We start from the raw sequence: 72,089 nt of genomic DNA, 5'->3' as shown, positions 1-72,089 counted from the left end.
TTTCGCCTCTTATACCTCTCTTAGTACCTCTGATCCTGGCAAAGAGGGGAATTGCTTTGTCCCCCCCATGGCACCTCTTTGACATTCATAGTGAAGATGAAATGTCACAGGGGGCGTAAATATCATGGCTTTAATTGGCACTGTGAACTAGGCCAAGGATCTCTGCTAACGAGGAAAGCAGAATTACATTGAAATTAGATGTACAGTGTCTACAACAAGTATTCACCTTTGTGGATGTTTCACCCTTTTTAGGTTTTGAAAATCAACCATGGTCAAAATAATTTGGCTTTTTTGATTTAAAAAGATCTTGAATGTCAAGGTGAAAACAGATTCCTACAGAGTTATGTCAATTAAACAAAAATATGTACTGTAAAATAAGTCACTGCATAAATATTCACCCTCTTTGAAGTGACTAACCTAATTCACCAGAGGAAACTGTTGCTAATAGTGTCACAATAAGTGAAATGGGGATTCCTGAGTGTCTCAAGTGATTGTATTATAAAGACACCTGTGTCATGAAGGTCCAGTTAATGGTAAATCTGTATTCTACCATTACACCATGAAGACAAAAGAACACTCCAAGCAACTCAGAGAAGTCAGGCGATGTATACAATGGAATGTCCAAGGCACTGAACATCCCCTGGAGTTCAATTAAACCCATCATCAAGAAATGGAAGGAAAATGACACACGTAAATCAGCCTATCAGGCAATCCTCACAAACTGAGTGACCGTAAAAGCAGACTAGTAAGAGAGGCCACCAAGACACCTATGACTACTCTGAAGGAGTTACAAGCTTCAGCACCTGAAATGGGAGAGACTCTGCATCCATCTGTTGCCTGAGTTCTTAACCAGTCAGGGAGAGTGGACAAGAGAAAGCCACTGTTAAATCTCAACTAGAGGCATGTGGCACTAAAAGGCACTAAAAGGCATGTGAGATACTCCATGGTCAAGTGGAAGAAAGGTCTTTGGTCTGATTAGACCAAAATGGTGCTTTCTGGCCATCAGACAAGATGCTAAGCTTGGCAGATACCAAACACTGCACATCACCACAAACACACCATCCCCACTGTGAAGCATACTTGTGGCAGCATCATGCTGTGGGGATGCTTCTTGGCAGCTGGCCCTGGAGGGTTTGTAAAGGTAAAGGGTAAAATGAAACAAAATCCTGGAGGACAGTTTCATTCATTCAGCAAGAGAACTACGGCTTGGGTTAGACAATGACCCAACGCTTCACAGAAATGGTTTAAAGACAGCATGGTGAACGTTGAGCGCATGGATTGCTCAGGGGTTTACATTACAAGCTTTTGGGGGTTCAAATCCTGACCTGGGCACAATTAGTACGCAGTGTGGACCCTTGGGAAAGATCCTTAACGCCATGAACACCTGTCCAAGTCTCTGATGTACATCACTTTGGATTAAGGCATCTGCTAAATGACATTGTGGCATTGCTCTGGAGTTGCTGAGTCAAAGCCCAGACCTTAATCCAATAGAGAATTTGTGGCTGAGCTTGAACTGGCTGTTCATGCCAAATCCCTATGCAACCTGTCAGAGCTTGAGCAGTTTTGCAAAAGCAAATGGAGTAAAATTGCAGTGTCAAGATGTGCAAGCCTGACTGGGACCTTTCCACACAGACTCAGTGATGTGACTGCAGCCAAAGTTGCATCTACAAAATGCTGACTTGAAGGAGCTGAATATTTATGCACTTATTTAACATTACATATTTTTATTTAATTGACATTACTTTGTAGAAATTTGTTTTCACTTTCACATTAAAGAGTTTTTTTGTAAAATATTTTTAATTACATTAACCATGATTGATTTATAAAATAAAGGGGTAAAACATCCAAGGGGGTGAATACTTTTTAAAGGCACTGTACTTTCTAGATGAGTTAGTAAATCGTATTCCGTGCTTTTTTAACCATGTCTTTCAGTCCAACCACAATTCTTTTCATCCTATTAGCTTGACTAGCTGACTGACTGAGACTGAGACTGGACTTTCTTTGTCTTTTAAATGGACAGAAGTTAAGCTTTATGGTTTTTGGAAATAAACCAATATCCATTAGAAACATTACACGAGCCAGAAAGGGTGAATTAAAAAGCTCCTTGCACCACTTTCTTCAAAAGAAAAAGAAAAAAATGCTTTTAATATTGTATAAACTGGAGATTCTTTGTGTCTACACAAAGGTCATATCTTTTGGATGGCCATCTTCAGACCATTACAGTTAGTACTTTAAATCCTGTGCAAATCAGTCTGTCTAAACTCGTGCCATTACACAAAGGGTGATGACAGAACACTGAGGACTCTTGTTCCAACTGTTTGCCAAAGATTTAGTGTGCCAGAGCACTGGGTTGAATTTGCAAATGTCATACTTTCATAATTGAAGACAAGTTTCACTGAAGTGAGTTATCAAAACAAGACTTTAATGACAGCGTGTACTGCAAAAGTGAGATGCAGATACAAATCTTATATCACCTTATAAAAGGCAAACAAAAAGGCCTGACTTGTTGTAAGTACATCTGCTAATGGGGCATTCAAAATTTGCTGAGTGTCTTGAAATGATGTGTATCTTAATTATTAACTTTAATACTTTTTGTGCCTTTTTTTGTGTCCAAATTTCTTTTTCAACCCTGTTAGCCTGACTAGCTGATATTTATCTTGATAGACTGCGACTGGGCTTTCTTTGTCTTTTAAATGGACAGAGGTTAAGCTTTATGCTCTTTTGGAAGTAAACCAATATCCATTAGAAACATTACATGAGCCAAACAGGGTATATTAAAATGTTCTTCACACCACTCTCTTCAAAAGGAACTATCTTAATTTTGTAAAACACAAGATATTTTGTGGCTATACAAAGGTCATATTTTTTTGGCAGACTTCTTCAAACCATAATGGTTAATACTTTCAATCCTGTGCAAATCAGTCTGACTAAAATCGTGCCATTATACAGAGGGCCATGATGGAACATTGAGGTCTAATGTCCCAACTGCTTGCCAAAGCTTTGGTGTGCCAAATTGCTGAGTAGAGTTCACAAATGTGACAAGGGAAAATAATCTCATTGCGATTTTTTTACCCAATATTGAAGTTGCAATTTGATATGCGATTATTTCTTAAGTTCCTCATCGCATGTATTTTCCAACAAAAACAAGCAATAGTTCATTCTATACTATAACCAACACAATATGAGGTTAAACCAGGGCTGGACAATTTTGAAAAAATAATTGTGATGATTTCGACTCATTTTGCAAATTGGATATGAACTGTTGTATTAAAGTTAGTGATCATTTTAAAATAACTCTCATATTTAACAAGAAAAACGTACAAAAGTAGGGAAATATAATTTTTTGTACACTATTCTAAAAATATGCCACTAAAATGATTGCATGATATGTAATGCATAATGTCTCTGCTGCAAAAAACTTTTAAACTGGTATTTTGTCACAAGTTTCAGGTTAAAGAAATATTGCACTTCATATTGCGATTTTATCTCGCCCTAAATGTGACATTTAAATACATAATTGAAGACAAGTTTAACTTAATCTGAGCTACATTTTAACCAGTGCATGTCCCTTTTGCAGGTGGTGCTGGATGTGGAAATGGACATAAGGAGCTGTCATAGCTGAGGCATGGTTATCTTTCATCCCCTCAGCTGTCCTGTCATCTACAGTTTAGGCTTGGTCAACTAAGAGAGGACTGAATGCATGGACAAGCAAAGGAGCAAACCTTTATGCAAATCTGGATGGCGCTGCAGTCCAAAGATTTAATAAATTCTTGGTTTGAGTAGTCTGATGTGTTCAAGCTTTAATCAAAACTACTAGAAGAAAGTGAACTTTACTTCTCTATTTAGGTTTTGAGAATAAACAAAAGCCAACACTGATTATCCTACCCACAGAGAGACTGTATCTGGCTTTAATGTATAAGAAATAAACCAGGAAACCCGAATAAAGCCGCTTTAATTGAATACATCAGAGCTCTGAATACAAACCAGCCTGTGGAATGACCTTTGCAGACTGAAATGTTATTCCTCTCATGCACCTAGCAGCAGGAAGCTGTATATGTACACAGTTCCCTTTCACGTCACGACAGAGTTATGATCTACAAGATAAAGGGCAGATCCTTTTCTCTGAAAGAAAAATAATCTGCAGGCTGGAGATTGGGATGGAGACAAAAAGCATGTTTTGGTGACCGAAATAGCAGAGGAGGAAGAGCAGCGTCTGGGGGAAAAAAAAGAGAGATGCAAAAAGGAGAGACTGGAGTGTTTCTCGGCTCACTCTGCCAGATTTTTAACAGAGCACAACAAACTTGTGCAATTTTCATGGCAGTCGTCCATGGGAACTTGTCCAAGGCACATTGGAGCTGACCCTCCTGGGAGGTCCCATTAGATAGAGCGTAATATTCCATCAAGAGCAAAGTTAGAGCACACTCCTTCTTCTGACAACAGGACAACATTTGGATGATTATTACTGAAAGGGGAGCCATGGCCGGAAGCAGAACCCTGGAAAGCTGAGCAACTCCTTTCCTTGTCCTTTTATTGTGCATTTTCTTGCACATCTGAACTTATTCACTGCCTGCCAATAAGGACGGAAAACTACTATTTTCCTGTTGGACCGAAGTTTCATCTTATCCAGAAAAGAGGTTGAGCCGACTGGAACGAAACCCTTGCATAGCTGAGGGCTTTTGTTTCTGCCGTAAGTGAGGCATTTAACCAGGAGTGGCAATGGAGATGGAGAAGGGACATATGCCGATCAGGAGAGGGGTTAGCTGGAGTCCAGGAGGATTGAGAAAACCTCTCCAGGCGACCCAAAACATGCACACCCCTGAGAAGGAGTGCAATGCATCATGGGAGAAGACAGGATTCAACTCGGAACAGATGAGCCGGAAAACAAGTGAGTGTTTATTTTGCATTTTCTGATGTCTTCTTAAAAGCCTGTGCAGCAGCAAGGACTTGTATTCTTACGCCATTGCACAGAAATGCCGTTGTAAACACATTTCCTGTGGTTTGATCTGGGTGCAACCTTTATGTGACAGCATGGTTTGAACTGCAGTATGTCATCATTAAAAAAATAATGACTTAGCAGACTAGATAGAGAAAACAGGCATTCCTGCCTCATCAGTGCAACTCAAACCGGTGACGTTCTCCATGCAACATCTGTTTCCACACAGTAAAAATACAGGCAGCCCCAACAGTAATGGAAATGTAATCATGTGTCTTTGCTAAAGGGCAGTCTGTATATACAACACAGCCTCTAACAATAAAGGATAAACTTATGGCAAGAGCTGTTTGGAAACTTTGCAGACTTTTCTTTCAGTTTCAAAGACATTAAAGCATCAAAAGAGGAGTTCACACCTCATAACAAGACATCACACAGTGAAATGGCAAAATGGAAAACAGTGAAACAACACAACTCGACTGGACAGATAGTTGCCTCTGTGCTGTGACAAGAAAGTCAAATGCTGCATTTAAAAGAATTAAAAGTGCTGCAAGGAAGCATGACAGAAAGGTCATGGCCATCAGATAACAGTCTCTGATACAGATCTATCGCCTCTGAACCTCCTACTCTGTTCCCATCTCTCATTACTCACTAATTGGTTTCCACAAATGCAGGCAGCACAGATCACCAAAAACAACACAAAAGCACTAAAAGTGGGCTACACCTCTTCAGAGGCCCTTCTGAATGCAAAAAAGTAACAATATAAGCAGCGGGACTTAGCTTTCCACCTTTGAGCTTGTTTTTTATGTCACCCATGGGATCCATGGAGGGTTTAGGTCACATTCAGTTGGGTTAGATCCCAGGACCTCTGTTAATCCTTGTCTTTCCATACCACTTCACACATCACCCATGGGGGCCGGTGCTGTCATCCTGCTCACCCCACAGTCATCGCTCGGAGAAAGATAACATCCGACAGGGTAATCTGACCTTTGATACACAAATGCAGAGTCGGCCCCACTGACTTAAATTCTCCTGCTGCAGGGGAGTTTGCTTTCGCCCACGCAGGGATGGAGAAAGTGCTTTAAGACCATTTCTTACGGGCTGAGTTTTGTCTCCGCTGGAGGACAGGAAATTCTTCTCCTGCCCTTTCAGGTTGGAGCTCAGGGCCTCAAGGGCTTAGAGAGGACAGGCACCAGATTGGGGAGGAGACCAATAAAGACCCGCTTACATGGTGATATCCAAAGCCAGACATGTGGGGCAGGTGGGGTCAGAAGCCAGATCACTGGTGTCTCACTGGTCTAATCCATACACACATAAACTGGAGTATCTCTGCTCTTTCTTTCCACTTCAAAGACTGCAACAGGAGTCAGACACTTCCTGCCATCAGAGGACATTAGACAGAGATAAGCAGCTCGATACTCGCCATTGATCGGACACCTCTCCAGAACTGTCAGAACAAAGTGAATCCATGTGTTCAAGTGCTAAAACATCAATACTTTTAGCAACAGAGGCCCTGAGCCCTTCTCACTGGAGGCATGTCTGTTTTTTTATAATTAGTGGAAAGTCTGAAAAGGAGGTGGTGGTGGATTTGGGAAAAGTGAAACAGAGCTGGAGGCTGGATGACAGACAGCACAGCCTTCAGCTTCAAACCTCCCTCCCTGTCTGTGTCTGTCTGTCTGTGTGTGTGTATGTGCTGTGGTGGGCTGCAGAGGGAGAGTAACCCGATACTGTGTCTCGCTGCAGAAAGGGGGTGTGAAGCTAACAGGCGCAGTTAGATTGAAAACTCTTGTGGAAGTACAACAAAACAGCGGAGCTCTGACTGTGACATTTATAAAGGTAAGGGATAAGTTGATGGAGAAGTTTTAGCAAGCTTAACTGAAGTTTCGGATCATTCTTGAATAAATAGAAAAGAAAAGTCTTGAACTAAAATAAAAAAGCGCCTATTAAGCGAACAAATAGGCTAGTTATAACGGTAGTCGTGCATTATTTTAAATTTATCGGCTTCCGTACGCTATAAAATGTTAGCTAATTATCCTTGCTAACAACCCGATTAACCGTATTTTTTTTTTCAACCTTATAGCCTTGCCTTGTTACTGTAAGGCATAACAGGTTATTGAATATTTATGGTTATACTTGTACTTTAAAAACACAATTTAAATGTTTGGACTCGTATTTATCTGCCAGTTGTTGAATAGTATCTTTTTTTAAACGCTTTCGTATAGCCTAGCAAACCAAAGTTTTTCACATTCATGTAAAACTTGACAAAAGGTTAGGGTTAAGAAGTCTTTCACTTGTATTATATATATATCCTCACTATTTTAGTAATGTATCAATCACAAATAGGACTTACACCTGCGTGTCACTCGATATCCGGTTTTGCTTCGACTGGAGGTGACATGTTTACGGTGAGGAAACTTAATTTCAAGCCTCTCTGCTCTGCCTCTGGTACACCAAGGTAGCCTGAATTATTAAATATTAAATAGCAAATAAAAACGTCAGTGGGACCCATATTGAGTATTTGAATAACAAGCACTGAATATACAGTAAGTACCTGTGTGATAGGTGGGCTCATTTCTCCGGTGCAGCCTGTTAAGAAGGCTGATTTATGCTAATGCCAATAGTGCTGAGAAGACTGCTTGTTTAAAGGGTTGTGTGATAATGCTTTCATTCTAGTTTTGTTGTCACAAATACACAAGGTGGTTGTTATCTTTCAATCTTGCAGTGTCACATTCTGTCACTCTGCTTGGTGGTTTTGTTTATCTAGTGCTGACACTGACTTTTTTCTGCAATTATAGTAATCTTTAAAGGATATTATTTAGTTTCCATGATGTTTTTTTTAATCCAATAGGCACTGTCTTGAATCAATAGGTTAAACAGGGTATAAAAAACATATGCTAGTGTATTTCAAATGGTTTAATGTAAAACTCTGGGGTTCGCTACAAAGAGTTAACTCAATTACTGTGAGGGCAGACTCAAGAGTCTGTAAAATCAATGGCAGATGCATATTATTCCCTCCTACTAAAGCTGTTATCTTTATACTATGGGCCAGGAAAAAGCTGCAAGTAGAATGATCTGTATGGAAAAAGTGATTGATTTATATGTGACTATTGTGATTGGCACATGATTAGCCTACATCAACTAATGTAGCTGTCTGCATCCATCATATTAAATGAAAGATTGTGGCTGTGCCAGCTGTCTAAAAAGCTCCTGATGGAATATTTCATATCTTCCTGTAATCACTGTTGGATGAATGAGATGAATAATGTAACAGATGTGTCAACACACAAGAGTTTCTCTTTTAAAAGTGTCCATCTGACGATGTATGACTTAATATCTGGTTTTAAAGCAAAGATAAATCTTTTATTTTCCTCTCAGGAACTTTAAAGAATGATGTTGCATCTATATTTGAGATGGGAACACTTGATTGTATAGTATGTTTATAGACAGAGTGGAAAGATGTCGTTTTTGGAAGCCGTGAGTTGTAAAAATGGTCTATTAAAGGTCTGAAATGGAGTTTTGCACAAATTAACTGGAGAGAGAAACCAAAGGCATGTTGGAAGCTGAGGCAGGGAGTTTTTCTCAGGAATGCTCAGGGAGGGACGACTACAGATGGCAGAGGAAATAGCTCCACTGCCTGGAATTGAGCTCTTAAGCTCAGTAAACAAACTGTCAATTTTTAACACAGACATGTCTTAGCTCATAATTTCAAGATAATCAGTGAGACTGCAACTCCACTGAAACACCTGATTGAGACTAATTTCCTATGAGACAATAACATAGACATACTATTGACATTAGATTTTTATGTTTTTCTTATAAAAATGTACCCCTGTGAACGTCTGATAGATCTCAGTCTAAAGCTCTAGTCTGCTGAGTCAAGTGTGCACAAAGCTGTATTTTCTTGCTGGATTGGTTGAACTAAAAAGTACTAGGAGAAACAATCAAAACCATATGGTGCAGAAACAATTATGTGGGTTTTTCAAAGAATATTAAACCCAGTTAAACTTGTAAAAAATTTGTCCTCTACCCCTATTTGTTCATAAAAGCAGTGTGGAGAGATTTAATTAGATGTTGAAGGAGTTTTCTCTGCTTTTATCACCATTCAAACATGTCTGGAAGGGCAGAAAAAAACAAAATCTCTTAGTCATCGCATTCATTAACCCATCCTCTTTCTTCTTCTTTCTTTCCCACACCAGATCTGACCAGGAGTGCTAGTCTATCAGAGAAGGAGCTGAAGGAGGCCCGTGTCAGGAGTCAGATTATTGCTGCCCAGCTTACAGTCCCTTCCAACTGCAGCTCCAGAGGCGTGCAGCTCTTCAACCGGCGGAGGCAGAGGGTGAACGCCTTCACCCTGGAAAGCTGTGGCGAGGGTTCAGAGGAGGACAGAGCTGAGAATGTGAAAACCGACTCCTCATCCAGCAAACCAACATGGGCAGAGAGAAGCAGTGAGGAGAAGGATAGAGACCTGAACTTTAAAAATAGCAATACTGCTTTTGCACCACCTGGGAGGGTACATTCAGGAGGTGATTTGATGGAGGACCCAGGTAAAGATTTTTACAAAGAAGAGGACACAGAGGAGCGTGTTATCCAGGAGAGACATTTCCTCCCTGTTAAGGAAGAGCAGGAGGATGAGGATGAAGCAAGAGATAAAATCAATGAGGAGGCTGAGAACAAAGTCAAGGATGAGATTCCCCCTGGAAGTAATAATACTGATCCAGTTCTTATGAAACCAGCAGAGATAAATGGGGGCCACACAGGGCCAGTATCTCCAGGAAAACTCCTTAATGGTTGCCATAGTAATTCTGGACCTGACAGGGCGTCTGTGCCCACATCCAAGCAGACAAGCACCATCATCAATCGAACTGCCAGGCCTTTTTTCTCGCCACCGACAGTTCAGTCTCCAGAGACAGTCAGCCCCGCCATGGGCATTCCCCCTCCTCCATCCTACGCCACTCCTCCTCTCCCCTCCCAAACTGTTGCTTTCTCCCCTCCTCCTCCACCCCCATCATATCCTACACCACCCCTACCAGCATTTACAAACCAGCCTCCACAGAACTACTACTCCAGTCCACCTCCGATGTCACCCGTTTTGTCTCCTTCCTCCCCTCTAGCTCAGTTACCTTCTGTACCTCAGTATCCGCCCATGCCCCATTACGGTCCTCCAACTGCCCCAAAGCCCTCCACCTTTGTGCCTCAGCCTGCTGGAGAAAGGAAGCAGATAATCCAGATCAAAACAGGAATACTTGAGGAGGGTGCCTCTAGAAGGGCAAACAGAAAGTCAATGTTCACGTTCAAAGAGAAGCCAGTTGTGGCTCCCAACCCTGAGCTGCTCTCGTTGGTGCAAGGGGTGGATGAAAGGAAGAAACATGGACTTCGACCTGTGCCTGAGCCAGCAACTGAGGAAGAGCTGCTAGCGCTGGGTGCAGAGGCCTCAAACTTTCTTGCAAAGGAGGAGGACAGGTTTGAGGAGGCAAGCACTCCAGAGTGGTCTTCATGTCTCAAGAGCTCTAGGACCCGGCCAAGGGTGGAGCACAGGCCGGAGCAGACCCTGACAAACGTCTCTGGAAAGGGGGCAGAGCTGTTTGCCAAGCGACAGTCCAGGATGGAGAAATATGTTGTGGAAAATAAGTCTGGACAGATCAGGTCTCCTTCTCCAACAATGTCTCTGCCACCATCTTGGGTGTACCCATCGAACATGCCTGGCAGAGTGAAAGCCATGGCGAAAAACTCTGACATGAGCGCTCAGGTTTCACAAAACTTGAAGGCTCAACAGGCAGTCAAGCAAAAACCAAAGCAAAAAGCTCCAGCACCAGAGCCAGTCCCAGAGCCCCCTCTTTTAGAGAACGGCTGCTCCAAGATAGAAATGGACTTGTCAAGGCATCGGCCATACCAGCTGAACTCATCACTCTTTGTCTTTAACCCAACAAAAGACCCTCTTAGCACACTACCCAGAGGAGCCCCACAGTCCAAAAACCTGCCGTCGTGCCAGTCTTTCTTCAGACAGAATTCCCTCCCTCGTAACCCTCCTTCTCATTTCAGAACCCAGTGTTTGTCTCCACAGCTGCCTCTCAGCCCAACAGGAGGAGCGGAGTATCCTTCAGAGTCAGCGTCTGTCCAACCAAGGATCAGTTCTCCGATGGCTGCCTTCTCTCCAGAGCGGGTGTCCTCGCCTCGGTCGGGGGTCCAGGCACCCAGACCGATGTTTTCTGCCAAGAAGGCAGGGATCGCAGCCCAGGTGTGGAAACCCTCTCTGTACTATTTTTAGAAGATTTGTTGACATGAAAGGGATCTTCTGTAGAAATTACATAAATAATATAGGAAGTGACACTGATTGTAATAGGTTTTATTGCACTTTTTTTGTTGAACCTGTATCTTCTAACTTTATGCATTGTAGGTATATTACAGAGCAAAATATTTTTTATGTGTGTAATATTTTAGTCCTATTTGGGTGTAAAAAAAACAATCTATGATAACATCTAGGGCCAGATTTTTTTGTATCTTACAAAATTATCCAAGAAATAATATCCCAATAGCCAAGGGAATGTGTAATTGGATTATTTCCATAGCTACAAACACCAACACAGCCATAATAACCCTCAATTAAAATAAGAAGTGCCTTAGTGTAATCAGATACCTTGAAGCTTCAAGGAACATCAGCGCCAAAACACTTCAATTATCAGGACTTTTAAAATATGATGAGTAACAGCCTCCCACTTTTTCCACTTTGTGTCCTATTTCTGTGGGCACCAGGGTGATACTGCTTCACAAAGCACTTTAACAGATGGTCTGGCATCTGCTTTATGATCTACGATTTGCAATTTAATGCTGCTCACTGACTGGAGAGAGAGCTGCTTTTATGTCTTTATGTCTTCAGGGTAATTTACTCTGCTTTCCAGCATTTTCTACCAAAATATATAGTGTGTACTTGGATACTTTGATGTTTCAAATCTGCCGACTGCATGCTAATTTGCCTCATGGACCGACATATATATTGGTTTCGTGACTTAAAGCAGTATTTTCAGAAGTGCATTTTCAAAGGACATCATCAGTCAGTGTTTTTTCAGACTGCACTCCTGTTTTCGGCTGTCTGTTTCATTTCATAAACCTTGATTTACTGTTCTTTTCTGCTATTATTCTGTCTGTTGTGATTGACTTTTTTCTGTCTAAGTAAACCTTTCTTTCTCTTATTAAAGCTTCATGATAACACTCTGCTGTGACCTTATTCTTGTTTTTCCTCTTTTACAGACTTCTTTAGACAATTTCGCCATTAATTTCACTTTTAAGTCTTTGTTCTTTCTCTTTTCTACCTTACCATGCAATCACAGAAAACAACTGAACACTAACTAATGTTGTGATGTACTGAACATATTTAATTTGCAGCAGGACACAGATCAATTTCGAACACAGTATATGTTATTTAAATTCTAGAATTAATTACTTCAGCTTCCAAATTCAAGACTCTTTCATCATTTGAGTTATGTGAGTTTGTGTTAAGACCTGAAACCTTGGTCCTCTTGGTCTCAAAAGGGCATCCAGACAAACTGAGTAACCCCTTGACCTGGGCCTTGTTTCTTTCACAGAGGCCATGCACTTTTGAAATGTTACCAGTAACATTAATCTTCAAGGCCTGAACTTCTCCCAGGAGTTTCATCATCTATATATAAGACAGTAATCATATTATTATGTGTGGATAGTTTACTCTATGTTAGTATGTGCATTAGATGGAAAGCTATCCATGCTGCAGTTGAGTAACTTCATATCTTCGTAAAGGTTAACCAGCTCAGGAGGCCAGATGACAGTAACCTGAGAGAGACACTGAAGATCAGGGATATGTGTATTGGTGAAACAGAGATGACCTGAATGCCACCTGGGACTCATATTGAAAATATGAATGTTGTTTTATGAAAAAGGGCTTGCTTATAGGATTGTCAGTTTACCAGTATTTTGAACCTCAATATGATACTGGCAAAAATCAAATGGGAGTGAAATTGATACCTGTTCTGATGCCACAGCAACAAAAATAACCGTGGTAGGCACACAATATTCTGCAGTGTCTTGTTTTTACACTTTCTCAATTGCAAACTCCTGCAAACTGTCTAAGTAGTACAAAAACACTGGCATAATTTGGTACCAAAATGCTGCCAATGCATTAGTTCAGTTAGACAGTGTCATCTCCTTGGCTCCATCTGTTTATGAGAGACATTAAAGAAACATTTTCATTTTTATGAAAAGCAAAAGGAAGAATGAGGACAGTATGTCAGTATTTGGTAACCTGTCAATACAAATGCTTTCTCACTTGCAGCAACTTTGGGTTAAGATCAGGGGTGGAAAGTAACTAATCACATTTACTCAAATTACTATAATTGAGTAGTGTTTTTAGGTTCTTGTACTTTTTTGAGTACATTTAAAAAAATAACTTTTACTTCTACTTAAGTTTTAACCAGAGTAAACTACTTTTGCTTGAGTACAGTACTGTTGTACTTTCCCCCCATCTGTTGACTACACAGTAACACATAGAGAGAGGATGATTCCCCATCAAATCCCAAAACAGCTGTCGTTTTCTGTCATGGCTTCTGGGGGGAGTGTTGTTGATGAGAGACACATGTTTGCACCATGAGTGAAGTTATCATATTCTTTGCCACTATGAATTGCCTGCGATTGACTGGCGCCCAGTCACCCAATGACACCTGGGATAGGCTCCAGTCCCCTGCGACCCCCAACGGGATAAGCGGTGTAGAAAGTGGATGGATGGATGGATGGATGGAGTATGAACTGTCTTGCTATACGGTTGACTCTGCTTTGTTCTTGCCAGAGGAGACCCACCTTGCCACAGATTTTCATGAGTTACAGCAGCTCTGTCATATTGTCAATATATTTAAGTTTCAAAAGTTTTGTTTAACAATATGTAGAGTGGACAAATATAGACACTTTTAAAGTTTTAATCTGAACTTTATAAGTTTAATTAACACAGACAAAATTTGCAGTGTATTTTACTTTATTATAGAGGTATGACTTTACCTGAGCAACCTTGTTATTAATCTATTCTATTGTTGTTCTTGAAAATAAGGAAAGATCATATTCACTGTGCAACTTCTCAATTGCTACTCAGCACTTAAAGCAAAATTTAAATTAGATACTCCTTACTTTTACTTGAGTAAATGTTTAAACCAGTACATTTAATTTTACTGAAGTGAATTTCAGCCAAAGAAACTGTACTTTTACATGAGTACAATAGTCATGTTCTTTGTCCACCTGTAGCTAAAACATAACTAAACATCTACACTTTGAACACTTTGAAAGCTTTAATACTTCGTGATGCTACCAGTCATTCAGAAAAGCAGAGATTACTTTATGTTGTTTTAAAACAATCAGTATTAGAAAGTATCAAAAACTGCAACAATCTTAATCTTTTAGTTTAATTACATTCTGTCTGTTGAATAAGAACAGGGTCTGTCGATGCATTTTTATCTTTTGTGGGTTAATGCATCGTAAATATCTTGCATTGGTCAAATCACAATCCAAGAAATAGATGATAAAAAGTTGTATCCATACAGGTGTTTTACAGCATTTCATTACAATGTCTCCTTCTGCAAATTGTACATTTATTTCTGTATTTATGGAAAAAGAATCTAAAAACATTTCTAATTGTCCAACAGACACCAAAGGACTCCTCCCCGTCTGAAACTCCAATTGAGACTTCAACTCCAACCTGCACACCAAGCCTCACGAGACGGTTCAGCAGCCCTGAAGGCCCCAGCAGTAGAACCTGGACCCCTGGCCTCCAAATCAGTCGACCCTCCACATCCATCTCCAGCCGCTCTGTTACATCCCCTGTTTTATCTCCAAGGAGTTCAAGCTGCCAATCACCTGCAACCATTCAGAACATCCACCTCTCCACTGTTAACTCCTCCCAAACACCTACCACATCTCCTCCTTGGGGTTCAAGATGTCAGTCTCCAATGGCAAAGCCAAACAATCAGTTCACAAGCAACTCATCCCCTTCTGGTTTCAGACCAACTCAAACTTCTGTGTCTACTCCTGTTTCTCCTCCTTGGGGCTCAAGAAGTCAGTCCCCAATGATTAGTCACAACAACCAGTCCTCAAACAACTCATCCACACCTGGTTTAAGACAAACCCAGACTTCTTCAATTTCTTACCCTGTGTCTCCCCCGTGGGGTTCAAGGTGTCAGTCCCCAGTGGTAAATGCCCAGTCTTCCACTGTCACCTCAGTGTCTGCATTCAGACCAGCCCAATCTTCCACAGCCATATCTCCACGCTCTCCTCCTTGGGGATCAAGATGCCAATCCCCAATGGTGGGCCAAAATACCCAGTCTTCCCAAATAGCAAGTTCCAGACCTTCCATTACTAGTAACACTAGTTCTCCATGGGGATCAAGATGCCAGTCCCCAATGGTAGGCCAGAATACTTTCACATCCAGGCCTCCTCAAACATCTTCAGCCACATCTCCTGTGTCTCCCCCATGGGGTTCTCGTTCCCAGTCTCCTGCACTCTCACAGACCAGTTTATCCTTCTCTGCCACTAAGCCTCTGTACACATCCTCTGTGTCGATACCCAAAGACAGTCGCTGCATGTCCCCTGTTGTCAATAACCTAGACTCTAAAGCCAATCATCGTCTCCTGGCCAAGAACATCATCAATGCTGCAAAACGTAAAAACAGCCCTTCCCCTGGAGCACTAAGTGGTCACAGTCTTCCAATCTCACCTGTAGGAAATTTCCACCCAAGCTACGATTGTCAAAAACCACCTATCAGTCCATTCCAGTCCCAATCATTAGGGGCCCAGTCCCCAGCCTTCACCAGCCCTCCTGCTACCCCAATGCAGAGAATCTGCTCCCCTGTGAGGCTCTACAACACTCGCTCACTCACTGACTCTGATGCCTCAGTTGAGTCTGAAGACTCAGGGCTCCGATCGCCTGGCTTCCACTCATACAACACCTGTCCACGAGGCTGGGGTGGGAGCCTAAGGGTGAAGAGGAACACTGTCTCCACAGACCTGTAAGGGTATCACAAGCTGCTAATCAAGCCATGATTTCAGCCTATTAGACTTTTGTGGCATTGGATCAACCAGTAAACGACATCTTTGGTGGCATTTTATCAGACTAATATTGGACAAGTTACATTTTTGTAACTTCAAATCGATCACCAATGGTAAATGTTGTATTAAGGTAGTATTAGTGCATTATATAGCACTTACATTTGTAATAGAGACTGACAAGAACAAGCTTTTTACATGGTGCAGTTTCTATGGCTTGTACGCTTCTCAAATACCAAAAAGACACAAAATAACCAAAGATATTTTAACTGTAGTAAAATGAATGTTATACTTTCACAACAAAAAATCATCTGCAGTCACTGTTTAAGAAGCCATTAATTAATTTTCTTTTCATCTGTGGGTGGGACATGCAGTTATCATTATTACACACTGTCCAAGTTGTCACCACAGTTTATTTCCTATTTCACTCAATGCAAAATAAATTGTATGCATAATTATCACAGTGCAATAATCCATTAAGCACGGTGTATATATGTTGCTTCATGTATTGCATTTTCTAAAATGAATGTTAGCTTTACAGACAGATTGACAGAGAATGATAGAAAAAAGGGAGTTTGTGTATGAAAATATATTTAAGGGTTCAAGGAGCACTGATGTTCAATCAAATACTGTTACAGGACAACAATGTTTAAAAGAGTTTTTTTGCTGATATTTAAACATTTATGTTTAAAAGGTAATAAAAACAAGATGATTTTGGTATGCAAATTTAATGGCATATTGATTGTAATAGTCATATTGGATATTGATTTGTGTATGCCTACGTTTTGCTTCTGTTTTTTATTGGTACTACCTTATATAAGGATCAAGTAAACAGATTGCATTACTTTACGAATTGTACAAAGTGCCTGTTTGGAAGAGGTTTAGAAGCAGATGTGTATGCCATGTCAAACAAGTGGAGAGGACTAACCAAATGTTTGCTTTCATGAGGAGAAAAAGGTTGAAAGAATGTTGTATTTTGTGAAATACTAATCATAATGTTTGTGAGAAGAGAAGCAGAGGTTTGGATTGTATTTTCAATACATGCAAAACTGTAACTGTAACACTCTGTTTAACTTTTTATTTTATTTCACTTGATTTGCACTTCTGCTTTTTTCCATTTCATTAGCTTTCTATGCATTGCATGCATTAAACTTGATTTGCAAACATGAAAAGTAGAACATTCCTGCACAATATTGTATGTGAACAAATGCTGACTTAATGGTATTAGCAGTTTACCTGACTGCTGCCTTCAAACCACAAAAATCTTTCTGTAACAAGTGTGTAAACCTTTTTTTTTTCCAATTGTTTCCATCTTTCCCTGTCCTATACCAGCACACACAAGGCGTCATTCCTTCCCCCCCTAATATGTAGGCCAAAAGCATCAGCACATTTCTAAATATTTACTCCAGTGTGTCTGCTGAGTGACAGGGACACCTGCTACACGTTGACCTGGCTCCTTCAGCAGCATCTAAACCTATCACTGTCATGGATTGGTTTCAACCTGGGTCATGTCTTGACAAACTAAACACTGCTGACATCCTCAAACACAGAAATGAATCATCATCTTTTTGTTTTGCAAGCAGATTTCTTCTCCTGTGATTGTATGATTCAATTCACCAAATGTTTGATTTCATAACTGTTTGTTGCCTGAAATTGACTCAAAAATAAAATTGATGACACTGAAGTACTTTTTGTCACTGATTTTATTTTATATGTATAAATGCTATGAACCTCGGTTGGTTTTAAAACTGAACTTCAGTCAGGAACTCTATTGTCATACATTTAACCATTTTTTTAAAAAACGGATATGCAGTTTTACTTGGCAGAGAAGGCTCTGCTCAAAAGATGCTCCCTGGGATAGTTAACAGCATGCTTTTACTTTCCTAGAAACCCCCATATGGATAGAAACATTTATGACAATGCGTATTGAATACAACAAAATTAATTCAAAAAGAAAGAATCCCTAGTACCATGAATCTGAAAATGAGGGTGCAACAAGTTTTATGCTACAAAGGAAGAGGCTGGGGTGGAGGAGGATAAGGTTTGCCAGCCATTACTGTGTGATGCATGAGCATTAATGCAAGCAGGATTTGGCAAAAAGTATTTCATAGTAAAATACATTTCCGTGTTAAGAGAAAGAAGTGTGACTGGCTATGGGGAGGTGATAATTAGGATCTGCTGACCATCAGCTGATCATATGACTACAATGTCCTGCATGAACTAACGCCAGGCTTCATTTAAGTGAAACTGGAGCCAAAATTTCCCTTTTAAGTGATCATCTCTTGGGGAGATAATAGAAGAGCTTAGTATGTACTAGCAACCATTTTGACCCCGAGCTGTTGTCATTGACCCAGGCAGCCCAGGCTCCTGTCCACTGTCTCTGTCTTCAGTTTTCGACTCTATCCACAGGCTGAATTAACCTGTAACCACCCCCCAAATAAAGTGGCTGTATCTCCTCATTTGCATCAATTAACACAAAAACAACTATCCACACATTCATATTATTAAATTATTGGATTTTACAGTAGTCTACATCCATTTTATATAGAAGATAAAATGATATGGTACACTTATGACTACAGTAATGTGACATAGTTACCCCTCGGCAGGGACTCACATTTCATCTTGTCCTTGTTTAACATTTTAAGGTCTCTCAAAAGCTTCTGCTTGAAACTTGGAGACCACTGAAGTTAGCACACTGAGATGCTGTTTACAAAGAATGTTGCAAAAAGTGGTATTAAAATTACCCATGCCATTTTTAAAAATGATGACTAGATTTATTACATGAATAAGTATTATTTGAAATCCCCTTTCAATGTACTGACAAGTAGCAACACTACAAGACATGCACCGAATCAGTTGCTCAGCTTCTAAGCTTATTTCACTTTTAGTGCAGTAAATAAGCTATTGGTGGAAATAGTTTGGAAATTGGTATGCACCCAGCAGCAATGCCTCAGGGTACAAAGAAAACCAAAGCCACATTTATCACAAGTTCATAGACTGCCATCTGTAGGACTCCCGACAGAAGTTCAAAAAAAGGAACACTTTTAATTTATTATTAACATAAAACTGATTTTTGAAATAAACATTTTACATATCCTCATTGTCTTGGTGTTTATTCAAGTCAGTGGAGCTATCTTCGGTGGGTTTGTTCACCCACTGTTTTTGCATTGGTCAAATCACAATTCAAGAAATAGATGATAAAAGTTTTTTGTCACTATTGTGACAAAAAACTTAGGATGTACGGAAGCCTGAGTGGACATAGTGTTTCATTTCTCTCTGAGTAAATTTTAGTTGTTTTCTCAAGATCTTAACGTATTTATCTCATTATTTTAAGATAAAAAGGCTGATATTTCCCATGAAAATATGGTAATTACTCAAGATCTCTTGAAAATAACAAAACTTTACAAGTTATTACAGGGAAAGGAAGAAAAAATGCATGCATGCATGCATGTTCTCCCTGGGCTTTCATGATGATGTTTATTTATACATGTTAATTGTATTTTGTTTCTCTGTAAAATAATGTTTTTTTTTCAGTTTAAGGTCAAACTGCAACATTTCTCATCAAATAAATTTAACTGAATAAAAATTGGAGTCACAGTTTCTCATTTAGGAAGTGGTGGTGGGTCCTGAGGCTAGACCAGCTAAGAACCATTGGTTTAAGCAATTAATTACAAGAATAACCCCAGACAATTTCTCCTGCAAGTGAATACCACAATAAAAAAAAAGATGAATTTTAGATTAAAATTTAGCATAAGTATTTCTGCTTCAAAATAATGATTGAAGTTAGTTTTGAAAAATTTTGATAGCAGATATGTCTTACCAGGGAAACATAATATTTATTAACATTCTGAATTAAAGCTGTGTGTAGTTATGCCTTGTTATGTACTATTTCTCATCAAAACTGAGACAGTGGGTGTAAATTTTCGTCCTGCTGAGGGAAGAACTGAAATTCAAGAAGTTCAAAGTCTAAAAATGTCCAAAAGCCTCTGCCTGCTTTTATCTGACTTGCATTAAGGAATCAGTGTGACATGCAGTGTGCATTCTGCTACTTAGCAGACTATAAATGGAATGTATGGGCTGATATCCCAGAATTTCAGCTCATGTGATCTTGTCACAGCTACATTGCTGAGGGGGTAAAAGGTGATATCTCTGTGTAAGATGTGACACATATTCAAGTGTACTGCAAATAAGGTGGCTACATAAGTATAAGTATAATAAGGTGTCTTCACTGAAGCTTTATTAGCTTTGAACAGATTTGTGTTCAAAACTAAAAAACGAAAATATATTATTACAGTTTAATAACCACTAATGATACTGTCATGCCTTATTTTTTGCTAAAGGGTAAGATAAACAACGTTGTCCTTAAAACGTGTTTTAAATCCTTTTAATTGAGCTTTTCTTAAGATCTAAATCAACAGATTTTTTTTGATATGCAACATAAATTAGATTTTGACCCGAAATGCAGCTATTTACATTTAAAACTTGTATATTTCCATGTCTTACTTTGACGTGGAAAGTGAAAACCTTCATTGAGACACGAGAGGCCGCTCTTGAGGTGAAAAGGGCGAAAGGCAGCGCAGTGGTTTTCCTCGTTTGACAGCAGGGGCTTGTTTTACAGCACAAAACAACAAGGATGAAGATTTCAAGCGACGATGCTGTTACAGAGATTATCGAGGGGACGTTTCGGTAGCTGAAATACCATCAGCCGTATCTCCATTCCCCGCTGTGCGCTTCAAAATAAACACCAGGAGACTTGAATATCGACTGCACTGCAGATGAATGTCTGTGCCTTAAGTGCCCCTGGATTTGTTGTTGTTAGCTGCTAATGCTAACCATAGAAGTTGCGAGCTAGCTGGCCTAGCAAGCTAATGGTTAAAGTGATAGCCGCATATGTTTTATTTACTTAATAGTGTCCGCTGAGTAAACTCGGTGTTGTGTAGCTGATGGAGCCAGTACGTATTGGCTTCAGTAGTACAGGAACTGTAGCTTTGGTAAAGCTTTTGAAGTACCTACCGCTGTAACGTCTGTTACCGAGCTAGCTCTTCAGTTAGCCTCCACTGTTTCTGGAAAGAATGAGCAGAAAACACCATCACTTTAAAGGAGCAGAAGTCAGCTGCTGCGTCAAATACTTTTTATTTGGATTCAACATTTTATTCTGGGTAAGTAAATCATGGCTTTGTTTCGTTTTTCTGTCGGAACTGGAAAAAATATAACGCCAATGATGCTCACTCAAAGTCTCATTATGTATATTTGGAAAGTTAGCTTACCGTTTTTGATTGAAGGCGAATTTTAGCGTTAGTTGATAAAGTTAGCTAAAAAGTTTCTTTCATCGGTTTTCCCTGTCATTTGTTGCTGTTGAGATTTTCTAAATGCTTTTTGATAGTGGCAAATTATATGACACGAAACAATTTATGATTTGGCTGTCTTAAAGGATGCCAGGTAGAAATATTACGTTAAAGATAGCAGTATGCTCTTTAATTCTTCATAAACGACTCTTAAAAGCTGATACCATGACTTCTAATGATGTTCTTTTGGTTAATCATTTCCTCTGAAGTTCTTTTTCATTGGCTATAGGAAGCTGCAACTGTTGCCTTCCAGGAATAAACTATTGCTTAATAGTGTTGAGTAAATCAGGGTCACTGTTGATCCAACACTGACTTATCAAGTTCCAGTTTTGATAGCGTTAAAGACGAGCCGCTGGAGCTCTTTAGTTAGCCAAACTACTGTAAAATATGAGTAGAAGACGGAGTGTTAAAGGGTCTGAAGTCAGCCGCTGCCTTAAATACATCTTATTTGGAATAAATATCTTTGTCTGGGTAAGTAAATGCTATTTTTGTATTTTTTATTATGTAGGTAAAGTTAGCCAAGCTCTCACGATGGTCTTCAGCTACTTTAAGTTAACTTAAGTAAGTCTGGGCCTACTAGTATTTTTTTTTTTAGGAAGTGTTCCCCTTTTTCTTCTTCTGTGGTTGCTTTTGTGGTATTTTGCAGAACAAATTTACTATCTTCACCCCCTTGCTGCCCCATAAGAAGTCAGTAATTAACTTTTGAGGTAAATATGGATTTGCGTAGGATGTTAGAGGGGTTTATAATTAGTAAGAAAAGTAATATGGTTATGATGAATTAGTAGTGAGTAAATCACAGCCACTTTAAATCCTATTTCTCAGATTTAAAGAGAAGCTGGTGGAGGAAGATATAGATAAAACTATGCTGATGTAAGTTCCTCTCCCCGCTCTGACTTGGCAGTAAAGATTAGTACCATTGTGTTTGAGACATGGCAGTCTCATCTGTATTGTTTGACCAGTGGCAAATGAACCCACATCTCCCTTACAACAGCCCCCTCTCCATCAGTCTTTATCCCTCCTTAGTCTGAAAAGTTCCTCTGTTCAGTCTGCAATACCCCTCCCTCCCTCCTCTCCCTCCTGCATTGCCTCTGTGCGGCTGGCGTAATATAATGTCTGTGGGTGAAGGAATGGCGTGTCTGTGTGCCCCAGAGGGTCTTCCCACACACTGTTGAGAGGAAAAGGCCACACGGGCCTGAATACCACCCAGCCCTCCTCTTTTCAAAGCACCCTATTCACTCCCTCCACTACTATAGGGCTAAGGCTCTGCGGGGAAGCTTTGTTTCTCACACTCGCACACCCAAAAACGCACAAAGAGGACTGAAGATAACAATGACTGGGGGGGGAATGGGTGTGATTCAGTATTTTCTTCCCCTCATATGTTTGCGCTGACGGTACATGGGATCCACATAAAACTGGCTGCCTTCCCATTCCTCCTTCTTGAGTCACCTCCTCTTCACTCCTTAACATTATCCAAAAATGCTGGAGTTTTCACTACATCACTGTCATATTGTTGTCTTTTTGTGAAACAGATGATGAGAATGGTAATCGTGTCCAAAGCAGGATGTTTTCTCTAAAGACAGCAGTACAAATACATTTTCTATTGGCTTCTCAAATGAAAAGTGCTCCATAATTCAATTAGACTGAGCAGTCAAGTAGGAAACACTGAGTCATAGGGCGATAGTGTTTTGTCTGACTCATATTGTGCTCTTTCTGACTGTTTTGACACTTGGGCCAAGCTAACAGTCCTGTGTCTGGGCTCTTCGTAAAACTGCAGGACAAGTTCCAGCTTGCTGGCTGTTTCCGTTAATAATCACAAGAAGATGTTCTTCTCTTGTCTGTGCACTGCGAAACTGCCTTTGACAGACAAGCTAGAGCTCTGCTGAAATGGAGAGAGATGAGGTTTATTCTCAACAAATCAGCTCATTTGTCTCTCCGACAGTGACGTTGTCAGGACCGAAAATGCTCCCAAAATTGAGACAGAATGCTTGGAGGACCCTAAATATTGTGAGCAAACTGCTGCAGTGAACCGAGTATCATTTTCTCTGTGTGAATTCTTCCAGTGCCCAAACTCCCTGGTGACACCCAGACAGTGTCACCCACCAACAACATAACACCTTCTCTTGTCCGTACAAAACCACATTCATCACAGGCATTTAATTAATCATATTTTCTGCCTGAGCTGCTGAAATGTTTGGAGGCTCTGCATGCTGTAATTAAGAGCTTGTTAAGCTGTAACCCAGTTGCTGAGTTGGTTGGATTCAGGCAGTGTATCATTAGCCAGCTACAGCTCAGAGTGTCTGCTCACATTTGGCACAAAAATTCACCTCACAGGTGGACAGCTGTGAAAAAATCAAATGTTGATGCTGCAATGTGATGGCCTGTCACTCAAGCCACATTTAAAGGTAGTAAAAGATTCATGTGTCTCTTATGTTCATGTATGTATTATTTTATTGGAGAAAAGCAATTTAGATGTGGTGAAATAATGAATAATAGTTAAGCTGGATTTATATGTCTGCCTCACATCCATGTAGTATTGACACTGTTGGTTTGCACAGCTCTGTACCTACGCAGAAGCCTATGCAGCAGGAACAGTCGGTAATACGGTAATACCATATTTAAAAATAGCCACGGCGTTGCTGTAATCACCATCTTGAAGATGGTGCCGTGTGATGAGCAAAAATGTATAATAAATGCCTTGAGAATATGGGTCTGTTTCTGGCAGCAGCAACACTGCCTTCATATGAAGATGTTATTAAGGTGATGGCAGAACTCCTGCTAATGATGTCGGGCTTATTTGTCATAAAAGGGTCCAGGAATGAAAAGGATGCTCATATACACTTACACGCAACAGGATAGCACACTCTACGGCACAGCACTATGGTCTTCTTTAAAGTCAAACTGTTAAATGTGCATCACTGGCTGCAATCTGATCCACAGCAATGTAAGTTTTAAACAAATTAATTCATCGCTCTGGGGTAATACAATGGAAATGGTTTAAAATTTTATTGTAAATAACTTAACAAGCTGTATGCTGCAGTAGCAACATCAGGCACAATAACAACCATCAGATGTTTTCTTTAAACATTAAAATGTACGTTAATATTGATAATAATAATAACTTTATTTATATGGCACTTATTAAAACACAGTTTTAAAGTGCTTTACAAAGGCATAATGTAAAACAAACTAAAGACAAAGTCAAATAAAAAAAGAACAGTTAATAAGACAGGATGAATACTCATGATAAAATACAGCAAGGATTACTGGGAGTGGGTGGACATAGATGCAGATTAAATAAATCCCAAAATTAGCAAGGATTTCCAATTAAAAAAGCCCTCCTATAAAAATAAGTTAGCTTATATTGAAAAATGGAGAGTGAGTGTGTCAGCCTTATATTCTCTAGTAGGGAGTTCCAGAGTTTAGGGGCTCTTATCACAAGTGCCCGGTCACCTTTGGTAGCCAGTCTGGACTTGGGATCAGCAAATGAAGGGGATCTTAGGGATCTTAAATTTTGAGTATAGAGAGTTAAGAGCTCAGCAAAAGAGGAAGGAAGCAGGCGGTGTTGTGCTTTAAAAGTTAACAAAAGAATTTTAAAATCAATTCTATATTTTATGGGCAACCAAATGAGGGAAGAAAAATTGGGGTGATGTGGGACATACAGTAAACCGAGCAGCAGCATTCTGAACTTGTTGGAGTCGAGACATTGCAGACTGACTAATGCAGGTAAATAAAGAACTGCAGTAGTCCAGCCATGAAAGGCTCAGGCATGAATATTGGGATCTGTAGGTGAAGGTACTTCTTGGTTATTTTGGGCACTAAAGTGGTCTCTTATCTTTATATAAGCTTCTGCATGCCACAGTGAATTCACAGCTGAGTTGAGCTCCCCATTGATGCCCTACATGAAAATAAATATTATATACAGCCTGTCTTTATCTGTCTAAAAGCATGGGAAACTTTACTTATCATTCCTAGATCATTTCTAATGATGATTTTGGATTGTTATTTCTCATTTTACCTCTTTATGTGGTATTATGTAAAGAAAAAGAGAAAGGAAAAAGGAAAAAGAGACCAATTATCATTTGATCCTGTATCTCTACTTACCTGTAAACTGTGAAAGCAATACTGTAACTACAAATCACTTCAGTGCCCCTGTAATAAACATTTGCAACAAGACTTTTTAGTCTAGAAGCATTTTGTAAAAGGAATGAATGAAGTGTGTGTAGAGGCGCATGTTCTGGTCACTGTTCTTGCACACGCATGCCGTCCATAGACTGTGGAAAGAATTGGACAAACCCCTTGTGATGTCAGTCGTCTGCTTACAATAGGCGGACTCAAACGGCTCTTAAAGCCAATCCGTGGAGGCTTCCATATTGAAATCGCGGTCTCAACCGAACTTTGGATCAACCTAACGGCCCGCCCACCAAGTGCAACTTCCTTTCAGCCTGCTAGCTAGCATTCTGGTTGACAGAAACAGAGCTTCTGCCTGCCGAGCTATCTGTCAATCAGATGAGACGCACCAATCAGCTTTCATCCTAAATATAATCCGAACGATCGTGGTACAAAAAAATTCACCCCCCGTACAGTGAGTACACAATAAGACACTAGCTAATGAGACACGTTTGGTGTTTTGAACCAGGCTGTAAACCAGTTTGTTTCTAGTGTCAAAACCGGCTGTTTAACATGTGTCCAGACGGGACTTCTGGTGTTCCTGCAGCCAGCCTCAAGTGGACATTTGCGGTATAGCAATTTTTTGCACTTCCGCATTGGCTTCATTTTTCAGGACTGAAGGTTGCTGCTTGATGCTGTCAAGTGCTTGTTTGATCTGGATAATGTTTTTTAAATACCCGGTGGTAATACTGTATTACGCAGGAATTTTTGGGAAAGTTTTACAGTATCAAAAGTGGATATTGCCCAGTCCTTCTGTGCAGCCTGATGTGACCTTTTACGTTTAGTTCTGTTTCACTGGTCATCATCTAAACGTCTTTTAGTTACAGTTCTGCACCTCAGGAAAAAGTCATTTGGACTTTATAGGAAGGAAGGATAACTTTGGAAATGTCTGCCCGTCTGTACGCTTTGGAGTAAAGCGATTAAGAACTACGGCAGCTCATAAATCTCACTTGATGAGACAGCGGAGCTAAAGTTAAGCCAAGATGCTAACGCTAAACGTATTACAGACAGACCTGAACATAAACACTTTTCTGAGTTAAAACTCGAAGTCTTCAGTTATCACCTTAACAACAGCCCCTTTATTCACAGGGTTTACAGCTGTAACGTGTTGTTGGGGGTGATTGATTTGGTGACGTAATCAATACATCTGATCCCACTGATATGATATTAAACAGAGAGGATTTCACTGAGCTGGAGATCAGCTGTTCTCCAGTGAATTGATTTAAGAATGAAAACAATCAAGAACAGTCAGATACACAGAGAAAGGAAATAACGATGTTTTTTGTGACATGTAGATAAATACATTAAAAGAAATTATGAAAGGAAAAAAATGTATAGAACGCTGTTTTAATTTGACTGTTTTCAATATTATTTTAACCCATTCTTCTTTTATACTAGCAGACACACAGAGCCCTGTCTATCCAGATCTCCTTGTGACTTTAAATTCGTTTTAATTTGTGCTTCTTGGGAAAATTAGATTTTTAATTTTTCAGTCTGTTTTCTAAATAAGATCAAGTAAACTTAGATCATAATGAAATTCTCTTGTTTTCCCTTTTTTGCTATTTTTTTGTTAAAGCAAAAAGTTATTTTGATTCTATTATCAGATTATACCGGATCGAACCGGACTGAACTGAATCGGATCGGACCTAATCGTTCTGTATTTTAATGAATTGTAAGTGAATCGAATTGTAGTCTATGAATCAAGATTCGAATCGAATCGTCTTGAGAAGGATAGATTCACACCCCTAGTAACTATACATCAAAACGGCACAGACTACAGGCCCTGTGTTTGGGGCACTGAGTGTTGTTGTACTTTCTGCATTTCCAAAAACTTCCCTATCCTCTGCCTTGGCTGATTCAGCAGAGCTGAACGTTCCCTCCCCTCCAATCTCTCCTTTTTCTTCCTTTTTGCAATAACTGCAGTATAATCAGTTGCTGCACAATATTTTTCAGCTCCAATTTTAACATACTTCACTCTGGCTTGTTGACACAAACAAGCAGAAGACATGGGTAAACAAGAAACTGTATAACTAGTGTAGTGTAAAGCACATGGCCAACTCGCCATTTGACAGATTATTGCAAAGCTGCGCAGACACGCTGACGCACTAGAATATAGTGCTCAGAATAATGTAGGCAGTTGTGGGCTTGATCCCCAGCTCCTTCAGTCACATGTCCATGTGTCCTTGGGCAAAATACTGAACTCCATTTTGCTCCCACTTCTTGTCTGTGGTGTGTAAATGGGCATGGATGCGTTTGAATGGGATTCGCTAACACTGACAGCCAAGTCTCCATAGCATTGTCAGGCATCAGTGTTTTTGGTGAGCTTGTGGGAATTGTAGCCTCATTTTCTTTTTCTTAGCTGACAGGAGCACCCGGTGTGTTCTGCTACTGTAGCCCATTTGCTTCAAGGTTCAACATGTTGTGCAGAGGTGGTATTCTACATACTTTGGTTGTAACGAATGGTCATTTGAGTTACTGTTGCCTTTCTGTCATCTCTTACCTGTCTGCCCATTCTCCTCTAACCTGTGACATCAACAAGGCATTTTTGTCCACACATCTGCTGTTCACTGGATATTTTCCCTTTTTAGGACCATTCTCTGTAAACCCAAGAGATGACTGTGCATGAAAATCCCAGTAGATCAGCGGTTTCTGAAATACTCAAATCAGACTGTCTGGCACTAACAGCAATGCCACTTTTGAAAGTAATTTAAATCCCCCTTAACCTTATTTTGATGCTCAGTTTGAACTTCAGCAAATCATCTTGACCACATCTACATGCCTAAATGCATTGTTGCTGCCATGTGATTGGCTGATGAGCTATTTATGTTAACAAGCAATTAAACAGGTGTACCTAATAAAGTGGCTGGTGAGTGTACATCCCATGCAATGCACGTGTTACACAGCCCAACTTGTGTGTCAGGTCAATATAGCTTCATTGCTGTGTGCTTTTGCCATAGTTAAGCTACACCACAGCTGTGGTGTAGCCACATTTTCATTCAGTGTAGGTTGCAACCCTTAATGCTGTTGCCTATGTCTGGGCGATATGGCCTAAAAATCATATCACGGTATTTTTCTTGCCTTTGACAATAATGGTATTATATCACAGTATTACAGCGCTGGCCTCTGAGACCAGCCAAAGCAGCACTTAGCTTGTGTTAAAGCCCCAGGCAGGCTGACAGAGACAGAATACTGACTTTGTTGCGGTACAGCCATCAGACTTTGAGAGGAAAACACGTGTTTTTGCCTGCTAACTGTGCCTATTTACAGCGGCAAGAGTCCTTGACATTCGGTCAGTTACCTGTCTACACATAATGCTAGAGCTAAATGTGCTATTGACCTGGCTCAGCCTGAACTGTGTGTCACAACTCACTCTCTCTGCCAGCTGTGGGATGGTATTAATACCGGTTTACCACCCACCTCTACGTAGCACCAGTTTTTTTTAACCAGCTCCTCCTGCTCCGTGGTCTCTATGCATGAAGCCATTGTCACACTGAGGCAGATACGATGACGTCATCAACAAGCCTTATCGCGATTGGTCGGTAGAGATTAAGGCCAAATTTATATCATTTATACCATCTACCGTATATACCGCGCACCCCTACTGTAGCCCTGTTTGAGTGTGAGAACAGAAAACATATGATGTCGTGGAGCCTTAATTGTTTTATTAACCATGCCTTCTTAAACCATGGTTAATAATGACACTGGTTAACCACAATATACCTAGCTATGGTGTAGATTTGATGCAGATGTTTAAATATGGTAGACAAGGCAACATCAAGGGTCAAGAGTTTGATACCATGATAATTTTTTGTTTTTATGTCAGTGCTATGTGTCAACTGCTCATGGTGAATTTTCATTTACATGTTTCATTGCATTCTCTCGTAAACTCAGATTTACCAGGGGGCTTGCATTCCAGCATACAGTTAGGGTAGACAAATTTGTCCACTTCCATTCACAATTATAGCTCACCCTGCAATGTTCTGGAAATTGTCAGGAATTTTGTGCATGTTTGAAAGCTTGGTGATATTTAAAAACACATTGTAGTTGATACTGATACTGACACTTTTTAGTTAATCTAATTGCAATTGCAGTGCCAGACTATGCAAATACATAATTTCATAAAAGGCTACAGCTATATTATGTATTAAGAAGTACTTGAAAGGTACAGAAGGGCTTTTAAGTTAATAATAGTGCTGCTATTTTAGAAGTACCTTTATTTATTTTTTTAAAAGGAAAAACTCTTTATTTTAATATTCAGTTATTTTGTAAGCAATACTGTAAAAACTTGTTTCGTGTTTTTCTTTAATACAACTTTATATTTGAATGTTTTGCGATGCAGAATACTTATTCAAAACATTCATTATTCTCTATATTTTCCTTAATAACCAAGCAAATGGACCAATTATGTATTTTAACGTCATTGCAATCACAAATCGCACATTATTACTAAATCATGCAACACTAGTTTGTAGCTTCCATCAGAATATTTAGGGCTTAGTGGGGCTCCTTGAGTGTGTGGCTCTGTAGCCCACCACCTATACTTGATGGTAGAGTTGTGCCAGTATCATTGTCATTTCCATAATATTGTGCATCCCCAACTACAAGTTTATTAGGCAAAAATAGTCTCTGTGGGATCACTACCTCTCCATAAATTCTACAAATTACATTTTAATTCTTTCAGTTTTCCATGTGTAATTCTTATTTTTTATTTTGTGTTTGAATTTTTGTTTAAACAAAAAAGATCCAATTTTGACATTTTGACCCAAGAGAGGTCAGTGGGCATCTTCACAGTCACTAAAATCTTCAAAAATGATAACCAGTTAGCCTGATAATTATCAGCGGGTTAATTTGTTGTAACTGCCAGTTGTCTCACCGATTGTACGCTGCAGTAAAAACCTTCTAAACCCAGTTTAAGATAACAGCTGTTTTCCCATCTTTTCTCTGAGGGCAAATGTGTATTCTTTCAGTACTATTTGCTGTCTACCTCAGATAAAATCAAATGTGAACAGGGAGGCAGAATCCACTCACAGAGAGACTTTACTTTTCTCATTTATCTGATTTGTGTCCTGATAGTCTGTGTCAACCACAGTCTGTCTCATTCGGGGTCCACACAATATCTCGATGTGTATCTGGCTAAAAGAAAATAGCTTTGTACAGGATTTAAACTTCTCTGGATTATAGACTCAAGCTTTAGTGTTCAAAGTCCTATTAAGCCTGACACATTTCATCCCTGAAACTTGTTTTAGTTACATGCTGTTTCAGTTAATCAGCCAAATTAATATATTGATTTTTCAGTATCAAGTGAAAAGAAGTGTGATTCTTGCTGCAGTGCTAGAGTGTAGTTTGCCTTGCCGCTGATATCATATCATGAAGTGTTAGCACCACTGGCTTCATTAGAAATTCAGCTTCTCAGGGCGTCATTGAAAGGGCAGTCATCACACTTGACTAAGCCTATACCCGGTGTGTGCATGTGTGCGACCAGGCTGCTTGGAGCTTGGTTTGTCTGCTAGTTAGTTGAGGTTAATGGGATCAGCTGGCTTTGGGAGGCATCTTCTCAAGTGTTGATAATCTGTCTGTCCGCATGCAGAGAAATCCCCCCCCCCCCCCCCTTCCCCTCCAAACTGGCTCCTGGGACACACACATCTTCAGCTGCACTTGACAGCAAAGTAACCTGAACTGCCTGATTTGAATAATGATGCATATACAAGGGCATCTAGTTCCAGACTTTGTTTATTTGCTCAGTGATAAAACATAGACGTGCCGCGATAAAAGCATAGAGATTAGATAGAGTGATAAAAATATACAGAAGAAAGGAAACAAATTATTTACTAAAACAGGTGAGATTTAAAGAAGCAAATCCTGAGGGGCTTTTAAAACAGTTTGCCTCCAAACAAACAGAAGCAATGAGGTATAAACTGAGCGGGAACAAACAAGGACATAGTATTGTGTTTTTTAAGGAAAAGATTTACTTTATTAATCCCTTTGGGGAAGTTTCTTTTTCTTTTTTATAGCTTAATTGTTGAGGGACACCAGAAGATTAGTGTGGTTCTGTAGGATTTAATTTGACTGTTTATCTACTGCTCAGAAACTTAACATGGTAAGAGTTTTGTTTCAGATTGATAGAGTTTATCACAGGTCCTTGTGTGCTTCAGTGCAAGTGACTGACCTCAATTTGATTTTTGCCTCCCACATTACGCTGAGGGAAAAGTACGATTAAAGGAAACGATTCCAGCACAGTACAAATGCAGGTTTTGTTCAGTTTCAATTCACCTACTAGGTCTCATTCAACACAGTCCAAATCTTATTGTCCCACAAGGACATTTGGTTGTCCGATCAGAATTTTATTGCAGTGAGAAAAAGCTTAAGGTTTAACTGTAAATGTGTTGGGCTTACACAGTAACAGTCATTTCAATTTTCTATCAAGTGTTGTGCTTATATAAAACAGTTTGTTTGTGGGTTTAAAATTCTGAATGTGTATCACGTTCTGTCCCTTCCAGGAAGGGTCAAAGTAATTATTTGTTTCAAAAACAAAGTTGATGGAAGTATTACCTGACAGAGAAAGAGATTTAGAAATACCGGAAGAAATAGTAAATCAAAATGACAGGCTATCGGGCATGGATGCCTCAAAGCTGTCTCACTTTTAATGCTGCCTTCGAGGTCGCCTCAAGCTGTAGCAGTGGGAAATGCAACTTGACACTCGTTGAAGTACTTTTGACCGAAAATAACAAGAAAATATAACAGAAGTACTTTTCTGGTTCTGTGTCTGGATGGTGTTTTTATTGTAGAAGTACCAGAGTGAAGAGGCAATGTTTTTTTTCTCCATCTAGTTTATTGGAAAGTTCACAGAAGAGTGGAAAAAGGAAAGATGGGAACAAGGGAATGGAAAATGTCCAAAGGGACTAAACCATTAAGACATCCTTTAACTGAAAACATGAGCAGCAGAAATTGTTATATATTTATTTAAAATGCTGCGATTTATGTGAAATGATGAATCAGTATTGATTATTGAAGCTCTAGTATAACTTTCAGTGTATTCTAAATACAGAAATGACTTGAAGGCAGCACTAGAGAGTGACATTGGTTCCTCTCAGTTATTCTGAATCATCAGAGATGTAGGGACACATTTCCGGTAGTTAAAATGAAAATATCTGTCCATATCAGCATCTTAAAGTCCCTGTAAAGTGATTTAAAAAAAATCTGTATTTCAGGTTTGTTGTATGACTGGCCACTGTCTTTTTAACCACCAGGTCAAGTTTCAGTCATGAAAAAAACATCTGCTGGTGTTGACCAGCGGGTTCGGGGCACTGACCACCTTACGGCTACAGCTCCTATTGGCTGCCTCGACAATAGAGGCACTGAACATGGCCCACTCGGACTCAATGCCCCCCGCCTCCCCTGGAACATGGTTGAAGCTCTGTTGGTGTTGAGAGTTGAAGCGCCTTCTGACAGGGGACTCTGCCAGATGTTCCCAGCAGACCCTCACAGTATGTTTGAGCCTGCCAGGTCTGACCAGCATCACCACCAGGTGGTGATCAGTTGACAGCTCCTACCCCTCTCTTTGCTCGAATGTCCAGGACATGTGGCTGCAAGTCTGATGATACGCCTACAAAGTCGATCATCAAGCTGCGACCTAGGGTGCCAAGTGCACATGTGGACACCCTTATGCCTGAGCATGGTGTTCGTTATGGACAATCTATGATGAGCACAGAAGTCCAATAACAAAACACCACTCGGGTTCAGATCGGGGGGGGGGGGCATTCCTCCCAATCACCCCCTTCCAGGTCTCACTGTCATTGCCCACGTGAGCATTGAAGTCCCCCAGCAGAACAAGGGAGTCCCCAGAAGGAGTGCTTTCCAGCACGCCCTCCAGTGACTCCAAAAAGGGTGGGTACTCTGAGCTGCTGTTTGATGGATAAGCATAAACAACAGTCAGGACCTGTCCCACCACCCGAAAGTGGAGGGACGCTACCCTCTCGTCCACCGAGGTAAACCCCAGTGTACAGGCTGTGAGCTGGGGGGCAATCAGTACGCCAACACCTGCTCGGCGCCTCTCACCAAGGGCAATTCTAGAGTGGAAGAGAGTCCAACCCCTCTCAAGAAGATTGGTTCCAGAGCCCAAACTGTGCAACGAGGTGAGACCAACTATATCTAGCTGGTACCTCTCAACCTCGTGCACCAGCTCAGGCTCCTTCCCCACCAGAGAGGTGACGTTCCAAGTCCCTAGAACCAGCTTCTGAAGCCGAGGATTGGACTGCCAAGGTCCCTGTCTTTGGCTGCCACCCAGCTCACAATGTACCCGACCTCTATGGCCCCTCCCACAGGTGGTGAGACCATGAGAGGGGGGACCCAGCTTGCCTCTTCGGGCTGTGCCCGGCCAGGCGCCAAGGGTGTAGGCCCGGCCACCAGGCGCTCGCCATCAAGCCCCACTATCAGGCCTGACTCAAGGCAGGGGCCCCTGTGACCCACATCCGGGCAATGTGGGTCACAGGAGCTAGTGGTTAGTTTTAGTGACCCATGGAAGCAGAATGCTATTTGTCTGAATGTCATTTGTCTAACTCATTCCATATGACTTTAATTAGATTAGATTAACATATTTCTCAGAATTTCCAAATAAATAAAATGAATGAAGTTAAATGTCAAGTGTTGGTAGATGATTAAATAGAAGTGAACTATTTTGAGCTTGTGTGTAATATTGGCCCTTTTCACTGTCTAGCACCTCAAGAAAAACTCAGACTTGTGGGAAACACTCTGCATAGTCTTCCTTTTTCCAAAAAGAAAATTCACAGGAAGGAATTGATAAGGGAATTGAATCAATAAGCAGAATCAATAATGGCATTGTAATTGATAGAATCTTATCAATTCCTATTCTTAGTTAACCTTCAATGAAGGCAGTGACATCGGCTAATGGACTGTACTGAGATGCCCAGTGATTTTACATCATTGTAGTGTTTTGGGGGGTGGGGTCCCCATCAAGACTGGTGATGTCATGGACTCAGATATTTGCCCTGCTCAAATAAAGCCAAGCCAGGAAGGAAGTGAACAACTTTCTAACAGTCTAAATCAAAAAATGATGTCACACACAGATGTCAGGGTTTTCATATGTTTACAGAAACCTTATTCCAACATATCTAGTGTGTTAAGACACAAAGTTTGGATTTCACTTTACAGGGACGTTTAAAATGCTCATTTTTCTAAGCTCCATGGCATGTCAAAATTGTTCTGAATTCAAAGTGATCCCATTTTTATGATCCCTGGGCAGCTGAATTGATCAAATTATCAAATTTCCCAGCAGACTTTTTGGTACATTGTGTTCATATTGTATCATTCTGTGACTCTCAACCTTTTTCCCTTGAGCCCCCCTACTTGTATCCAAAAAGAGCTTGGCCCCCACTGGACCCCCACTCAAAAAGGGAATATTTTGCTGTTGCTGTTTAGTAAGTTGTCAATTCTTTCTGATACCCTGTTGCAGAAAGAGGAGACTGTAAGGCAGAGAGAGCATCTGAAATTTATGGATAATCATGCATTTATTGAACACGTCTAACTACAGATAATAGAAACCTGCTTCAGTATCCTTGTTTTTGATTTATTTGCAACAGTCATGTAACCTCCTTAGTTGGCTTGCTGGATATAGGTACTGCAAGTTCTTCTTATCGCAGCCTTTAATGTCAGAATAATGTAGGAAACAGAAATTATCATGCAGTCCACATAGTAGTCATGTTGAGTGATTACTTGGCACCATGTTTTTAAAATTCAGCCCACTTTGTTTCCCATTAGAGGGCAACTTCCTTGTGATAACCTCTGGGGAATTTCAACTCTAAAGGGCTGCCTTAATGCAACATTACTTTTTTGGCTCGGTTCATCCTGTTTGGAAAGAAGATGCAGGTTCAGTTTGGCCTTCAAGTTCTTTCAAGGACACTCCTTTGTTGGCTGCGCCCATGGCTCTCCAGGCTTGGAATTAAAAGTAGTGAGAGCGAGAAATTGCTGCCAAAAAGCCGCACCCTGTTATGTAACGTGCAGGTGTTGTGCCGCTACAAAAGGATTGGGGACACTCATCGCTGTGACATCCATACATCATTAATTTTCCATTAAACAAAGTAAAAGCTATGTGTTACCATGCACTGCAGACAAAACGTCTATCAAATAATACTTTAGCTTTGTATGCTCTGCTGCAGACAGATGTACCTAGCTTACATTTGACATTTTCTCCCATTAAATATTGTGATCATAATTGGTTATTTTCCGCATTATACAAAGAGCCATAATGCAGCTTTAAAATTCACATAGATGTGTAAAAGAAGTTTTAAAGAGAGAGTCATTCCCTCCACCACAGTTTTCGTGCTCTACCTTTTTATCCAGGTGGATTATTTAGAGTCGGGGATAAATGGTTTAATACTCTTGTCAGTCTAATCTCGTCTACCTGATCTCCGCCTGGCTGCATACCGTGACTCTTCCTGCATGTCACTTTTCCAGCTGAAGCCACCGCATGCTTCACTACAACCACTTACGTAATGAGCAGGCCAGCCCTGCAGCATCCCCTCACAGCAGCTGCTGCTGTTGTTGTTGTTGTTTGGCATACTGTCACATTGTTGGGGCTTGTTAAGCAGGCTGACGGATTGCCGTCAATATACCTGTTTCCCCAGATTTAATCAGCTTCTCAATGATAGGATTTACCTCCATTTCAATGGGGCTATTATATTTCAGACTCTGCCATTGTAGAGTGCTTGAATAAAGTTCATTGCCAACTTAAATTTCTCAGAAATTGCATTTTGTGTTAGCTGAACGGTGTATTAGACAACAATCTAAGAGCAAAACAAAGCTGCACACCAATCTGTGAGTTTTAGCACAGCCTGGTTCGAATAATCCTGAAGGCTTACAGTTGTTTTTTTATATTTCTTGAAATCAGGTGGCTAAGTACCGTGGCCATCTTAAGCCGTCACCCATCCAGAGCTTTTTAAAGGTCTCCTTTTTTTTTAGGTGTGTTTTGATCTGCGAGCCAGACATCCATCCTCCACGGGACAGGAGGCTAATACAGGAGGGATTTTCCTTAACTCTCAGGATATCAGATCCTCCAACCTCTTAAATAGCCCAGTGCAATACCTCTCACCTGTAGGAACCAGCAGTTGTAATCATTCACTCTGTCCACAGCAAATTAAAGGGCTTAGTATCAGAAATTCGGTTGGGGTCACAGACTGTAAGGACATTTTATCTGTTTGCTTATTCCTGTAAGTGATGAAACAGTTAATATATCCTTTTTACTCGCTATTGATTTTTGTGCTTGTCTTTGGCTCTGCTTTTCTGACTTGTTTGGCATGAGTTAGGTTGTCAGTGGAATGGGATATCATAAAGTAATACACAGCAATCAAGGTTTAATGCCATTTACTGCCAGAATCGAGGACAGTTGTTGGGTTGTTTGCACATTCTGTCATGGAGACAATATTGTAAATTTAAATGAGATAAAACCACACCCACACATCCCAGTTAGAAGTTTTTTGCTGTTAAACTCCTATAAATGGGTCACTTTATTTGTTTGTTAATGTTTTAGTGCTTCATAATTCCACTCTTACTTTCAGTCTGACATGAAATCTTCCCTGTGTGCTTTGTCTTCCAGTTACTCGGAGCAGCATTCTTGGGCATAGGCCTGTGGGCATGGGCGGAGAAGGTAAGTATAAACACATGCACACAAACACACAGTGTTGCAGCATAGCTAAGATTCTTCTCCTTACTCGGACAGGAATGAGCTGGGAGTACAAATCACAGAACAGACTGTAGATGAAAATAGGACTTTTGAGAGAAGTGGTGTTGGAAATAAAGGCACCATTCATGAAACGCTTTGTAGCACTTAGAGGGGTATTACCTGGTAATGGTCCTGGTAAACATGTCCAAGGAAATGAATTATGTTGAAGCAGCTTTAGCTCGGATTGTGACTGCTGAAGTCTTGCTGAGCCTATATGTTTTTCATACAGTTGCATAAAGCTTAAAATAGGCAGACTGACAATTTAAGAGCTATAGCACCAGAGCTTGTTTGCCTCATTGCTGTCCCAAAATGACTGCCTCAAATGTGCATGCAAACTGGTACTGTTTATTTTCCAGTTATTGCTACAAAGGCCAGATGCTGCCATCAACCTCTTGTGAAGGGGCCATTTTTAAAACTCCATCCAACTGAGTAAGCAGTCAGTTTGTTCATTAATTATCAAGAAGTCGTACCAGTCGGTTTAACAAATGCTGCTCCAGTGTGGAAACATTTACTGATTAGTAACGTCATGGTCTTGAACTCTGTGCAAATAGGCCGGCACCAGAGTACCTCAGTGGAGCAGCGTGAATAATTTAAAGGGATTAGGCTCAATGATGAATAGTGGGTACTGGAAAGGCATAATAGTGAGTTTGGGTCTCAGTGACTAAGATGATTAGTTTCCTGCTGACTGCGTTCAGCCAGACTTGTTTATTGTTTCAGGGCCTCTTGCTTAAATTCAAATGAATTCTGCACCATAAAAAACAAGCACGCAGTATAACTCTGCTCTGTGGATGTCCTTCAGCTCAGCACTGTGGGAGCTTAGCTTAAGCAGGGTGAGATCCTGGATTCATGGGCTTTAGCTGCAAGTGTCTGACATGTGCACTGAACGTGACAACTAAACAGCCTGTCAAGTGCGAGAGCAGACTTACAGACAGTAACACTGGGGAAATCCCTTTAAAGATGGTGAAAAACATCGAGAGAAATGATGAGAGATCATGCATGGACCAGAACATATTTTATATCTGGACATACTTATAAACTTCCACAGTGTACATGATGTACATTTTCTGTGCAATCCTTTGATATTAACACATTTTCCACTAAGGCCATTTTTTTTCTGCAAAGCTTTAATTCATGGAAGAGAAATTTGTAAGCATGATGCATGATGCAGAAGAGATACTGACAGGAAAGTATGTTGGATGCACTGTGGCCTCGGGGCTGTGGGGGCAGGATATGCAGAGAGGAAGGGCAGATGTGGAAATGTTTGCAGAGAGCTCAGAGCTGTGCCTCTTCTGATGGATGCAACCTGTTCTTTAGAATGAATACAGAAAAGTGAGGTATATTTGTTACAAAACATCAAGAGTTGGTTGTCTTATTTAGAAACTGAGCCACTGATTAGATAAGTCTACAGATATAATAACAGACCGCTTTTAAGTTGATTTTGACTCCGTTTCTTTGAACAAGGCAGCCCCAGCTGGCCTCTAAGCCATGTTATTAGTCAAAGTCTCCCCTTTGAGTTCTTTTCAAGGTTAACCGTGTTTTTGTAGAGTGAGAAATGTCGCTGGGAGCATGCAGGAGAGACAGTGAGGATTGATTTTTGAAGTATTATAGGTAGAGTTTTAACCCTTCTCTTTTGTCTGTCTTTCTCTCCCTCAGGGCGTGCTCTCCAATCTGTCATCCATCACAGACCTTGGGGGCTTTGACCCAGTGTGGCTCTTCATTGTTGTTGGAGGGGTTATGTTCATCCTCGGCTTTGCCGGCTGTATAGGAGCGCTCAGAGAGAATACCTTCCTGCTTAAATTTGTAAGTCAGAGCCCGTACACTGAGCACAGACACCATTTCAACCACTTCACGCCCCCTTAGATCTGCAGTTCACACCAGAGCTGAGGCTGTCAGTGCAGCAGGTGTCACATCAACTCACTCGAGCCAGTTGCTACTGTGAAATTTCATGGCGCAAATATGTGTTATAGTTGAACGAAGCCCTGTTTCATCATGCCACGATCACAATCTCTCATCTGTGTCTCTGAATGATCAAACAATTGTTATATTTACCACAGCAGCTCTTTTTCAAGCCTTAAGTTACTCTCAAGCCCAACACCATTTTGGGAATTTTATTTGTGTTCAGCTTTATTGATAACAGCACGTAGCTGATGGAGACAAACTTGCCTTGTTGCTGGCTGTGATTCTGAGCAGCTATTAACTCCAGCCGATGTCCATTAGCAGCAGTAAGTCAGGCGTCAGAGTGAGGAGCTAATGTGGCTGTTGTGCATTTATCATTAGCTCCGTCTCCTTCTGCATTTACTGTAAAGGGAAGATATAACGGTACCTCTGGGACTGCGGCTTTTTTTCCCCCCACACTTTCACTCAGCAAATCAGTAGAGGCCTTACTACTAGACCCACACAGGGACATTACATCAGAGCTCTGTAAAAAGATTCAAACAGGACTTTCTTTGGCACACCCAGATTCTTAGAAGTGACAGATTTATTGTCTTCTGTTTGTGTGCATTGTGTTCCCCCTAGTTTTCTGTGTTCCTGGGTTTGATCTTCTTCTTGGAGCTGACTGCAGGGATCCTCGCCTTTGTCTTCAAAGACTGGATCAAAGACCAGCTCAACTTTTTCATCAACAACAATGTCAAGGCCTACCGCGATGACATCGACTTGCAGAATCTCATTGACTTTGCTCAAGAATATGTGAGTCCACACCTAATGACTCAAAATCCACTAATACTTAGAGTTGCAATAAATCCAAGTTCCTGTTTTTGAGCCAGAGGGAGTCACTCCCTTCTTTCGAAATGTTGTTTTATAATATAACTTTTAACACAAATCTTACATCAGCTCAGTTCTGGGCAGACAGGAGACTGACTCAGACACTGCCATTGTGTAGTAAATCTCCTGATTAATGTGATTGTATTCCCCTCAAATGATTATCCAATTATATGAATGAAGCCGTTTAGATAATTGGCTCCCGTGTGTAAACACCGGGATCTGCCATGTACTGTAAAGGCGATTACATCCACTGTTGTCTCTCCATTTGTCTCTCACTCTCTGTTGCTGCCACCAGACACAATAAGCTGGCCACCCACCCAAGCTGACCTGAGTCAGGCTCCAAAGAGCTGATACAAGACCAGATCAGAGTAAATAAATCTGTCTGTTAAGCAGAGTTGGCTGTTTAATCTGTTCCTGTTCTCACTGCTGTCTTAGTGGTCGTGCTGTGGTGCTCACGGGCCTGATGACTGGAACCTGAACATCTACTTCAACTGTACTGAACTGAACCCCAGCAGGGAGCGCTGTGGAGTCCCCTTCTCCTGCTGTGTAAAAGACCCTGCTGTGAGTCATTCTTTAACTTTCTGGAGACAGAGTAAATCATTCTATTTATTGTTACCTAGTGGTTTTGGGGTCATAGTTTGGTACGTAATTGGTTCAGCAGAAAACACAAGAAGTCAGGTTTCTCTTTTTTATTGTTTTGAACCAGCATTAATCTAGTTAGTACTACTAATACTTGCGATAACTTGCACAGTCTGTAGTGCATTTAACATTGAATTTAAAGGGATACTTTAACATTTTGGCAAATTTGCCCATTGCCATAATTCCTATAGTCTGAGTAAAAGGTTCGTTACCTTTAGTTGTCCATGCAAGCTATTTTTAGATTGGAAAGTAGTTCTGAGTATTTGCTTCATGTGTCGATATGTTGCATAATTATACGTTATTATTTCATAGTGTGGTGAATGCGCAAGTCACAACTTGTCCACAAGAGTGTTTTGGAGTTGTTGGATTGTGTATTTGATGAGTTTGATGAGGGAAAGCCAAAAATACCATCTGTCTCCATTGAGTTGGCAGAGCAGCTCTGAACTCGGCAACGCCAATCTAAAAATAGCTTGCACTAACAACTAAAGGTAACGAACCTTTTACTCAGACTATAGGAATTATGGCAATGGGCAAATTTGCCAAAATGTTGAAGTATCCCTTTAAGAAAGGGTTAAAAAAAAAATAAAAGATGCGAAATGAAAGCAACGCCAATATGAATGTTATCTCACCACTCTCACCCCTTCCTTTACTCTTGCGGGTGCTACTTAGGGCAGCACTTGATCCCCAAGTGCATTACACGTTAATCATAATAGTTTGAAATGATTAAATACTGCTGCTTAATACCTGTGCACAGTCTCAGTTAGGAGCATACAGCATTTATTTAGTTTGTGTATTTGCACAGACTTGCTGTTGCTTGTTGGTTTCTAACTTTGATTCAGACACTTCTTTGACACGTCTCTTTCTCATCTATCAGCTGTTGGGTGCACTTAACAACAATCAGAAACTTCACATGTGGTCAGAGAAGGCTGCTGTATACTGCAGTGGTCAAACTTTGCAGAAAAAAAAAAACAGTTTTAGTAGCTTAGAGTGCATTGTTCACTGCAAAAGCAGGTGTTGTATTCCCCGATGAAAGTCTCCTGTTTTTATCATACTTCAGGTGGAGCAGAGACACACACATGCTCTCTACCACATACACATTAACATACACGCTCATCTGTGAGTTGTGTCCAACATGGTCAAAGCGCATATGAGAAAAAAAGACAGCAAAACAATAAAATAATCTATTTCTATAGATTACAGCAAATGTGTTATTGCAGACAAAAATTGCTTTGAGTTTTTGAAATATTGATATCTCGAAGGGGAATAGTTCAATTTTAGTGATGCAGCTTGTTATATTTCAGTCAGCTGTAAACAGTTCTCAAGGTACTTCCAAAATAATTTACTTATTCATTAATTAATAAACATGAATAGATATTCTTAGCAATGAGTGCATAGTATAGTCAACTTAAGATGTGACACACTACTACAATGCATGGAAATTTGATTTGAAGAGCTGTTGAAATGCACAGTTTGAGTAATTTAGACAAGACAAGCTATATGTAAGCACTGATATTCTGAATAGACCTGCATTGGTTTGCATTTGGGACTTTCAGTTGTATTAAAGACACATTTTCAACTTGTGTTTTGTTACCAAATCTTAAAAAAACAGTGTAAACTCTCATCTCACTTCATCCTGTCTCATGAGCGAAGGATCTTGTAATACCCCTACTCAGGGCTGGGAGATTATGGCAAAAATCTAAATCATGATTATTTGAACTTTTAAACTCAATTACAACTAATGAATTATTTTTCAACCACCTACCTCCTACTCTGTTTGTTCATAAAATATTTGTATAATTTTAGAATAAACAGCTGAAAGGGACGGGCACAGATTAACAATTTATGGTTATTTATTGAAACATTTTAAATCAAAACACACATCAGCTGAAATGATTTTTTTTGTAAAAAGTAAAATTTTCCAAGAAAAGTAGAAAATAAACAGCTTGTATTTTTTGTTAACGAAATAAACTATTTTTATACTGTTGTATAGAAAGTAGAAAATAACTTTGCTGCTCACGTTGCACAGTCAGCTCTGTGTTTGAGTTTTAGTGGACTGGATGGGAATAGGTAACCTGACACGCCAGATGGATTTGTTTCACACATCCTTCTGGAAAACCTACGATAGACAGCGTTTGGAGAAGGGGAAAGCTTTTGAAAAAAAAAAAAATACTCAGAGGGTGATTGGATGAACGTTTGTCTGTCACATCTTAACTGGCAAATCAGAGCAACAAAACACATGACGTCATAGCTGCTACCAAGGGAAAAACTCCATACAGAACTGCAAAATGCGAACCATGGCAGCTGTAGACATGTCAGTACACAACTTTTGTTGTTTTTGAAAAGAAAACATCTCTATGTCATTCTTTGTTCTTCTTTAAATGAAGAAATGTCATCAAGTTCTGATAAAACTGGCGCGATAATGTCTTCCGCCATAGATGCACTGGCCTCTTCTCGCTGCTTGCTTACGTGTCATGACTCTGCCGCGCCTGAAAGTACTGCCCTTCGACACTGACTGGTCCTGTCACTTTCTAGCGGGGTCCGAACTGTTCAGACAGGAGCTTTGCAAGATGGATTCCCCAGTGAGAAACACAGAAACGGGAATAAGCACATGACTAGTACTACTTCTTCTCTTAGGTTACAGCAGGCTACATGCCTTGCGACATCTGTCTGCCTATCAAGTTACTACACAGCCAGTAGTTTTAGGGGGTGGTACATTAGTAGAGAGATATATAGGGAAAAAATTGAAATAATTGACATGTCAGGTTTATGTGGGTTAGAGGCTCTAAATGTCTGTTTCAAATATTTTTCAATTAATTGCCCAGCTCTACTCCTGCTCCTTCCTTTGTGTAGTTTACAGTGTAGCCTATCGGTGGAGCAGCTGGTGCATTTTTGGGCTGCGGCTGTGCCACATTTGACAAAATATTAGGGCAGATGTTAGGGCCTAAAATGCCAGAGCAGGATTTTTGTCTCAGTCTAGGTCTAGAAAGACATCAGTAACAGGATATAGCCTAAGGGTTGTAATATTAAAGATAAGTAATGGAGAGCAATGCACTCTAACTTGAAAAATAATTTTGATCAATAATCGTGATCTCAATATCAATCAGAAATAATCATGATTATCACTTTGGCCAAAATAGTGCAGCGAAAACATACATGTACAGTATGTTTTCTTTTTTCTCCATTCAGACATTTTCACTGTTTCTGCGTGCACCGAACTGTGGTATGAATACATTTAACGCTACAGGCCTATTTTCACCTAAATCATTAAGTAATACTTTCGCTTCCTATAAGCTATTTAGGGCAGATAAGTCTATATATTTCTCCTCAAATGTGTCAGACTTCAGAACATGTTTAAGATCTCTAACCCTGAGACTAACAGCAGAAATGAAAAGGATCTCACATTTTTGTCTTGCAGGAGGATGTCATCAACACCCAGTGTGGTTATGATGTTCGACTTCAAGGGGTTTGTATCTCTAGATACACTTTCTACTCATTCAATTGATCTCTACTCATCCCTGTAACTCTTTCTGTGTTTTACTCCACTCTCCAGTTATTCTCTTTTAGTGCCTTGCTTTCTGAAACATTGATATCATATGTCATGATGGTTTAAAATGAGCCTGAATCTTTGAAACAGTCTTATTCAATTATAGCAGAACCAGTTTTTATTCTCATTAGAGCGAGAGTAGAGTGCAGTGATTGGCAGTCAGTGTTGGCGTTTCTGGCTGAAATGACACAAAGCTGCTGAGTGTAATTACTCCTCAGGGCGTTTTGATTGGCGCTCTGTGAGCCAGTTTGATTGAAACAATCTAAGCTGTTGTTTGAGGTTGCAGTGGCTTATAATTGACCCTGATTTGTGGTCCTTACCCCAGTTAGAAGTGTGTTGATAACTGAAATTTAAAAAGGAATAAAAAGATTAAAATTTGTATTTGTATAGTGTTTTAACATTCTGGTCAAGAAATGATGAGCAAATGCCCCCATTTTGAAAAGAGATGAAAATGTGGACCTCGAAAGAGTTAGCTAGCACATGAAAGGACATGTGAAGGGTTAAAAAACACACAGGACCCACTGCGTACTTCTTGCCTTAATAACAGATTGTCCTTCTAACAGGCATAATTAGACTCCAGTTATAGGCTCCAGAGAAGCTGTACTACACTCTGTAATTGGTGATTCAGTGGGTTATGCCAGTCCATTCCTTTTTCCTCTGTGTGTGGGTGTGGTGGTTACAACTCACTGCACTGCAGTCAGAAAGATTGCTGTTGCTAGGCGCACTGCAATACATTGAACCACCTGCCACTTAGTTGGTATGAATTAATTTTCTCTGTGTGCTCTTATGCTGACACCCTGGCCCGTTGACATTTTTGCTGAAACTATCAGTGATGCGCACGAGTTCCTGTGCAGCTTGTTAGCGAAGAACAGGCTGGGAAAGAGGAAGAGCAGCAGACATGTGGAGGACAGCAGCACAACAAAGGCAGGGGGCTGAAATAGCTTCAGAGGAAGTTCACAGCCAGAACAACATAGCGTTTCCTGCTACGTTATTGGCTGCAAAGAGGGCTCCCTTTACGTCCCATTGGTTGAAAGCTAGCTTTCAGGTTTTGTGAGAGAACAAAGGGTTTGACTGCTTGACTCGGCTTGAAGAGGAACAAAGAAAGCATTGTATATACTCCTGTTCACACCCATTATCACCCCCCTGCTTTAGTGTCATTGCAGCTCTAAATTACACCTTTTTTCCCCCCCATCTTAAAAGACCACATACATCATGAGCTGAATCTGACAACACAAACAGCCATCTGTCCAGTAACAGCAAACAGCTTCTGCCTGTTTGCTCGTTCCTGACAGGCTTCTCTGAGAAAGAGAACACTGCGTTGATATTCTCCACGATGTCCAGACAAGTTGTAATCTCCAAGTGACTCAGCTATCACTCACTCCTCATGCCCTCCTCGGTGGTGAAGGAGTCAGCAAGCAAAATGTTATCTGTGTTTTGTTTGTTTTGTCCAGCATTAGTCATAGGGCACAGTTCAGATGTTTAGTTACACAGTGCAAAAGGGCAGTGTCTGTGTGAACTGTTCTTTTTAATTTCATTCTAAGAAATCAATTTTCTCTTCATTTTAATTAGCCTCTGATGTGTTCTTGTTTTTCTTAAAAGGAGCTCGACCGGCAGAAATACATCTATACCAAGGGCTGTGTGGGACAGTTTGAGAGATGGCTTCAGGACAACTTGATTATTGTTGCTGGAATCTTTGTTGGAATTGCACTTTTACAGGTGAGAAAATTGTTTATAGACTATTTTTTGTTGCTGAGGACCCCTGCTGCATTTGAAATGAGATGTTTACCTACAGCACACAAAATGCCTTAGTTCTGATTTTGCATCATCACTGCCATCTAGTGGTGATGACCAGTAACACTCTGTGATCTTCTGGGACAAATGTCTGACGTTCCTTGTGTTTTCCTTTTCAGATTTTCGGCATCTGCCTTGCTCAAAACCTGGTGAGTGATGTCAAAGCTGTCAAAGCCAACTGGTGACAGGAGAGGAGGTGAAACAAGGGAGGCCTGCTCCTTTAGTCCCAGCAAGGTCGACACAGCACACAGACAGTCCCGTCCACAGGAGGACGCAGAGCCGAGAACATTTAAGTCTTTGTCCCTGAGCTGACAGCACATACACAATCGTACACACAGACTCGACAAGTTTACCTGCCTGATGATCAGTGACACTTGAAGGGGGAGAACAGAACTCCCCACATAAACCAAACAGTCAACACTTTGTTTACCACTCAGCTGGGTTTTAACCCAAATATACAAAGGATGATTCTGCCTACTTTGGTTAGATTCTTTTTTATTTTTTTCTGTTTTCTCTCATTTTGTTGTTGGACAGTGTATTTATCTGGGGCGCAGTTGCACAAAGACTGCTGTCAGCTGGGAGATTGGAAGCCATGGAGGAAAATAACAGACAACAAAGAAACAAAGCAGAAGGGACACCAGTTTTCCTTTTTTAGGTCAAGCGTTACATTGTCACAGAGCCTCTTTCCACTCAGCGAGGAGTTGAACATCTCCTCCTACAAACAGCTTGTTTTAAACATGTATATCCCTACATCCTGCTGTAGGGCAGTGTGGGTGGCTGGCCAGCCAAGAAACAAAAAACAAGGAATCCTCTGCGAGTAATTTCTCTCCTTTGTGACCTTTTATTATTACCACTGAAAAGACTCAAAACGGTGGCTGGTCAAGGCTGTAACTTCAAATCATTTCAGGAGATTTGACACAAAATGTAAAAAGTGCCATTAATTTTCAGTGACATTTTTGTCTTCTTCTGGTTCTTTACATGGAAATTCTACACCCCACCCCCTCAATACCTCAGGGCCTCCCGAAGATATGTGCTTTCTGCCACCAGTAAAAAAAAAGCATATCTGTATTTTTTTTCCATCCATATCTGTTGAATTTAGATAGACTAACTTAATGCAGGCAGTTCCTCAAATGTGGTCTTCTTTGGCCTGCAGTGATTGTATTATCTGTTGATTTAGTGAAGGATTTATAGTATACAGAGTGGCCTGGTGGGGTTAGTGTGGTAGGTCTATACTATATAGGGAAAAGGTTTAATGATAGTAGAGAGAGTTTTTATCTCTGAGCATCCCTCAGGCACATGGGATTGCCAGTTTGGGGCCTTTTTTACTTGACTATGTTAACACATTTGTCTTATATTTTTTGCATAATGAAAATATTTTTCTGTTAAAGATGTCATTGTCTTCTTCCCTGGTCTGTCACAGAAAATAGTTTTTACTCTAAATTGATTGTTTGACTCAAGCAGTCACCTTTTTTCCCCCGTTACCTCTGACCCATCAGTCAACTGCAAGATAGCTTCTTCTTCTTGTTAACAATCCCAATAGAGACCAAATAGTCACAGCTAGCCACAAGAGAACTGCCAAGATTTTGTTTGGCTTCAATTCTGATATATTAGGAATGCTGAGAACAAAAAAATAGCTTTTCCAGATAGCCAAAATGTGAATTTATTGTCCTTTTAATGTTGGAAGTGCCAGTTGAAATGGGAAATCAGACAGAAATTAAAAATGAAACAATATTGCTTTTATCTTTAATTCACTGTTGTCCTTTTTTTAAGTAGAGTTGTAAAAACAAGCTGTTCTTTTTTATATTAGCATCAGCCTCAATATAACATGAAAGCTGCTTTTACATTGACTAGATAATTGATGTATAGTACAGTAAACAATCTAACAGCTAGTACCACATTATGGCATTTGAAGAGCATGTCATGTTATTGTTTCAAGGCTGTACGGATATTCAGATTATTTGCTTTTTCTCAAGTTTACACTTTGTTTATGTTCCCTTTTTGATGTCCCTTATATAAAAACCCTCCTCACATTATATGTCGCTCTCCCAGCTTTTCATCTCATCAAGATTCTCACAGAATGTATTTACTTTTGGACTCACGTTACTATATTAGACACCAGATACATAGCACAGGCTGGATTTGGGTGGGATTTACTTGACCACACACGCACTCGGCACACAAAGGAAAAACATATTTTTAATTAAGGTTGAAGGATGAGTATATTCTCTGAACAGGAGACCGAACTTTACGTGTTTCGCACTGTCTCTCCTCAGAATATACAGACATAATACATCACTCTGCTGCAGCATGATTCCCTGCTGTGCATACATGTCACATGCTGCTTTCACCCACACGCTCCATCTTCAAAAGACTACCTGATCTGACTGCACCTGTTCCTGAGCCTGTTGTTTAGATGTATTTTTAAACTCTGGGCTCGTTTGGGGGGAAAAAAAGAGATGACAAACAAACGTCATTGTAAGTGAGGCATCATGAAAAGAATAGATCTAATGGAGCCCAACATGTTATCCCTGAATGACTATCCCTGTTAGAATAGATGAATTTCCATAGAAGAAGCTCTTACATTTCATCTCTTGAGGTGTAATCAGAGAGTAAGAGCCTTGAGCAATCACAGAAAGAACATATGCTTTTCCCCCTTCAGATCAAATATAGAAACATTAACAAGATGAAACGGCCCGCAGTGCTCGTAAATCCTTACCCAAAGTTCGCCTGATGTGAGATGATTTTTCGTGTTTGTTTTGAGTTTTCATCCTGTTTTTCTAAATGTGTGTGGGCCTCTTTGATTTCACTAACTGCTGTAAATCAATCCGTCCCACTCAAGTCTGGAAGATCAGAATGAACCCAGTGCAGTTTTTCTCCTCCCTTTACACCTTTCTGGTTTGAAATGTGTTGAAACATATAATGTGTGATTAACAAGTTTAACAAGTCTCTCAAGTTTTTCTCTCATCAAATCACCCTTAATTGGAAATGCTTGCTCAGGGTCTTAAACGCCCCTTCTCTTCATAGAAAACTTGTGCTTATGCATGCAAGAATATCTTTCGTTGTATGTGCTAAAGTTGAAGGCTGATTTCTTTTGAGAGATGCTGAGGATCTGGCTGAAGGCACATGGAGGCCACGGATGTCAGTTCTGCTGCAGTACAGCGCAGCAGCTCTTAAATAAAAAGCCCCCTCACTCTCTCTCTCTCTTTCTCTCAGCAGCCACCGCCGTGTCTAGATGGATATGCCAATAATCAGACAGTCACCTTGGTAATAAGGACAATAAGGCTATTTTAATCTGTGACAGCAGCATGGCAGGGTTATAAAATGCAGCCGTTACAAAGGTGGCTGCTTGGTTGTTTTAAAAGCATTCTGGGTTGTAGTCATTCAACATGGTGGGATAGAGGAGGGAGAAAACAATGCTAATTAGCTTTGTCCTTTATCATAATGGCCTTGCATCATGAAACACCCTCTTAATTTCTCTGCTTTCCCCATGGGCAGTTAAATCATTCCCAAGGAGGAGCCTTATGCATACCATGAATGTATAAGTCTTTATCGGCATGGACCTAGTGCTCCACGCTCCGGTAGGAAATCTACTTACCCTCATGCAACGCAATGCACAAGACAAATGAAGTTAAGGAATGTGAAATAAAGAGTTGTCTGAATGAAGCTTTTATTCTGTTTTTTTAAAATGTGTTTAAGTGAGCGTGAAAGCACATGAGCATTCCCTTTGTTTCCGTTCTGCGGCGTATATGCAGACTGACATGGACATTTTATATGCAATCACACAGCATTTGAAATCTCCAGAAACAACCAGTTAAATGATGTCTTTCTTCTGTAGCTGCAAACAATGTGGATGATTTGAAACTGTGAAATCATCCCCTTTGTCCAGGTTTTGATAATCTATTCTTGATATGACTCTTCTTTACATATGCATTTATGAATGATTTGACTGAACTTTTTGAACTTTTTCCTTTATGCATATATCATGAAACAACTGTCAATGCAACTCAGTTTATCTATCCTGTGATCCTTTTATGCTTTGAAGTCGGTTAATGTCTCGAAGCATATTAGTGGATATTTCTTCACACATCAGACTTTCACAAGTTTTACCTCATGGTGTGCAGACCTAGGTCACATCAGGGCACAGGAGCTCAACATAAATGACCCATTTGAGAGCATAATAAGAGCAATATAACACTTCTTAAGGACTGGTATTTCCAAACTTGGTCATGACACAAGCATGATCTGACCGGAAGGTGTTTAAGATGGATTTTAAAGATAGGGATACAGTAGTCTTTCAAACAAGGCTCAAACCACTATAAATGTCTTTATAGATGAGCAACAAAGCATTCTATTCAGTTCGACTCATGATTATTAGGTCTTTGTGCAACAGAATACAGCATTCAAACTATTATCTATCCATGTTGTCAGTTTGGACCTGTCTACTCAGATGGGTAGCCTTGTAAAGAAATGTATATGAAAACTGTGGGACATGGTCTGTTACACTGTATATTGTGTTAAAATATGCCTCTTTCATATATTAAAGGATTTATGATAACAGAGATGTGGTTATGTATTTTTTTTCATACTAGCAATAATGGAAATTCTGTCAAAAAAATCTTAGCCATGAGGATTTTTATTTTGATTAAGATCATTAAACATGATTAAAAACTGATTTTACTACATCTGCATCGCATGCATTTATTAAAATAAACACTTCATCATTCTGAACATTTCCTTTGGTAGACCAAGCACCAGTATACATGTGCTACAACTTTCAACACACTTGTAAAAAGATCAATATTAGGTGCTGGTGCTATTTGGTACATGTTTTTCATTTTTAAAAATCAAATAACCACTTGTGTTTTGATTTATAATATCTCTTTTCTTACCTTATTTATACTCAGTTACTAAAAGAAACACAAGTACTGAGCTGCTCGAAAAGGCAACAATAATACAAACAACCATTCTTTTTAATCAAGATATGTGAAGGAGTTTTTCTGAAATCACAGCATGTTGAACCTGGGTCATGACATATATTTTTGTGTAAATTTCTGTTATTTCCTTTTGAGAAAAAAAATTTATCAATTCACGGTATATGTCAATTTTTTCGACTACTTTGTCTGAATATGTTTTCAGTTTATTTGAATGATATATTTCTTTCATATTTTGGCATCTCAAACCCCAAAAATGTCAAGTGGCCTGATGGTCTAAGTACATGAACAGATATGAACAGATAAGTTTTACTTTACCATAAAAGGCTTGATTTTATTCTTAATATATTGTTAGCCTTATAGCATAATTGCCTAGGTCATTTTTCAGCCAAACTGTGATATCTACTTAACCACACTCTCCTAACACTGCTGATTCAGTGTGCCTTATTTTTCTGGAAACTTAAAATATGACTTATGCTATGAGTTTAACGATATGTGTCCACCTTCTAACAAGCATAAAAGCAACAGCATATTCTGTAGTATTTGCCTGTTTAATTTGTAATTAGATGCTAATGTAAGGTGGTGCAATTGCATATGAATGAAACTTTATATGTCACTGACCCACCTAGAAGCAGATGGGGTACAGCAGCAGAGGACCACACTGGGCATCTCTCCTGTCAGCTTAGAAACTGAGGCTGTAATTCCAAAACTGGACAACAGAAGGTTGGGAAAACAATACAAGGTCTGAAAAGTCTTGAATTCTGCTGCAACATTCAGATAAATGGTGATGAAAGCCGACAGACAGCCATTCAAAGTCACATAAATCTCCCCTTTTCTCGACTCTAGTGGTCAGTTTGAACTTCAGCAGATCATCTTGACCATGTCTTCATGTCTAGAGGCCCTGACTGCTGCTCTGAGATTGGCTGATTAGATATTTGTGTTAATGAGCAGTTTGACAGGTGTACCTAATAAAGTGATCAGCAATTCTAAATGTTAATAGTTACTGCAGTCTTAGTTTTGATACTTCAATTGTGTTTTACTGACATTATTTCTATATTTTTAAGTTATTAGAAAATGAACCTGCAGTAGAACATTCTTAAACTTTGGTAAACAAACTTTTCTTGTAATCTATTTACTTCTTCCTCCACTAAACTCTAAGGAAAAGTAATCAGGCAACTCTGCACTGTGAAGCACTGATAAAATACAAAGATGAGTGTGACACTAATTGGCCTATTCACAAGGCAGTGTTGTTTGGCAGATTTCCTCTGATTAGAAAATGCTTTAATTGATCAGATGATAGATGAGTCAGCCAATAGAGGGAGACAAACAGTGAGAGTGAACTCAGAGCAACTGACACACTTCTGCTATGACTTCATCTTTTAATCCCGTAAGGCACCATGGATCCACTGCCAGGACTGCTGAAAAAATTAAGAAGATATAAAAAACAAAGCATGCAGACAGCAGCAACGTGTGTGTTATGTTCCTGCTGTTAGTGATTCGTTGAAAACAGCTTGAAGCTTTCCAAATCTATTCAGTTACCTGCTATTACCACTCTGCCTTAAGATGTGAAGTTCAAAGAGAATAACAAGCCAATGAATTAATTCACTTCAGACTCTGTTGACATTTTTCTTTACCAAGGCATCACAAGGATGGAAAACTCTTCTGCAGCAGGATGCACAGCAGTTTCCTTGACAACATATGAACAGCTTAATGGACAGAGGCTTTTTCATCTGTAGACCTGGTCAACTTCACATGTATTTGTCACATATGTTAAGCATGCAGATAAATGGCTGCAGGGGCAGCTGCTGCAGCAGAGATGTCCCTTGTCTTGATTTGATTGAAAGCAGCTACTACCACCAGGATGATCTGTCCAATTAATAGGATTGGCTTTGTGTCTTTATCTGCACAGGAAACATCATGTACAGCATGCAGCAATAATCAGCCCTCATTAATCCGCACAGCAGTTCATCGCTCAAAACAGATCTTTATCATCATCGAAAGGATGCAGGCAGTGATACCACTGCTAAAAAAAACACCCAATTACTTTTATGAATTTAAATTTTAATCATATGATTGATTACCACATCTGGTTCAGCATCTTCTGAGCAAAGTTGATGCTAATGCATTTCACCTCCAGAGCACTTATGTGCAGATGGTAAATGTTACGAATGTTACACATGCAGAATGTATGTACCATAGAGTTTATTTGAAGATGGTTGCAGCTCCAATGAAGTATCTGAATCCATGAGCTGGTGGTTTATAGGTCCGTAAGTTGTGATGATGTCAGACATGCTTCAGTATCTTCTGTTATGAGGATTTATTCTTAGCTAAAGGGTATCTGTCATTGGCAATCTATGGCTGGAGGTTGTTGTTGTGATAACCTAATGTCAAAGCCTGTTCAAGAATGGTTGCATGTTTGCTGCGTGACAGCAGAGGCCGTGTCAGCTCTGTCTCACTTGGTCATGGTTTTCACACCTGCTGTGTCTCCCTGCTGTCACAGCCTTGCCTTTCTTCATAATTTTCAACAGCCCTGAACCTATGCAGAGCTCCTCACGCGTAGCCATACACCTTATCAAAAATGTAAGTACATGTGAATCTCAGAACATTAGAATATCATGTCAAAGTTATTTATTTTCCTGTGATTTACTTCAGAAAGTTAAATTTTAAAATATTCCAGATTTATCTCATACAAAGTAAAACATTCCAAGACATTTTGGTTTTAAAAATATTAGAATATTGTGGAAAAGTCCAATTTGCAAAGGTTTCCTGAGCCTATAGAAAATGGATGGATGGATTTATAAATTAAGGTCCCAGAGATCTAAGAGGCACAGAATCCAAGGTACTTGGAATCCAGTGTTTTCAGTCTCCACAGTCAGTGATGGTTTGGGATGTCATGTCCATTTTCAGTCCACTGTGCTTTATCAAGTCCAGAGTCAATGCTGTCAGCCATCTACCAGGAGATTTTAGAGCACTTCATACGTCCATCTGCTGAGAGACTTTATGCAGATTCTGATTTCCTCTTCCAGCAGGACTTTGCACCTGCCCACAGTGAAGCCAAAATGACCAGAAACTAGTTTGCTGACTGTGGTTACTGAGTTAGATTGGCCATCCAACTGGTCTGACCTGAACTCCATAGAGAATCTCTGGGCTATTGTCAAGAGGAAGATGAGACTCTAGACTCAACAATCCAGACGAGATGAAGGCCACTATCAGAGCGACCTAGGTTTCATAACACCCGAACAGTGACATGGACTGATTGGCTCCATGCCACGTCACACTGATGCAGTAATTTGTGCAAGAGAAGCTCCAACCAATTACTGAGTGCATAAATGAGCTTAATATTCCAGAAGGTCAACATTTCTTTATCATAAATCCTGTTTTTGGACTGATGTTTGGTGATATTCTTACATTTTAAGATAGTGGATTGTTTTTTTAACTGTAAGCTGTTATCATCAACACTGAAAAAAAAACCTCTTTGAATGTTTCACTTTGTAATGAATAAAAATCATAGGTAGAACATGCACATCAATGGTGCAGGATCCAAAATCAATATAGAAGACAAGGAGAGAAGGTCCGCACACCAAGGAGCTCCCATATTGGGCTTTTATTAGCACTTAACACAGAGTGATATTTCGAGCCTACATGCTCTTCTTCAGATCAGATTCTGGACCTTCTCTCCTTGTCTTCTATATCACTTTGTAAAGATGCATCAAGTAGATATGGGAGTTTCACTTCTTGAATTAAATCGTCAGAAAAAACCCAAAATTTTTCATCACGTTCTAATTCTTTTAGATGCCCCTTTATGTATTGAAATGACACAGACCCTGATCCCTGTAATTGGTCCTCTTGGAAGCACTGGGCAACCTCTAGTCTCTGGGTAATGTGTATATCATGTCTACTCTGGTGGAAGATAAATGGCTGCAGTCTACTTAAGATGAAGAAATAATGACTTGATTGTTAGAGGGTCCAAATCATTCAAAACTAGACCTTAGAAATTCCATCAATGCTTCACAGCTGTAGTATCAAGACTCTCTTGTGCTGTTCGGCATACACTAAGAGTCAAGAAGATAGGTTGCAAGGAAGTGAAGCATGATATAATATGAAGGACCCTATCATGGTATTGTGTTTTATATCAGTGTTGCATGTAGTTGGAAATTTTTACAGTAAAAAAGGAAAGAGCTCAGAAAAACACTACTGTTGAGCAGTAAAGAGTATGAATCAGCTTTACTATTTGCATAAAAATTGCACCAGCCATTCACCGGTTGTGTGCGGTAAACATCATCACACCTGCTGATTCACTCATTGTGGATTTTCCTGAATGTGTCATGCTGTGTGCTAAAATCAGCTCACTCCATATTCACTGGGGAATAGACCAAAAGATTGTCTAAGGGAGGCACAAGGAACAAAACTACAGAAACATCAGAAAAATATAAAACCATGGAAATGGGCTCCAAACAAATTAAAAATAATACATCTATAGCTAACAACCCTTGGACATGTAACAGTGCAGAGTCAAAGCAAAAAAGCAAAGCAAAGCAAAAACTCAAAAAATGTCAAATGAAGCTCTCCAGGTCTTTAGGGGGAGTTTTGAGTGCAACCAGATTTAAGTAAAACATATGTAAACAAATACTACAGAAATGGAGCTTTGGGCCACCAGGAGAAAGTGGTTGTAGGCCTGACAGGGGAAGACGCAGCAGGCCCAGGAAGTGCACAGCATCAGAGATCAAAGGAGGTCGGTTTGATCACAGGAGATAGAGTAGCAAGGTGATTTTCTTGCCAGTTTGGCTCCAGACACCTCAGGGCATACTCCTCTGAAACCCTCAGATAGGCCTCTGATGGTGAGCACTAACTGACAACCAATGTCTCAGATCCCTCTGTCCACCTCCCATCATTACTGTGTCTTTTCTTCTGTCCTAGTCTAAGGAATCTCTTCATTATAGCAACATTCAACACTTTAATAACCATTGTTTACACCCACTAAAGCCAGCTAGGAGCGCTTTCATCACAGCTTAAAAGTTAAGGCAAGACTTTTTAGCCCAAAGCTTCAGAGCAATCAGAGGAAAATAACAAAGATCCAGTATTATCTTTTGCCTGTACCCTTAAAATGTCAGAATCATCTGTTCATTCAGTATCTATACAGCTAATTCATTCAAGTTGAGGTTAGGGTCTGCAGCTCATCCCAGCTGGGCTAGAGGCAGGGTACTCCCTTGACTGATCACCGGTTAGTCAAAAAGCCTTTTTATAGAGATAAACAATTATTCACACTCGCATCTAAGGCTGGCTACACAATAAACAATTCAAAGCAGACACACAGTTGGGAAACAGTACACTCTGCAGGCTTGACTATTTGATCAAATAATCATCAAGTGTGTGGTGTCAATACGAGTATTTTACTGCTCACATTCAATTCTGAGCTTTCCAGTCTAAATCGTGAATACAAGACCTATAAAAAGTATTCACCTCTTTTGCTGTTTCACCTTTTAATCGACTTTACAAATAATTTCAAAGTCAGTATAATTCAGCTTTTTGACAGAAAAATATCAAAGAAACCTCTTTAATGTCAAAGTGTAGACAGATTTCTACAAATTCATTTCAAACAAAAACATGGATTGTAAAATAAATCACTGCATGAATATTCACCCCTTTCATCTCAGTATTTAGCAGATGCACCTTCAGTTGCAATCACAGAACTGAGTCTGTGTGGTTAGATCTCGATCAGGGTTGCACTTCTGGACACTGCAAATTTACTCCAAAAATGCTCAAGCTCTGTCAGGTTGCACCGGGATCAGACATGAACAGCCCTTTTGGATTGAGGTCTGGGATTTGTCTCAGCCACTCCAAAACACTCATCTTGTTGTCCTTAAACCATTTCTGTGTAGCTTTTGCTGTATGCTTCGGATCATTACTGTACTAGAAAATAAATTTTCTCCCAAAGATGTAGACTGTATAAGACTGTCCCCCTGGATTTTCTTATATTTTGCTTCATTTTCTTTACTCTCTACCTTTACAAGCCTTCCAGGGCTGGCTGCCGAGGAACATCCCCACAGCATGATGCTGCCCCCACCGTGCTTTACAGTTGGGATGCTGTGTTTGTGGTGATATGCAGTGTTTGGTGTCCACCACTAGGGTCTTGACTGATGGCCAAAAAGCATAATTTTGGTCTCATCAGACCAAATAATTTTCTTCTACTAGACCATCTCCATTATGCCTTTTGGCTAACTTTAGTCCAGATTTAATCTGAGTTGGCTTTCTCTTTGCCACCACCATAAGGTTTTGACTGGTGAACAACTTTAATATTAAAGTTAAAAAAAAAAAAACAAGTTATATTAACCATGACTTATTTATAAAATTAATAAAAGGGTAAAACATCCAAGGGTGTGGATATCTTTTATTAACACTGCATCAAATGTTTTACAACAATTCCTGGGCAGGCTGCCAGCCAGCCAGCTAAGGGTGTTGATTGCCCTCTGTTTTTTTCTCTTGAAGTCACGTTTGATCACATGAGTTTCTGTGAGATCTTGTGCCTGTGGAATCACCACTGTGAAATCTTTAATAGAAACAGCGGTTGTGTGGTTTTGTGGTCTGCCTGGACTGTCTAGCATGTGGGTTTGACAGATTAGCATGTTTCAAATCAATTTGAGCTGTGCTTCTGTCTGTGGTCTTCTAATATTAAAATCAGTTCATATTGAAAAATTATAAAATGTATAGTCAGCCTAAGGGCAACTTTAGAGCAATAAGCATGTGTTTAGACTGTGGAAGAAATCTGGAATACCCAGAGAGAACTGAGGCTCAAGGAGAGCGTGCTAACTAAACACAGACAGATCCTGTCTGAAGGGGGAACCAAACAGTACCCATCCTGCCAGTAGGCAACAGCACTAACCACTGCAGCAAAAAAGTATGACATTCAACAATATCAGTTTCAGCAGCTATTTCAAATGTGGTTGTTTAAGTGCATTTTAGTCATGTTCACTCTCAAAAGTTTTAGTCTAGATTTGTTAAAAAAAACACACACACAAACATTTTATTCCAGTAGTCTTTTGTTCAATACATTTATTGAAAAAAGGGGTCTGGCTGCAGACTGTGCATCTCTGACGGCCACTCCCACAGACCGTTTGTCAGAGATGCTGTATATCTCAGAAATAAAGTGGTGTCATTTGCAGCTACAATCTATTTCCAGTTTAATTTTTTTTTTTATTTAACTTTATTCATAAACAAAGTCTCACAGTTCCATTCATGAAGTAACCACATTGCAAACATTATTGACTTAACAAAATGCCATGAAGAAAACAGAGAAAATGTCAGAGGTCTAATCTGACATTAAATTAAGGATAGGCCCATTTTAGAAGTAGTTACACAAACAGTGGGTCGCTTTAGCTTCATTTGCTTTAGCTAAAGCTGACATAACTATGCTAACTACGTAATTAACATAACTATTTAAGCAAATGCAGCTAAGTCAGCTTAAGCAACATGAGCTTTAGCAAACTACCTTAAGATGATGTAAGCTATGTAGATAATGTAGATACATAGTTTACATTGCTACTCTGTGAGCTTAGCTTTAGCTACATTATTTACATAGCTCTGTTAGCTATGTGGCTCTGTTATCTATAGCTAAGTAAGCTTTAGCAAGGGAGCTTTAGCACAAGTAGCTAAAACCAACTTAACAATGTAGATAATTTAGCTACATAGCTTACATGGCTGCTTTGTGAGCTTAGCTTTAGCTACATTAGCAACATAGATCCATCAGCTACATAGCTCAGTGAGCTACATAGCTCTGTTAGCTACATAGCTATAATATTTATATTTAAGTAAGCTTAGGCAACATGAGCTTTAGCAGACTAACTTAAGATGACCTAGCTATGTAGATAATAGAGATACATACATAGCTTAAATCACTGCTTTGTAAGCTTAGCTTTAGCTACATTATTTACATAGCTCTGTTAGCTATGTGGCTCTGTCTATAGCTAAGTAAGCTTTAGCAATGGGAACTTTAGCACAAGTAGCTAAAACCAACTTAACAATCTAGATAATTTAGCTACATGGTTTACATGGCTGCTTTGTGAGCTTAGCTTTAGCTTCATTAGCAACATAGATCCATCAGCTACATAGCTCAGTGAGCTACATAGCTCTGTTAGCTACACAGCTATAATATTTAAAGCTAAGTAAGCTTTAGCAATGTGAGCTTTAGCTTTAGATTGTATCAACATAGATAATTTAGCTATGTCCCTTCTGAACTCCTATGTGAGCTTAGTTTTAGCCATATTAGCGATGTAGCATCATCAGCGATGTAACTCTGTTATCTACATTGCTTACGCAGCTAATTGACCTATGTAAGCTACACTGCTTCACACAGGAACACCTACATGTTCACCCACTCCTGTCTCACCTCATCTCTGATTGTATTTAAGTGAATTACAGATGGGAAATATAATTGATTTAGAATGTCTGACATCCCAGCATTACGCTGTAGTTTCATTTAGTCTTCTTTACAAAAACTCAACAAACATTTTTCAGTGTTTTATTATTACAGATTTATTCTTAGCTTGTTATCATCATGTCTTTTACATGAACCAAGAGCAATGCTTTTTTGGTCATGTTTTAGTTGACAAAATTGAACACAGACACTCAAGCATATAAATAGAAATTGGTTTTAATTTTCTGTCCGGCAGAATTATGACACTTTCTGCAGCTGTGATGTTAAAACTTTTGGGCTTTAACCTACCTGCAGACATTTAGCAGCTCAGCCAAGGAGGTTTAATCCTGGATCCCTTTGGACATTTTTAAAGTAAGTTTTTTTTTACTCTGCAGAATTATTAGTGAGATTTCAACACTTCATTGCACTGCAGATATGGCCATGCCAGCGACGAGAGGGAATTGGCCCTGGTTACGTCTCCTTGCAGGCCTGCAGAGTGACTCAGTCCAGAGCCTGGGAGGCTGAACATTGGTGTTCAGGATTTTACCAAGTTGTTTTAATCCTTGGCTGAGCAGCTCAGTCAGATCCACACAGTTTGTAATTAGCCAATTAAAGAGCAAGGCCAGGTCACTGTTTGCCATCTTAGCAGAGCTGACTGGCCTCAGTTTGACACCTCAGGGAAAAAAAGGACTTTTTCCTAATGTTGTGTCACTTACTGAATGTAAAGTAAGTCAAAAGATTAAAGTATCATCACTTAAATAATGATGCAGATAATTTCAATATTTGTGGGCAAATTAAACTTAGATTTAATATTTTTGCACAGCATCACAAATCAAATTTAATGCAATTTAAATAAATCCATGTAATTAATTAAATGTGTAAATTCCATGCCCTCTCCCTTCTGTTCAGAGAAGATCAATCTGATAAATCAAAGCACTTCTACAGCCTGGATGCTACAACAACCCTGAACATTTATTTTCTGTGGTTCACACTAGTACAAAACCTCGGCCCTGTGGACTAATAGGCGAATAGCCACAACATTTTTACCGACTGATTTTAAGAAGAACCAGTCATGTGGGAACACTGACTTATTAAGAAGTGGTGGGAAAACTTTTTCTGTGGTTTGCCATGAGGAAAGGACCGTGTCAGCCTCCAGATAAAGAAGAAAAGCCCCTCCGGCCAGGGCAGCAATTGATTTTATTGATCTGTTCTGGATAGCAAACTATCCCTGCTAAACCGTCAAAGGCACCCATTCAGAGGCAGGTGACGTCACATCTGCGTCAGCTAACTTGGACAAAACGACATCACATGACAGCACTCAGCTCTGCTTTTCATGTGCCATGTTTAAAAAGCACTCTTTCACAGCAGCTAGAGTAGAGATGAAGCAGTATGAGGGAGTAATTGATTCTTTAAATGTCCCTGGGATGATAAATCTTTGAAGTATTTGGGGAAAAAAACAAAAACACGTAATCTTTGAAGTGAAACTCCACATCTAACCCAATTTTAAATTCAAGTTTAACAAGAAAAATGATTTAGTTTTATCTTTTATCTGTGAGGGCTGACCTCAGTGGGATCACAGACATCATATTAGCAGGCCACAGCCTGTTTCTTGGCCAAAGCAGACTTCAAATGATGTCACGTCTGAGTTGTTTGTTGTGGTCTAACAGAGCCTGATTGGTTGATGGTGTAATCGAATGAGTTTCTGTAATTACCTGAAAAACAGTGATCGAATCAGAGGCCCACTTTAATTAATGGCAAGAAGGATATTGGCCCAAGCACAAAACTCACAGAGCTGCTCTTAATCTGCTGGCACCTTCGTCACAGGAGCTTGCCGTGGGGTTAGGTTGAAGGAGAGAGCTCCTCCAGCCAGCCATAATTCACCCAAGTGGCTCTGCTTTAAAGACAGAATCGCACAAGAGCTAATTGCATGTCACCCATTTTTAGCTGGAATATTTATCTGTACTTTATATATTAATAGTGTTCTCAAGGTGCTCGCTAAAAGAGGAGGGTGTGCAAATGTGTGGGAGTGTGGGTGTTTCTGAACTAGGCCATGTGTGGGAAAACATTTTTCCTCATAATGCAGTTAAAGGATTTTTGCCTAACTTAATCCAAACTAATGTTGCCCAATTGGTTTCAGCACAGTCACATTTACTAAAATGTGAACTGTTTGCATGAATGCTGTTGTTAAGGTTAACGGAATAAAGTTTTTCAGTAGCACTGCTGTTTAAAAAAGGAGTGATTTCAATACCTGAAAGATGTCAGCACTAGATACAGAGAATGTAAAAAGTATTCAGCCCTTTGGATGTTTAACCCTTTAATTGATTTTAGAAATCAATCACAGTCAATATAATTTGGCATTTGTATAAAACAGGCAACCTCATATATGTCAAAATGAAAACAGATTTTTTCAAAGTAATGTGAATTAGATAAAAGAATATGTAATGCATAATACTTGCATAGTTATTCAGCCCACTTCAAGTCAGTATTTAGGAATATTTGACTAAATTTAACTCCATTCTTATTTGCAAAACGGCTCAAACTCTGGGTTACATGGGATCGTGGGTGAACAGTCTTTTTCAAATCCAGCCACATATTCTCTGTTGGATTGAAGTCTGGGCTTTGACTCTGGCATTCCAGAGCATTTACGTTGTTGTCTTTAAACCATTTCGGGTCATTGCCTTGCTGGAAAATATATCACCCAAGCCATAGTTCTCTTGTTGGCTGAATAAGATCGTCCTCCAGGATTTTCCTATCTTTTGCTGCATTAAATTTACCCTCAACTTTTACAAGCCTTCAAGGGCTAGCTGCTGAGAAGCATGCCCACAGCATGATGCTGCCACCACAATGGGGATGGTGGGTTTGTGGTGATGTGTAATGCCCATGATAAGCCCCCTTAGCCCCCCCCCCATGCTGTCACATGCATCATTGAGTCATTTTGTACTTGCACTCCAACATTTTTCTCAATGAATAACAGTCTTATACTTTAAAGGAAAGCAAAGCACTTTGAAACTATCTCCTCATTTTAAGTCAGGGTTTCAGATCATAACAGTGTAGCAGTTCAGCTGTGACTGTGGCTCACTAGGTAGAGGCTGTCGGTCAGAGGTTTGATTACCAACTTCTGCAGTTACATGCCAGTGTGCCCTAAGGCAAAGGGCTAAACACCAAATCACTCACATTGCTGCATCAGAATGTGTATGGATGCATATAAATCAGATTAGTTAATACTTACAGCCACCTTACATTGCAGTCTTTGCCATTAGCATGAGAATGTGGAGTGAATGGGTCTGAATGGGCCAGTGTGACCTGTGTGTGTTTAGTATGTTTTCCCTGTGTATGTGTGGGCACTCCAGCTTCCTCCGACAATTTAAGACATGCTCATCAGGTTAATTGGTGACTTTTGATCGACTGCAGGTGTGTGTGAGTGTGGCTGCCTATTTGCCCAGTGACAGCTGGGATTGGCTCCAGACTGGCATAGCCTCAAACAGGATAAGTAAGATGATGAATCAATGACTGTGTCCCAATTAATATGCTGCAATAATTTTCCATATTCAATGACCTTTAACTTCATCATTCAAATCTTGTGTCTTCGATTATCCACACTGCAGTACTTTTCAAAGAAAAAACCTTGTTATTAATTTCCAAATTTACCAGTTAACCTTGCTGTGGAAAACCTTAATAAAGGCTCCTTGTCTGCATGACATTTGTTTCTTTGAATTTACTATTTTGAAATTGGACCCAGTTAATTTGGTAAAGGCCTTGAATTTCCTTTGGGATCAATAAGGTGTGTATCCAAGAACAACTCTTAGAGAGAAAGTCAGTTGTCATGTTCTGGTGTGCTATTGTAGCTCATAGAGGCAATGGTGTTCACATGAAATTGTTCTGTAGCCAATTTAAACTCTTTAAAGTAGGTTTAAGATAGTTTTACTGGTTGCTTTGTACTTTGTTTTTGATGTTTGTGTGGGGTAGAGATTGTTAGCATGCTAGCAAACTAAGCTAAGATTGAGAAAAACATTCTTACCAATCACAAAAGACTTATCATTACCAACTTATTAGCATAGACATGACCTTTCAGCTTGAAAAAGGTTATGATGTGCTGAAATTCAGGTGGAGCTAACTATTAGCATATTTTAGCATTATCTTAGCCCGTATATACTTTGTGCACAGCCAAGCTGGCTTCTGAGATGAGACATGACGTGAAGCTACCTACATGCTAGCTATTCCCACAAAACTACTGCTCAAAACTGGGAATGTTTACGAAGTACAGAGTGACAAAGCAAAATCACTCCTTTCAAAATGGTACAAGTCAAGCTTTCTATGAATCTTCTTCTTTCTTCTTCTCAATGCTTTTGATTCTTTTCCAGGTCCTTGACCCACTTTTTAAAACCCCAGTAGTTATTTCCCATGATCTTGATTCATTTTTATTACTGTAGGGTCATAATTGGTATCAAGAGAAAGAAAACTCATCAAGCAACCCTAATAGCTAACATACTCAATGTGTGTCTTTGTATTTGAGGCACAGTATGCAGACTTTTACCTTCCCAAAAACCCATAGCTACTCCTCTTATCAGACCTCTCACTGATGCTCCCTGTGAGGGAGTTTGCCCTCATTCCTCACAGGAATTAAGATGTTCCCTCTGAGCCCACAGAAAGTCTTATTTCACCTCAGAAACACTGAAGAATCAAAGAGTAAAAGTAGAGCTTTCTAAAGGTCTTGAATTGCGTTAATTAAAGCTAATGGCTGCCTCTCCAGAATATTAATCATCACAAAAACCCCCATGAAGGAATCAGCTAATGGCACCCTGCAAGCAGCTCAAAGTGAAACGCAATAAGAGTTTCTTACACAGAGTTCAAGCTTTATTTAGCATGAAATATGGAATCCTATCTGTGCAGCCTTATGCTCATAATCACATCATTTCTCTACATATCATCAAGACAGACTCACATAATGCGAGCAGCTGCCAGAGAGTCCTACTTAATCATAGTAAGGAGCAGATTCTTCAATACCTCCAACTTCTCCCTCACCCTCCCTAGAGCTGCAGGTTTGTTTGTCTGCATTAAAGTTTATTATATGTTCCATGTGGGCAGTCACATTTCAGCTCAGTCTTATTGAAGTCATGGGCTGATAGCACATGGAGCCGAGAGCTACGCTCATTGAATCACTCTTTCTTTGTGTTGGACTGACACCTAAACACTGAGGCTACCTTGTTGAAAGGGGCCTTTGTAGTTGTGAAGGATGAGAGAGGGGTGTGAGAAAGTACACATAGTGCTGCACAAAGGACGCACCCTCTGCTGTTCTAATATTAAAGGTTAATAAAGAAAAGACACTAAAATATACCCCTTGCCAAGGTGTAGATAATTAAGTAAAAGACTTTTTTTTTTTTTAACTTTGGTTTGAAAATAAAAAATTACCATGAGGACCAGTGGCTTTTGGGTGGAAGCTTTATAAATGCTGCTAATGTCAAGAATGAACAGATCCATAATGTCATCTGTTTGAATGCATAAAATAAACTAAAGTTTACATTATCTGGGACATACTAATGTACAATTTTTATATCATAAAAATCCACAATGATAGACATTTATAACTTAACCCATTCGTGTTCAGTTTTTTTCAATGTTCCTGTGCAAATTATGATGTTAACTGGGTTTCATATAGACAGGTTCCTCAGTTATTTTCTTTGTTTTGCACTCTCCTGTCTTGAAATTCATATTACAATAAGTAGCAACTATCATAATTTTTTTTAAAAAGCTTAAAATATGTACACATTGATACAGACTTAAATAAAATATATAACAATAAAGTTGTATAAGTTTATTTTTCAAAATGATAATAAAAATTCAGTGTGTTAAATTAGGCGTTTAAGGCCTTAGGCCACATTCTAATCTAAAAAATGGCTGTCGGAACACTGACATACAGTTCCCTTAAAAGGATTCACTCCTGGAGATGTTTGACCCTTTTGAGGGATTTTGTTTGTTTGTTTGTTTGTTTTGTTGACCCAAATGACCCATTTTGCAGAATTGGTTTTACCCTCTACCTTTACAAGCCTTCCAGGGCCTGCTACTGGGAAGCATCCCCACGGCATGATGCTGCCACCACTGTGATTTACAGTGGTGATGGTGTGTTTGTGCTGATGTGCAGTGTTTGGTGTCTGCTATACTTATACTCTTTAATCACCTTTTCTCTGAGTTGCTTGGAGTGTTCTTTTGTCTTCATGGTGTAATGGTAGCTTGGAATACTGATTAACTAGTGACAGACGTCTCACTTGAAAAACATTCACTGCACTCAGGTGATCCTAATTGGGAGACCTCTAGCGCCATTAATGCAGTCACTTATTTTACATCACATATTTGTATTTAATTGACATTACTTTGTAGAAATCTGTTTTCACTTTGACATTAAAGATTTTTTGTACATTTCTTTTGTCAAAATAGCCAAATTAAATCGACTATGATTGATCACTACAATCAATATGAAGGGGCTGACTTCTTACAGACACTAAACAGCATTCATAGTAAAACCAGCAGAGGTGGTTAAAGCATATCAGTGAGAATAAATACTGCATACCAGATAAGCCATTTTATCATTATAGTTGTTCATATTGAGTTAAAATGTTAATTTCTAAAGTCAATGTGCTTAATTATAGGATTTCAACAGCAGACTGAACAAAAGACAGAGGAAGGATGTCAGATGCATTTATAGTTTACAATCAGCTCTCTCCACTTGTCCTGAACTTTTACAGTCTCTACTTCAAATCTCTCCACCTTTTAAAGTTTGGCAGTTTTTGCATTTTTAAAATCACAAGCTGTGACTGGGTGAACTTGTTGAACCTTTTTAAAATCCAATCAATAACCTCCCATTTGCACCAGCCAGACTCTAAACAAGACATTTTTTTAAAAATAGAGCCAAAAAGTTGGCTTTTCATGGGCATAAAACTCAACCATAAATCCTCTCAGTCCTAAAAACATTATGAGAGTAATGCCTCAGACATTAACCGCAGCCTAAATTCTACACAGCTGACACATACACCATCAGCCTGTTTGAATGATGTGTGGTTAACAATCTGTATACAAAAATGATGTACTGTAATCCATATGAGCACAGCAGCCTTGGTCGTGTCATTACTGCAGGACGTATTTATCCTTTAAGCTTTAGAGCAGATTTGTGGGTCTGCACCTATTAAACTGGTCGACTGATTATTGCTGCCAAAACTCTCATCTCCTGGCCTTTTATGGCCTCCTGAACTCGGAGCCAAAGCTTAATATCCTAACCTTTAAGATGCAAACAGTTTGTTCTCTGGCATCTTCAGCTGAGACATTTTCAGGCTTTTTCATGCAGAATAACATCCTGCCTGAGGTAAAGACTGTTAGAATTAGAAATGAAAAATCCTAGTCACATCTCCTCAGTGGCTTGGACAAACACAAGTTGACCTTTTCATTGCTGTACCCTTAGAAGCATCCTTTTGTGAATCTATTTATGTCTTTGCATGAGTTGGTCAGAGTTTAATAGAAAAATTGCATTCAAACAACAGCGAGAAACTTTTGGAAACACATATTTATTGGCTTTAAAGACCAGCGCCTCCAATGCACAACTGTGTAAGACCTCAGCAGGAGTCCCTCTCAGCAAAACAAACACCTCAGCGTCTGGCTGTGCGTGTGAAGCGGAAAAGAGTTTTGCAGCGCTGGAATTGAATGTCGAAATCGATGTCCAGATTTAGTTTTGATATGGCAGAGGGTTGTCATATCACATTAAGACGGATGCCCTGTGGGAGGTATTGCAGGGAAGTGTGAGGAGGAGGATTCTTTCCTCCAGGAGCGGTTGATCAATATGCCTCTCAGACACTCTTTTTCAGCCTGAGCACCACTTTTTTTTTTCAACACTGCTGACACAGTTCAATTAAACTTGTACCGCAGAGAGGGAGGAAAAAAAGTCTGGATTGAGTGGAGGGAACTGGGTCTTACTCATTTAAATTTCAGTGCACTCAAACTTTTCCCTTCTTCCTTTTTAATCTACATCTCACACTTTCCTTAAATCAGATGATCAAAACTATTAAGTTATGATGCGTCTGGATCAGCACTTGGGGGTAACCTAATCACACTCTCATAACTAGTTTCTGTGAGTCGCTGTGCCCACTGAATTATGACAAATCACACCATGAGAGCACTGTTGCATCTGCCGTCATCACTCCATCAGGCACGCTCAGAAGGAGGCAGAACAAGTGTGGAAGTGATTATATCGAGGCGCTTCAGGGCTGTACACAGGCACCTAATCAATATTCAATCTCACTTATTTCGCCCCACATTTCCATCCCACACAGGGCTGCTCGGTGACTGGAAGGCCCTCCACCCATCATGGGGACTGAGGATCACTTAATCAGAGAGAATAACTAGATTCATCGGAGTCAATAAGAGCATGTTAGCGTATGTGTTTAAAGCAGGTGGAGATATTCTGGTGAGTCTTTGATTCAGGATGACAAATTGATTAAAACTCCTTCTGCACCTCTGGGATATGAGGCTAATCCTTTTCTAGTTGTGCCAGTGTATGTTTATTGGGGTGGATGTGTAATACATCAGAGAAGTAATAGCTGTTTTTAGAAAGAACTCAAGCCATTGCAAAGATGGGTAACACTTTCACTAAGGTTTATGGTTAGTTAATGGGTTGGTCATGAGTAACTATGATGACTAAATAGAAAATGACTAAGATAAGGTAAGCAATAAGATAATAATACAATTAAATTAGCTTTTTGACAAAAATATTTTACAAAAGAACCTCTTTAATGTCAAAGTGAAAACAGATTTCTACAATGTAATGTCAAATAAATAAAAATATGAAAGGTAAAATGACTGACCATGTAAATATTTATCCCCTTTAAAGTGACTGACTTTCGACAGAGGTCTAGCCAGTAAGTGCAAGTAGTCTCACAGTTAGTGAAATGGGGAATGTGTCTCAAGTGATTGTAGCATAAAACACATGTGTCTGGAAAGCCCAGTCACTTGTCAAGCAGTACTCCTGGCTACCATTACACCGTGAAAACAAAGGAACACTCCAAGCAACTCAGAGAAAATGTTATTGAAAAGTATTGGTCAGAGGATGGAAAAAAAAAAAAAAAAAAAAAAAAAATCCAAGGCACTGAACATCCCTGCAGTATAGTTCAACGTTGGGGAGACACAAGCATCATAGAGTTGAGTGAGGGGGAAATATCCAACATCATTACATATCTTCAGTTTGTTAATAACAGATCCAGGAGCGTTCCCAGCAGAGTCAGTGAGAGGCTGTATTCCAGCCTCATAAGTCAGAAATTCATCAGGAGAGAAACACAAGTATTCATATGCCCCAGTATATTCTACATCTATAATAAACATTTTTTGCATCTTTTAGTACCTTTCTTCCAAAAGTGCATTATTCATGTTTACTCTGATTTATTTCCAATCTTCACTTGTAACAGCAGAATTTAATTTAGTCTAACATGCTCTGTAAATCAGTCTCAGATTCAGTTGGATTATGTCTTTTGCATCATCCAAGCACACACCTTATTTGTCTCTCTTTATCTGTAAAGCTAAATCATTCATATATAATGCAAACAGAGATGGTGAAAAAATATCCCCTTATTAACCCCATATGGTATTTCATTTATAACAACACATGCAACAGGCACTGGATCGCTTTATTGAATCTACCTTTCACCCCCATGTTTAAGAGTCTAAAAGCAAGCAAATCTGTGCTAGTCTGACCAAATGCTTTTTGGAAATCAATAAAGAATTCAAAAGCTAGTTTAGTTCTAATAATAAGCGTTACTGAGTATATGTGATGGATACCTTGATTCTTTTGAAAGCTATTTTATTCATCAACAAGATAACCCCGCTCTAAATACTATGTGACCCCACTATGTTAGAGTACAGCTTATAAACTGTACTAAGAAGGCTGGTGCCTCTATAGTAAAGGTTCGATGAAATTATAGCATTTTCAAAGCAATTTCCAAGATAGAAAAGGACCTCTAAAGGATATGGTGATTTTAATAGCTCATTTGTTAAGGCTTTTTTTTTAAATTCTTTATTCAATTTAGCTTTATCTACAGTCCCTTGAAACTCCTCTGGAGTAATATCAGAATTGGAAAATTTGAGATACTTCCTATCCTAAGAGATTCACACATTTTCATTTTTCTTCTAAGACCATGCCATCAAATCTTAATGAAATAAAATCAGTTTCCCATCACTTAAGCTATTTTGTATCTATGTAATTTCCACTGGAATTTTCTTACATTTCCAAGGGCCCAATTTGTTTATCTCCTTCCAATTTTTGTCCAAAATCAATGTAGTTTTAATGCCTGTCCTATTCTGAAATGCCTTTCATGCATCCTTAGGTTTTAATCCAAATATAATGAGTTTCCCTGTGTTTTCCCCTAAATTGCTTGCTAAGCAGTGGCTCCCTACATTTGAGAGATTCTCTCTCTGTCAGTCCTTTAACGTTCCAAAGTCTTTTAAGCTCGGGTTCCCGAGAGGGTTTAGCGCATCCCATTTTCTGAAAAGTCCCATTCTGACCCAAAGGTTCTGGTTTAGTTGTAGCTTCCATTTTCTTACACAGTATCACAAAATCATCCGTACCACTTATCTATATTATTTCGTGTTTTCACACATTCCTCTAAATTACTGATAAGGGCCAGCAGGCTAAGATGACACATACTGGATGAAAGAAAATTGTCTGGAAATATTCTCAGCCCCTGTGTCATCTTCAGAAAAGTTTATCTCATGCTAATTCTAAATTTCACTGATAACAAATAGTGGTCTGGTAACCTGCATCTCCCCCGATAAGATCAGCATAGTCCAGGTTAATGTCCAAAAGCTCAGATGGGGTAATTACTTTGAAGACAACACAAGCGTCCAAGCAATCATGAGTGGTATTAGCGCGTTTCCTCTTGATGATATCAAAGTGCAGTTTTCTGCAGCAGGATTTATTCTGCCATTCAGGAAAAAGCATTTGCAGTCCTTAAGAAATTCAAGGAGTGGTTCCCAGTGACTGTTCATGTTTGAATCTATCGCCACTCATTGAACTGTAGAGTCATTTGGCAATGTCCAGATAACTGATCTGGACTTTGCTGATGATGCTGTGATCCTTGCGGAGACTATAAATGTCCTTGTTGGAGCTCTTAACTCGCTGAGTGAGAAGGCTAAAGCCGTGTAAAGGGCATCTTCTTGGCCAAAACAAAGATCCAGGTATTTGGGGCTTCCTTCGATTCTGCCATCAGATCTTGTGTCTGTGAATGGTGAGAGCTTGGAAGTCGTAGAGCAGTTCACCTACATTGGCAGCGTGACCCATTGATCCGCTGACTGCAAGGCTGAGAAGACATGGACTCGCAGATGTGGTGATGGGTTCGGTGAGTAAAACAGTAACTTTTGGCCCTTGGTCCTTCCAGTCTGACTTTACTCTTGTGAGGCCTGGACATTACTGATGGCCAGAGGCCTTGGCTGGACCCCTTTGTGTGTGAACTTCTCTGTGCATTTTTGGGTATCATTGGCAAGACCAGGTGTCTGATGCTGCTTCATACGCAGTGGCGGCTGGTGTACTGCTTTTTTTTACATCTGCATTTGTTTGGTTGGTGAACAAATATTGAAATAAGATGGCTTTAAAAAGGATCATTAGCAGCCACAAGTAGCTAACTTTTATCCCAGTCAACTAAAATTTTAACTTAAGCAGAAGATACCTGGAGAGATGGGGCATGGGCCTTGACGAGATCAGAGTGGTACAGGTCCAAGGTTGATGCAGCCAGGCAGTGCATTATGCGGCTGTTGTTCCTCGTCGTTTGAAAGAGTCTTTAAGAGTCTTGTTGGGCCAGGGATGAACATGCTCCTCTGAAGGAGATGCAGGTATTACATCTTCAGCCATTACCTCCAGCTGTTGATAGTTAAGGGGGAGGGGTCACTCCTCCGTTTACTCTGTGGTGCTGAGGATTTTACCTCACGCTGCTGTGAGAGCTCAGCTGAGTGTAAAAAAATACTTAATGAAAATAAATTATAGAAAAGTAAAAGTAGCGACCAGTGCATGCCCAATGTAACAGAGTAGAAGTATCGTTTTTTCATCACAATGTAACGGAGTAAGAGTAAAACGTACTCTGTTCAATAACTACTCACAGAAGTAGGATTTTCAATAAAACTACTCAAGAACATGTAACAGAGTAAATATAATGCATTATTACCCACCTCTGAAAATAAAGTAGTATGGTCTAGACCTGCCCTCTTTGTGAAGTGTATTGACATGACTTTGGTTAAGAACTGGCACTTTCCAAGTAAAGATGGATTGATTGATACAGTGTTCTACAGACAAACACAGAACCACCATGCTACATTTACTATACTGTTGACCTTGTATGTAGTGAGCTTGTTTAACTGACCTTTTGATGGAAAAGGTGCTGAACGACTTTCTTTGACTCCTATGTTGATAGGTAAGAGGATGAGGGCAGTACCCTCCATTTGTTGGTATGATTCTAATAAAAGGCTTTTTAAGACTTTGCTCATCGATCTCTGAGTCATGTGGGAATTTCACAAAAACATCCTTTCAACTGATTAAAAAGTTTATTCTGTTGTTTAAACTGAAAACATGCTTTCCTTTTTTCCTGCAGATTCATTTCTGGCCATGCCTGGAGGAGCGTGTTTATCAGCACAAGGCTGTTCATTATGTCTGAATGAATGAAGGGCATGACATATGCTTTTAAGCTTGTGCACCAAGTTCAATGCACAAACAGCTCTCATTGTGGATCACTAATGTTCACAATTAGCCATACCAGCAGAC

General features: G+C 39.7%; 2 protein-coding genes across 3 annotated transcripts in view; both read left to right on the top strand.

The window, feature by feature from the left end:
• LOC121516051 (synaptopodin 2-like protein) overlaps positions 1-17,665 on the top strand; it is a 20,917-nt gene extending 3,252 nt beyond the window's left edge. Inside the window, exons 2-4 of the mRNA XM_041797105.1 lie at positions 3,578-4,885; positions 9,127-11,165; positions 14,587-17,665. Of these exons, the coding sequence (XP_041653039.1) occupies positions 4,717-4,885; positions 9,127-11,165; positions 14,587-15,948 (3,570 nt within the window). The 5' untranslated portion in view covers positions 3,578-4,716 and the 3' untranslated portion in view covers positions 15,949-17,665. The remainder of the gene's footprint in view (positions 1-3,577; positions 4,886-9,126; positions 11,166-14,586) is intronic.
• Positions 17,666-20,563: 2,898 nt separating this feature from the next.
• tspan17 (tetraspanin 17) lies at positions 20,564-50,519 on the top strand. Of its 2 annotated transcripts, none has more exons than XM_041797149.1 (8): positions 20,564-21,143; positions 37,105-37,155; positions 38,884-39,030; positions 39,748-39,918; positions 40,429-40,554; positions 44,048-44,095; positions 45,776-45,892; positions 46,087-50,519. In XM_041797149.1, exons 1-8 carry the CDS (start codon positions 21,057-21,059, stop codon positions 46,150-46,152), a joined length of 813 nt encoding a protein of 270 aa, XP_041653083.1. In that variant the 5' UTR covers positions 20,564-21,056; the 3' UTR covers positions 46,153-50,519. The 2 variants fall into 2 exon arrangements, with proteins under 2 accessions (XP_041653083.1, XP_041653085.1); XM_041797151.1 differs by lacking the exon at positions 20,564-21,143 and adding an exon at positions 21,659-21,800.
• The last annotated feature ends 21,570 nt before the right edge of the window (positions 50,520-72,089 follow it).

The sequence above is a fragment of the Cheilinus undulatus genome, linkage group 10 (assembly GCF_018320785.1).
Source record: "Cheilinus undulatus linkage group 10, ASM1832078v1, whole genome shotgun sequence".
Taxonomy (NCBI): Eukaryota; Metazoa; Chordata; class Actinopteri; order Labriformes; family Labridae; genus Cheilinus; species Cheilinus undulatus.
This window is presented reverse-complemented; position numbering and strand designations above follow the sequence as displayed.

Coding starts and splice junctions, on each gene's coding strand:
- tspan17 (XM_041797149.1), top strand. CDS start 21,057: ATGAGCAGAAAACACCATCACTTTAAAGGAGCAGAAGTCAGCTGCTGC. Junction 40,555..44,047: donor GCTGTGTAAAAGACCCTGCT/GTGAGTCATTCT, acceptor TTTGTCTTGCAG/GAGGATGTCATCAACACCCA. Junction 45,893..46,086: donor TTGGAATTGCACTTTTACAG/GTGAGAAAATTG, acceptor TTTCCTTTTCAG/ATTTTCGGCATCTGCCTTGC.